We start from the raw sequence: 72,089 nt of genomic DNA on the forward strand, positions 1-72,089 counted from the left end.
GGTTCATTATTTAAAGCGCAGTGGTCGTCGCGTTTGTAAAGTTCGTAGTGGAGTTGGATTCTCCACAGCCGAGTGTAGCGCGCCATATACCCGGGGTTCTCTTGACACCGACGTTCATGCAGACCACGGAACAGATGTTTCTTGTTGCAGCGGATATTGCTCTGCGAGCTGTAGATTTCTGTAGCTTGCTTTTTGTCAATTGTACTCCTGTTGGGCCTCTCGAAATGAAAGGTCTCGTCCTTGCTAGCGATGTCGTAGACCAGAGCCCGGTCATTGATAGTCTGTTGGCATATACACGCGTACGGGTAAGTGTTTAGCTCCATGGCTCGAGCGAGCCCCATTCAACTGATTCAAGAAAATCATGATCAAATGTGATCTCAATCAAGCGTGTATAATTACTGTTCAATATTCAGCAGATATTTAACTTAGATTAATTGACCTTTTATTGCGTGTTAGATTTGCTAAGTTGGTATACTTGTGACAAATCAGCCGCCATATCAGCGGCAATGTCGCAAACATAATAATCAACCCGTAACCTCATGCGGCATTCTCGGATGTGTTGTCAACAAGGGGGACCCCCTCAGGAGCATGCGCAGCGCGACGACCACTGCGCTTTAACTCTTTCATTTACCTGATTATGACCTTGCGACGGTCATTGACAAGTTATCCCGGAAATGTCCCTGTCATTGCATGCGTGCTATACTGAGCGACACGTATTCAATGAACTGTAAAGCAGCCTGCAAACGGGGTTTTTGCCTTTATATTAGATTTATATGTGTTCCAGCATTTGAAAGTGCTCAACCCTGATTATAGAAAATGACAACTTAATGTACAATTATCTATGTTTGCCAACAGGTCGAAATGTGTAAAATTTTTCATTAACAATTAAATTTTTCAATCACTAACCTGAAGCCAAAGCTTGCCTTTCTGGTTGTGAAAAATTGAAATTATCTAGACGGTGGATCATCTCTGAATAGTTGCTGAAACCTTCGCATATCTGTCAGTGGTAGAAACATAAATAGCAATGATCCCGCTCCAGCCGCAATGAGCACTAATATCGAACTAAAGAAATGGACACTCATTTTCAAAACCGTTACAGCATCATATCAAGTTAGGCAACTGAAACCGGCAGTCACAGTTTTTTAAAACAAATATCTTATTCTTCTGGATTTATACTATTGGTTCTTCAACCAAAACGTTACACGACATAATCTTTTTGAGTTCGTACATTGTGCTTCTGTCCATGAAAGCGTAATTTCTTACATCAGCATTTCAAGAAATAATTGCGACAACTGTACCAATGTGGCAAATGCTGGAGATAGAGGCATAACTTTAGAATATATTGCATATTTTAAAGTAGTGAAAATACATTTGCAGAGTGCCACTTACGATAATTTTATCTATTTGCACATTGAACTTAGATCTCGTACTTACGTCCTTCATTGATACATCCGCTGGTGTTCTATTAAGAATGACACTGGAAGGCCTTATAACAACTGCAATTAATCGATAAATATAAAAAAGAAACATACGAATACATAATGTACTAATCGTCTGATTTTACTCTTTATTGTAACCCATTCAAGTATCCTGAATCTCTTCCAAATATTAAGTAGAATATTCTAAGTATAAAGAGGTTTAACACCATAGCCGTGTAGAGATACTTTCTGGCTTGGTCTGCAACAACGCCTTTATTTGACATGCACAGAAAATAAAGGATCTAGTACCAAGCCCAGGGTCATCTTTTGACTACCTGACCAGACTTCATACAGATTGCAGTTGCCCCTGACTTTGGACGGGCGGTGAGGGGTTAAGCGATTTGGCCTCGGGCACCCCCTCCCTCTCCAGCTGGAGTGTTTTTGTCCCTTCCGGTCTGTGCACCAACTTTCAAGGTGCAGAGAAAACGTATTGTATGCGCAAAGTTATATGTATTGATAAAATCATCTTAGTGACGATCGTCCGCTTACAAGTGATAAAACATCCAAGGCATGAAAACATTTTGGCACATTAAAATACGTAAAAACAAACTCGACAATCCAAATCATACATGGTAATAAAAGTTACTGTTTTAAATTAAATGTACTGATGTATCGTCGAGTAATATACCAATGTAAATCTTACCTTTCGCCGTCACTATAAACGAACATGAAGCTGTGTTGCCTGAAAGGTCTGATGCTTCATAATGCACAACAGTAACACCGATGTTAAAATTGTCACCAGGTTCGTGGCTTCCAAGTACTTGAACAGTTCCGGAATTATCACTTGCCTTGGGCATTGGCCATATCACTTGGGTGGTTGGATTGCCAAGAGATGCTGTTACGGTAGCGTCTGGTGGACATATTATGTGAGGATTTTCAGTGTCTGTATATAATAAATAAGGAAATGTCTACATTAATTGTCCAGACTTTTCGTTGATTTCAACGACATCTAATATGGCAAAGTAATTCTTACCTTCCACCGTCACTGTAAACGAACATGAAGCTGTGTTGCCTGAAGGGTCAGATGCTTCATAATGCACGGCAGTAGCACCGATGTTAAAATTGTCACCAGGTTCGTGACTGCCAAGTTCTTGAACCATGCCTGAATCATCAGTTGCATTGGTCATTGGCCATATCACTTTTGCTGAAGGATTACCAAGAAGCGCTGTTACGTGAGTGTCTGGCGGACATACTATGTTAGGATTTTCAGAGTCTGTAAATAATAATCGAGGAAACATACATGTACATCACTTGTCCTAAATATTCGCTGATCAATTACGTACTAATAATTAATGGAAGAATGACAACCAACAAAAGGTGTCGAGACTATCTTTCGCTAAATTTGCGTCAATCCCCAACGACGATATCCTGCTTAACAAGACCCTAATGACATTTGTAAATGTCCTACTTGCCAAAGCGTAGAGTCTCAACCACAGGCAGTTAGCTAGCATACAATGAATGATAAGCGTTTGACATGCACAATGTTCCATTCCTAAAGCATGGTAACTTAAATGGTTCGTTGATAGCAAATGCTCTGATGTAACTAAGGACCGTCACGTCATTTTGTATGCATTAGGCTATTTCAATTCATTCTGAGAACAAAACTGGTAGCTACTGAGAACACGCATACTGTAAATTTAAACAATGTATATTTTGCAGTACTTGCATTTGACTGAAAGATCCGTCGCTCCCTACGCTTTCTACTCTCCCCTCTCCATGCTCGGAGCATAAAGAGCGCCCTCGAACGAGGGATCTTGCAGTCTAAACAGCCATGTACATAAAGAATATAATAAAGCAATAAGATAAGATAGAACAGCTTAAATGTGTTAAACATTGTGAAAAAGACCGATTATGTGATCTTAATTTTGGCTATAATGCCCGTTTGTCACCAACCGCTCGTGGCCGTGCGTCGCCAGAAACACATCATTTTTTTTTCCTATAGTTTCAGGAAAGAGCAAACGGAAGGTAATAATTGCTATTGCCCTTATGACCAGACTATAGGCGTTTGGCTTAAATAAACAGGTTCATAATGTATGGAACAAATTTTATCGTGCCACGCAGATCCGAGCCAATGGCTGAAACTTGACACAGCTTTCATGGCCTTCATTCATATTCAATAACGCTAAAATTGTATTATTGCGACTGTCCGATTGTGAATCCTATTACCATTATTCACGTCATGTAAAATGTTCATTCAGGTATTGTTTACGCAAAGGGGTAACATTAAAGGTCGACAGATGATATTTTAACTTAAGATTGTACATAGTTGATCTACCGGTTTCTGCTACTCTCCCATTCTAAAATATACTTTTAACTGTAAAGGTATACGTTGATATAAAACAACCCTAATAATTTCGTGTTATTCAAACCATATATATATATTGATTATTGTATGTTTACCTATTAAATAATTCTTCCTAAAGTAGATTTCGCTTAAAACATTACTCGAGTCTAATCTGGCAACTGATATTAACTTGTCAGAGTCGTGAGATATTTTAAGCGAAATTTATTTTGGTAAGCTTATTTTATTAAATTTACAATAATCAAAAAACACGAATCGAGTTTACCCGCTAATCTAAAGCTTGGTACAATTTAGAAATTATTCTAGCCCTTTCACTATTGTGAATAGTGATGGCACGCTGTGACTGTTAGATTGTAATTCTACACCACATTGTGCTTATTGCAGCATATGTGTATTACTAACTGTTTCGTGGACAAAAATAGGCTGTTTTTGCATATGACTGCAATGGTTTCTAGGTTCGCTTCCCTAAGTATATTGAAATACCATGTACATTTATACATACTATGTATGTCTGTGCCCTATGTCTTAAGGTAGTACGTGTATCGAAAGTGAAAGACTTAAAATTGTGCCCAAACTTTCCTGAATGAACTTTCAACCGGGGTCACCGTGCAAAATTTGGAACCAGCGAAACAAATTACCCAACATTTTGCGATATTTGAAATTCAAAATGGCCACCATTCCTGGGCTTACTCTATGAGGGAAAATTAAATTTTGGATTTTCGAAAAAATAAGCCTGTGAAAGTTTTTCTTTCTCAAAGAGCTTTAAAGTGAGCCCCCAAAAGTGGTACACTAGAAAGAAATGTAGAAAATTGAGAGTCCAACTATTAAAGATCCTTCGACAATACTTCGACACAAGTTTCCCGATGCTTCAATCTACCGGTTTTCAAATTTAGACCAATGAAATGAACAGCGTAACTGTCTCCAAGGCCAGACGTCAAACTTTATGTGCAGTCCCTCGGCCAATTATCCCATTTGTTCTGTCGACTTTGCTTGACACATTGCTAAATCATCAGAATATGTACCTATCAAAGTACAGATACAAAGTACGAAGTGTTTCAGGGTCAAACCTTCCGTTACAAGTTTTGAATGATTTGTCTTCATATGATGCTTTGAACATTGGTTTGTCAATGCAACACTGTAGAAACTCTTTCTGCACTGAATCTTGAATCAGCGTAGACGTTTTGCTAGAAGTTCGGGTAATTATACTTGTGCCTCCTTGACAGTGTTTTAGATCCACAAAAACCTATCTATGGATTAAAATAGAGTCATTTCAATTGTTTTCCAAGCTTCAGTTCTACTTGTATTGTCTGCTCCCTAGTTTCCCATCTTAGGCTGAACCTGTTCCCACTGAGATGTCGACATGATGGATTGATTACCTTTGATGTTGGAGCCACTATTGGTTTGAGTTCTTCTGTACGTCATCTTTGCTGTAAACCAGAATGTTAGCTATTCCGTCAATAATCCCGTCCTATCGTCATTGACAACCTAGGCCTTTCCAATAACCAAGTTCCACAGGTTTTTAATTTTGGGGTATTGTACTCTTGAGATACATATGTAAGATTGTAAGAATTTCGATCATTCTTCTATTTCTGAACGTTATCAACACCTCCAAGGTACTGCACTTAAAGTAACGTTGCTCGCTATGCTTCGGTTATATATGCGTCTATGACTGTTGAACACAAACTTAAAACTTTTTCTTCGTTCGAGCTGGTTTTACTCCTTAAGCGTCTTTCTTATCACTAAGTACCAGGGTTTCTGCAATCTCTGCATTTTTACTCATTAGTTTGCGTTATCTGCATGATGTTATAGCAGTACACTCAACGAAACGCTGAATGTTTTATATGAATGCACTTGATTCAATCAGCATAACTCTTTGCCTAGTACAGAGGCTAGAGGCTTTGAGTTCAACTGCAAAACCATTCACCACTGTTATCTACCTTTTAAATGCTTATCTGTATTGCCATTGCGGCGATCGGTGTGATTTTCAGATACAGTGAAATTAGGAGTAGTTTGATCCGGTGATGCATTTATGGATGCTCCTTACCTAAGTCCTCCGCCTTATTCTGTCGCTGCTATCATAATACATTACAAATGTCATTGTAAATAATAATCGAGGTAACATACATGTACATCACTTGTCCTAAATATTCGCTGATCAATTACGTACTAATAGTTAATGGAAGAATGACAGCCAACAAAAGGTGTCGAGACTATCTTTCAAAAAATTTGCGTCAATCTTCAACGACGATATAACCTGCTTAACAAGACCCTAATGCCATTTGCAAATGTCCTACTTGCCAAAGCGTAGAGTGTCAACCGCAGGCAGTTAGCTAGAATACAATGAATGACAAGCGTTTGACATGCACAATGTTCCCTTCCTAAAGCATGGTAACTTAAATGTTTCGTTGATAGCAAATGCTCTGGTGTAACTAAGGACCGTCACGTCATTTTGTATGCATTAGGCTATTTCAATTCATTCTGAGAACAAAACTGAGAACACGCACAATGTAAATCTTAAACATGGTATATTTTGCAGTACATGCATTTGACTGAAAGATCCGTCGCTCTCTACGCTTTCTACTCTCCCCTCTCCATGCTCTGAGCATAAAGAGCGCCCTCGAACGAGGATCTTCCAGTCTAAAAAGCCATGTACATAAGAATATAAAAAAGCGATAAGAGAAGATAGAACAGCTTAAATGTGTTAAACATTGGAAAAGCCCGATATGTGGTCTTAATTTGGCTATAATGCCCGTTTGTCACCTACCGCTCGTGGTCGTACGTCGCCAGAAACACATCAAAATTTGTTTTTCCTATAGTTTCAGGAAAGAGCAAACGGGCTCTGGTACGTATGGTCACAAAAGGTAATAATTGCTATTGCCCTAATGACCAGATTATAGGCGTTTGGTTTAAATAAACAGGTTAATAATGTATGGAACAAATTTTATCGTGCCATGCAGATCCGAGCCAATGGCTGACACTTGACACGGCTTTCACGGCTTTCATCCATATTCAATAACGCTAAAATTGTATTATTGCGACTGTCCGATTGTGAATCCAATTACCATTATTCATGTCATGTAAAATGTTCATTCAGGTATTGTTTACGCAAAGGGGTAACATTAAAGGTCGACAGATGATATTTTAACTTAAGATTGTACATAGTTGATCTACCGGTTTCTGCTACTCTCCCATTCTAAAATATACTTTTAACTGTAAAGGTAAACGTTGATATAAAACAACCCTAATAATTTCGTGTTATTCAACCATATATGTATATATTGATTATTGTATGTTCACTTATTAAATAATGCTTCCTAAAGTAGATTTCGCTTAAAACATTATTCGAGTCTAGTCTGGCAACTGATATTAACTTGTCAGAGTCGTGAGATATTAATGTATGCGTCTATGACTGTTGAACACAATCTTGAAACTTTCTCTTCGTTCGAGCTGTTTTTACTCCTTAAGCGTCTTTCTTATCACTAAGTACCAGGGTTTCTGCAATCTCTGCATTGTTTACTCATTAGTTTACGTTATCTGCATGATGTTATAGCAGTACACTCAACGAAACGCTGAATGTTTTATATGAATGCACTTGATTCAGCCAGCATAACTGTTTGCCTAGTACAGAGGCTAGAGGCTTTGAGTTCAACTGCAAAACCATTCACCACTGTTATCTACTTTTTAAATGCTTATATGTATTGCCATTGCGGCGATCGGTGTGATTTTCAGATACAGTGAAATTAGGAGTAGTTTGATCCGGTGATGCATTTATTGGTGCTCGTTACCTCCGCCTTGTTCTGTCGCTGCTATCATAATACATTACAAATGTCATTGTATGACATTTGTATCGGTGTACCTGCTCCCGACGGTTGGACCACTACATTAACCAGCTTAATAGGTTGCTGAAATATTATAGGGTAGAATGTTTCACAGCTGGTGGTTCATATGCTGGTTAATACCAGTCAAGTTTTGGAATGTAATTGTATGTTATTTCATCCTAATTTTTGATCCTATTTGTCCTTCTACTTTGATTAACTTTTACATTTCTAGGGTTATCGAACTCTTGGGTAAACGTTACGCTAAATTCAACTTTTCATATCATTTAATATAATTTGCAGCAAGCAATATTTTTCACTGTATGTGATAATGTGACATAATATATTCGCAATCATACCAATTCGTAATCCAATAACAACACTATGTCAAAATTCGTAATACAACAGTTGTAAACATAGACAGCACAGAACAGACAGTAAATCACCGGTACACACAGCAAAGTCTGATTCATGAAAGAAAGGTATATGGACCTCTGGCCTAAAGACCAAGAAGTAATGTCAGGTGTTTCGAAAATAGTAAGCGCATCCTGCCCCACATGAGGCACCCGCTATATATCAATCTCTACGTCAAATAGGTAGTGGTCACTAAGGCCCAATGTCACTGATGCCATCAGCGATCATTTGTCGAAGAGAGGTATTGTATTTATCTACCAGCTTGTGTTACCTGCCAAAAAGCGTTTGAATGTATAATAGACGTCTTTCTCTGGTGTAACCTTGATTTAACATTGTAAAGAGATGATGTAAAAAATTCCATATGCATGCTCTCTAGCATATCGAATAAGCTGGTAAATGTATACCCTACAGGCTGGTGAGAGTGGAATATTACTGATGAGATGTTGGGAAATAATGATACTAAAGTTGAAATCATCTCCCTTGTCATATAGCCTAGTAGAAAGATGATATCTCACTCAAAAAAGATTTGCATGATATAACCTTACAGAGGTCTCCATTTAGAATGGTGGTGGCAGAATATGCGTGGAGCCGGCCATATCGAGTAACTGTAAAGTGATCAGTTCTTCAAGAAAGAATATTTAATCTTTAGTAGTGTGATAGTCATATGGAGCAGAACCGGTTAGTTTTTTTAGGCATCCTAGAAAGTATAATTACCCTCTACTGTCGCGTAGTTAGAATCATTCTACCTCAATGTAAAAAAATCCGTCATTGTAATGCATTGTGCCGATAAGAACCACAGACGAAAATCACGAAATATATGACGTAAAACAGACAGGGTGGGATTTTGTGGAATATTTACTACAATGGTGTCCTAGAAACAAAGCCAATGTTCTTTAAAGAATCATGAGAGATACAAACAAGAAGTATGAACATATTTAACTAAAGCTCTCTTAACCTTGGCAGTCTACTGAACGTTTGGGCTTTCGTCTTTTGCCTTCAGTTTTTTAAAGGTCGATAAACGATACATATTTAGAAAATGATTTGACGCTGCACAATTATTAAGGGTGTATGAAAAGTCGACAAAAATGTTAAGACACTGTTTGAGTGCTTGAACTCAAGGAGAACGCAAAAACATGCACATACCATGCAAATATAAATGGCGTATACAATCACGATCACCCTTTCGTTGTTGCGGAAGAGGTCACAGACCAGCACCCCTCTATTCACAATAAGTTTGCTTTATATGACTAATTGCATTTTGAAATCCATGGTATTTTCAATGTCCGTGCTTTTTATATTATATATCAGTTGGTTTTGTAAAGGTTAATTGCATTTTGTATTTTAATACAAAACCCTTTGTATTTTAATATGTAATGGTACGCGTCGTAAGGATGAAGTAACAAGGAAATGGTATACTTTTGCATAATGCAACTTGTGCCTTTTTCATACTATGTGACACTTAGTCAGTTGGTTTGTTTACCGGTTGGCATAGCAATGCTTATCAAGGTGAGACTAATAATGATTTATGTATGTTGAAAACAAGCAGTCGTCTAAACTGCGCATGTGCGAGCTTCTTGTTTACAACAAACATTTAACACGATGTAGATTATGACAGACATGTTTACATTGGTCGTATGAGTCCCATACGACCTTTGAGCGCAGTTCATGCGACTGTATCCCTTTAGCAACGTCAGCAAAGAAACTATTACTTTAGGGACCGTTCAGTTTTACGGCCGGGGGGGCCGGCAAAATCCAGGGGGGTCATCATAATTTTGGAATCCAAGAAGGGGGGGTCATCACTTTTTCACTGGTAGGAAAGGGGGGGTCACCACATTTTCAAAAACATAATACCTACAATAAAGTCCACTTTATGCCATGGCCATGATTGACCCTCTTTACCGGCGGGCCACCTTCGGCGGCCCAATACAATAAATATACTTTATGTATTACCCATGACCCTCTTAGCGGGCAGACGCCTTTGGCGGCCCACTCCAATTAGGTTTACTTCATGCAATGGCCATGATCGACCCTCTTTACCGACGGGCCGCCTGCGGCGGCCCACTACAATAAATTGACTTTATTGTAATACCCCATGACCATCTTAACGGCCGGACGCCTTCAGCGGCCCTGTTCAGTAAAGTTTACTTCATGCAATGGCCATGATCGACCCTCTTTTTACCAGTGGGCCACCTTTGGTTGCCCACTAGAATAAAGTTGACTTTACGTAATGGCCCATGACCCTCTTAACCGGAGGGCTGCCTTTGGCGAACCACTCCAATAAAGTTTACTTTATACAATGTCCATGGACATAAGTTGTCTATGGAAATGAAGTTAAAAATTGCCTTACAGTCGTCCTAATTTACAGACGTTTGCATGGATGTGGCTGAGAAGTTTGTACACTGGCATCTCTGCTACACGAATAAAGTGCGCCGCGTACTGGAGTTCAAATCCAAACCGTGCGGGTAAATTTGACATATGGGTTTTGGTTATTTTTCAGTGGGGGGGGGGGTCATCAAATTTTTTCGTCTGACAAAGGGGGGGTCATCATTTTTTCGCGAAAAATGCAGGGGGGTCATCATTTTTTTGAACACCGGCGACAAGATTTTGCCGCCCCCCCCCCCGGACGTAAAAACTGAACGGTCCCTTAGTATACTATACTAATTGGAAGGCTCAAGGTATGCAAGGATGAATGCTGGCAACTTGTCATTTCACTTTAGTTGCATTGTTGAAAAACATTGCTTGATCGATCGATCCCGTCTCCCTAATGATACGTCTGAATAGGATAAGACTGTTGAATTGATCCCATCATTAAGTATGTGAAAGAGCTTGCGAAACCAACTTTCACAGGAAAAATACATTTAAGGATATATCCATTAGCACATTGTAATCGGAGAAGACAGATATTGCATTGGATCTTTACGTTTTTGTTAAGCAAAATAAGACAAACATATAAATTGCAAAGATCTCATCATCCGAAGTGTCATGTTGTATTGTGATACAGTATACAAATATTAATTTGGCTCCACCCTGACGACGCTTACCATAAAATATTAACTTCAACATGTTTTTATTTGTTTTCGATTTAAGTATAGGCGCCATATATTCGAAGAAAACCTATGCAAGATTAAATGACAGTGGACACCTAAAATATAAAAAATTACGGAATTCTGGGACCAATTACAACATGTCCGATCAATAGCTTAGCCAAATATGGGGCTTTCATAGTCGCGGTTCCTGTTCAAATAACGTATTATGAGTGAAATATTATTGTATAATAAATAGGTCTATAATGTGTGTAGATATCTTCAGTCAACTTAGATTCTCTGAAAATTATAGTAGTTCCTAAGTTTACGACGTTCATCAATTATTTACTGCGGCTCAAATTTCTGCACAGTCACGCAACCCTCATGGTACGGATAGCAGCCACTCCTCATGTCAATTTATTATGAAACTAATTTACCTACCGCAAATATCTTCGTATGTCAGCGAAACATTGCCATGTATCCGAAGGTCACCAATATTCCAAGTGAATACATCGCCTTCAGCAGTGCAATCCACAGTTATTCCTTGAACTTCAGCGTCGTTCAGTGCCTTGGACCACATGTTGAACTCTGTAAAACTGCCAATGAAAGCTTGGTTTTCTTCATATCCTCCTCCTTGGATATCCTGATCTTGTCCTAAAACCATGAAGCCTTCACCTCTAACGTTGTAGCCAGTTTTTAGACCAATGCCACTCCCGTGTTTGACAGCATTATTGTAAAATTCCCAGCCGCCATCATTTGATGACCAGGTGGTACAAATGTGGTGCCATGAGCCATCATGTAGCGAAAGTTCATCACCTTGTACAACTGTGTCCTCTATCCAGAGTTCGAATCCGGTTGTCTCATAATAGACAAGGATCTCATTACTGGTATCATCAGATGAATACGACACCAATGAAACACCTCCTTCATTCTTTTACTTTTGATCCAGACGCACACGGTCAATTCAGACATTTCATTAATAGGCTTTGAAACGCTTATGTTAGTATATGGGCTATTGAACTCAAGGGTATTCGGATCTGAAAGCAATATCATAAAATATGCAGTTGATAAAGGGCTAAGTTATTATCTATCTATAAGATTATTTCTGTAATGTTTTATTTTATGGTCAGAAGTTATTTAGGCCGTTATGCTGACAATCATAGGGGCTAAACTCACACCTAGCGTATAATAACGCCAACAATACAAATTGCCAGAATTGAATCAACAATTAAATACATTTTGAGAAGCGGGGACATAATAGAGCAAGTCGTTAAAATGTTACAAAGCAAAAGGTAAGAGCTAGATTTTAACAGAATTTCATGAGCGCACTAAATGCAGTTTTTACTGTCGCCTTCTACGTGTTTCTGTACTCTTAGCCCTAAAAAGATCGTTTCTGGTCACCGCGCGCCATTTCAGAACCTGCGCGTCATGGCCCGTTTGCGCGGTTAAATAATTATTATTACAGCTATCCTCGATATCCTTGTTTCATGTCCAAAAATGCTAAAGAGAAAACGGAAGTATTATGCAGCCAGTGATAACGACAAAGCTGTTGCATCAATAGTGCCAAACAAGCATTACTACGAGTAAAAATAAAAGAAAGGAAACTAAGAAAGAAAAGAAACCCGCGTCACCGGATCGGATTTGCTGAATGTCAAGGACTATAAGCATTTTTCCTCAGCTCGATTAGAACGACTTTGGGAGGATTGGATGTCACAGTAACGGAATTTTCTCCAAACACGTTCACTTTGCCTCATAGTTTTTGAATATATATGAATGAATATGACATTGAAAAGGTATTTCATGATTCTAACAAGCGTTAAATTCATCTCAGTCTGACTGCAGTAGCCTTTGCGGCGACAACACTTTCAGAGGCAAAACGTTTTAAGTGTATATAACTTTATTTTGCTCACTTTAGTAACACAAACGCTCGATACAACTGCTCCGTTGTTTTTTTAATACTTAACATTTACCCTAATTCTTGCGTTGATGAGGTTATTTTATTTTTAAACTTTGAGTGCTCACAACTCTTCCGCATCCTTAATTTCATCTGTCTAAAACACAAACAGTAATAATTTTTCGATTTGGCACGTTGTATACGTTAACATTTCATTCGGTCAATACATTAAAATTGTATCTTTTTGGGATGGAAATTTGAAGTTAAAAAAGCATCATATTTTTATTTCTGATTGGGAAGAGAGCAAATCATATTTAAATGTATGGTGAAATTCTAGACGTAATTCCACGGAGCTCTTCTCAGCTGAAGCAATACCATGCATACAACATACGCCAGTCAGAGAACGTACGAAAAAAATTTAAGCCGTAAGATGGTCTTCTTTGAGCACAAGCAGGAAAAAACAATTGATAAGTATGGGCATGCCACAGCATCTTTTCATTGTGCTATGTAACCGAAAGTGACATATTGTGACACAAAATGAAGTGGTAGCGAATAGGTGCAAATGAATATGTTACATTGTCTATCGCGTTATAAAAGGACGAAACAAAAGTATTCGTCGCTGCATGATATAAAACACACTACTTACCTTTCGAGGCACTTGCACCATATGTTACCAAACTCACGGTAACTATAAACAATTTCGCCATTACCCTGGTACAAACTACTCTATGATGCAAGGCCATACTCAGAGCTCGTTCATCTGCAGAAGTAAATCTATCTTAGAAACTAAGAAATAGTGAATTGCAGCAGCTAAATGTTTTTCTCTCCTGGACCATCAGTTTAGTCGATTAATGGACATAATTAATTTATTGCCTTTAACATAAACAATATCGTCCACGCAAGTCCGTTGCTATGGCACTATATGCAATTTGTTATGTGTCGGATGACCAGGTTGGTATAAAGAAAACCTTTTGCATTGAGAAGAGCCTTATTATTTAGTAACCATTAAATATTGATTATGACAATTAAACATTCTATAATTGTATGATATACTCATCAACACGCGAACCATTATCGAAAATGGCAAGATCAAATTTGAATAACTTACTCAATGTTTCTTTATCGACATGAAATACCCGCATATAATTTATGAAATGTTAGCCTGACGATGAAATATCAATGAGGTTGGTTCAGATGCATATTATCCCAAATGAACCTTTTCGAAAGAGACGTTCTAGGAGCGTTGTTGTTAGTTCTTGTGTTTCAAGGTCGTTTCTGGATATCAGATAAACATTGGTATTATAACAGCTGTTGAATTGATAGAAGCATTTTGGGGGTTAATAAAGTGTATGTATTACCAGTTTATTCAAACATTAATGAACGTTTGTTCTTCTAGCAATGGTATTAACTACCTTAGAATGAATTTATTGATGCTTTCGATAAGTTGTCAGTTATCGTATTCAGAATATTCAACAAATAACTGGGGCCAGTCAGACTAGACGATGAGAATGTTTACATAATTCCCATCTGTACCTTGACTGAATTATTAATGATAACACGGCATTCCCTGTACAGGTAATTATTCGTTTGATTACCAAAATGAGACTGAGTTGATAGCTCTGCTGGTGGACAGATTGTCCACGAGGCTGTCTTTTGCCCAGTTAAAATGATGTATTCATTGCTTCGATAAAGTTTGTGTGTGCGATGTTTGATAGTGAGTGTACGAGCGTGAGTGCTTTATGAACTCTACAACGTGTGGAGCGGTCGCAGTTAGAAAAATGTAACAACTTAGCCCTGTTATTGAACCACTCTTTTTTGAGAGTTGAGATTTGTCCGAGCGGTTCAGGGCGTTGCCCCTCCGCTTGGCGACTGGATGCTGTATGCTTTGAGTTCGAACCCGATTGAAAACTAGCCTTATTTTCTAGTGGTTCTAGTCTCCTAGGTTGATAACTCTGCTTGTGGACAGAATTAAGCGATGTTTTCATTGCTTCGATAAAGTTTGTGTATGCGATGTGTGATAGTGAGTGTACGAGCGTGAGTGCTTCAGAAAACTAGCCGTATAGTGAACCCTTAAATGGAACTACAGATGATGATTCGCAGTGTGGAGTCTACATGTTAAGTGAACAATAGTGCAAATGACCTAAATTATACTGAACTTTCTACATCTTAAATATTTTCCTTGTTTTTGATAATTTTACGCCCAGAATAAGATCATTCCCTGTGTTTCGCGAATCATAAAAAAAATCAATAATAATCACATTGTCAATAAAAGAAGCTCACATATCTAACATGTCATTATGAAATCCATTATGTATTCTTCTAGAGCTGGATTCCGACTGCTGGATGTTGATTGATACCTCATGGATTCTACTGTTTATTGTAAGAATCCATTAAGGTAGAACGCACCTACGGTAGAGATATGCGGACTCACAAACTTTTACAATTTTTTTCTGATATACGACTTGTGGGGGATCATTTTAAAGCGGTTGGTTTAAGGAAACTTTCACCGGTTTAGTTTTTTGAAAATTGAAAGTTTTATTTTTTCTCAATTGAGTTAACACAGAGATTGCGTCAATTTTGAATTTGAATATCGGTAAATCTTGGATTATTTGTTTCTCTAGTACCAAACTTTGCACGGTGACCCCCGGTTTGTATTCTTGATTTAATTAGAGAATGGCTGAAAGTTTTGTTAAGGAAAGTTTGAGAAAAGTTTAAGTCTTTCACTTCCGAGGTGCATACCTGTATACGGAACATTTCACACGGTGAAGAAGGGTATATGCTGCATTGGGTCTCTTCAGTGCAGACCACAATCCGTATTTGTTGCAAGAATATAAGCAACGTAAATCTTAATTCAAAAATGAAAATATTTTGATGAGGAAAAGCCTAGATGATGATACAGCTGTAATACTCATGTGAAAATATTCTGGTCTATAATATTTCATTTATCAGTCATAAACTCAGTAATCATTTCTATCTCATAGGATGAAAGGTTTTTATATTTTCTGTTTAGAGTGCGAAAATATAACATTTGTATTTGTTTGATGTTTTGATTAAAATGACTCTGTCGACAGAGCTACACCTGAGACATCGATAGATTGTAATGTACATGCTAAATAGTCCGATGACTGACAGTGAAATTGAACAAGCAACTTATTGCCTGCTATAACTTCGCTATTATGTAAGATGAGTTTGACATTGATAATAGGTGTGGGCTACATACATACATACATACGTACATACATACATACATACATATATACATACATACATACATACATACGTACGTACATACATACAAATTATTGCTAACCATAGACAGTAGTTCTAACTAACCATCAAAGAAGTCTTCATCCTATTTGTACTGTTTATAACTCTCAAACTTCAGTATTTTTATCGTTTGCATTTAATCTTATAATAATCAAATCATCATACTCATACCAGAGCATTCATAAAGTTTCCTATGAAGCGTACGGCTTGGGACACGTCATTATAGCCAGAGGTGTGGGCCCCGTTATGGTTAATTTGCATCTTACATTTGTGGTTCCGGGTTGTTACATAATGGTAGGCTGTTTTATAACCTTTGTGGCTGATTCCAGTAAGTGAACTTTGAAATATAAGTCGAACGAAAGGAACAAATTACTTCAAATACCCAAAAAGTGGACCTCAATCCAACTCCATGCTTATCATTACCGTTGTAGAGCCTTGTGGTTGAAGAATGCCGGAGTTGTAATGGGGCATTAGATATTCCCGCCACCGTTAAAAGATAACGAAGTCTCGTACAGAGGTTTATGTGAGGCGCAAAACATCACCCAGGCGTCTTGTAACTCAGATTTTTTATTTTGGAAAGAGATCGCCATCGTGTACATATATGAAAGATGGAATTGAGTATGAAAGGACACAAAAAGGTGACTACACTATTATTCAATATCTTTTGGCTCGGGCAGGCAAGGAGAAGCTCATGGAAATGTAATATTTTAAGTTGTTCAGATTGTAAACCATCAGTTATTGGCAATCGGACTCAAACACTGACGTCAGTCGCTTCTTTGCATTCGTCATTCTCAAAGTATAACGATTCTTTCGATCACTACCTTAAGTTTGGGTTTTGACAAGCGATGGTAAATTGTTCATGCGTACAATTGAATGAAACAAATCTGTTGACTTCAGTAAGAATCTACGAAGCTATGAGTGAGATTCTTCAGTCACTAGTACTGTGCTATTAGGTTTAACGAAAGGAAACTTATCCTGGAAGATTAACACACGTGCTTGTTGGTACACTGAGGGCGATGTTTACGAGTCATGACCTGGTTAAGTCTGTTATAATATAACAAAAGAGACATAGCCTCTCACTTGTTCAATTTCGTCGCTGCGTAAATCGATCAATTTCTCAACGTTATTATTTTGTTTTTCGAACACATCATTATCGGTTGCCCTAAGAAACGCTTATGAAGTTTCATTGAAAGGAAACATTGCTTGATTTACCCTATTTTTCTGAGCTGTACCAAAAGAGATCCAGTCCGACACAAACATCTATCATTTTCCAAATGTATTTCAACAAGTTTAAGAAATGCATTTTTCGATGCCGCTATCGATCTTTTGGTTCTCCTCACAAAACACTAGTCTGAATGTAAGTTTTGACATTTTGTCGTCATCTCGCGTATGAGGCGCTTGTGATTGACTAACATCAAAAAGACGTACTTTACTAACGTTAATTTACACCAAGACACAATAACTATCTAAGTATGAGCACACTCTAATTGGCGCCTTGGCGGGATAGGTGATTGCGTTCAGTCATTAGAAATTTTAATTAATGAGGCATAATCATCCCTCCAACCATCCCTCCACCATCTACGAACGGTATTTGTAATTTATTTGTACCAGATGAAATGCAAGTCCAATTTTGGGGAAAAAATTGCAAAGAATACAAAATAAAATGACAGAGACAATTATTGAAAACTCAAAAATAAATTGTTATGTTTACACTTCGCGTCTCACATTGTAACCTTTCACAGACATTTAAAAACATGATATTAAAATTAGATTGGAAACTTTTATTTCTACTTAAGATTGGAAAGAAAGACAGCGATGAATTCTGAATAACTCAAGTGGTATGTATAGATTAACATGTTATACACATTATGAAAACTGGTTGGTAACAGTGTCGGATCCCGTCAAATCAAGATATCATTTAGTGGCTAGACAACTAAATTGGAAAAAGTGAAATGGCGATACCTTTATTATTAAAAGCTTTTAGGTACTTGCATAATATAATTATATCACAGTCCCTCTATCCACAGTGATTTTATTCAAAATAGCAAGAGTGGTAAATACTTTCTTATTTTACTAACAGAATGGCTACATAGGTCACACCAATTACATCTTAAACCGTAACGTGGTCATTTGCCGGACGCTTATTATTCTTTCAGTTTTGTAATAGTGTTATTTTGAAAATCTTAAGAATATAATGATAGGGAGCTAGGCGGTAGACAATGTAATGTTTATTCATTCATTCATTCATTCATTCATTCATTCATTCATTCATTTATTCATTCATTCATTCATTCATTCATTCACTCACTCACTTATTCATTCACTCGTTCGTTCGTTTATTCATTCATTCATTCATTCATTCACTCACTCACTCACTCATTCATTCGTTCATTCATTCATTCATTCATTCGTTCGTTCGTTCATTTAACGGCAAACAACCATACTGAAATCACTTCGACAAGTTAGTTAAAATCTTTCCTAATCAACTACTCGACCGATTACATCAAGCAGCCTTCTTTTGACCTGTTCCAATAACTTTCTAATGGTCCCTTGAGGTCGCAAAATAAAAATTGTTAAATATATTAGAATGGGGACATTGCCTGATCTATTATATCAAAAGCCCGATTCATTTGCTCCTCTCCCAACTCCTCATTTTCTTCTTCTTCCACTTCTTCAACAGGAGGTTTCCAGGTGAAGTAAACCTCCTTGGTCAGCATGGACATTATACAAGGAATTTGCTTTTTCTTATGATACCCTGGTTTCCTGGGGACGTTGGACTCAAATTCAAGTGCAACTTTTCTGTTGACCCGCGTCATCATGCTTATCAGGTCCATACTCTCGGCATGTCGACGAAATACTTCATCCATTGCTTGAATAAACCATGAACCTTTCTCAGAGTTCCTGAATGCGTAGTAACCTTTGGAAAAATGAATAAATTTGATGAAGTCTACATCATTTTGTTTTTTAACCACAAATTGCGTTTATTGTTTACTAAATCAAAATATACATGACTATAACACTTTTCGAATACATGATCTGAGCAATGTAATGTGAAAACAGAATGGTTGATTTTCACTGGTTGCAAATGCAGATATCATCATGGTATTCTTATCTAATGTATAACGAACATAGGAGCTTCTACGTTGATAACTAGAATGGCAGTACAGCAATGAAAAAAGGAAATGCGTATCAAAGAGGGACAGCTTATATAGTGCAATGTTGACATGCTGGGACTCATGCAGACACTCGTGCACGGACGAACTTACGTACGTAAGACATTTGTAACATACCTACCTACTTACGTACATAACTACAAATATAGACCATCGATAAATACGCACATTCACAAGAAAGAAAGAAAGAAAGAAAGAAAGAAAGAAAGAAAGATAGATAGATAGATAGATAGATAGATAGATAGATAGATAGATAGATAGGTAGATAGGTAGATAGATAGATAGATAGATAGATAGATAGATAGATAGATAGATAGATAGATAGATAGATAGATCGATCGATCGAATATATCTATACAAACGTACATACATACATACATACATACATACATACATACATACATACATACATACATACATACATACATACATACATACATACATACATACATACATACATACATACATACATACATACATACATACATACATACATACATACATACATACATACATACATACATACATACATACATACATACATACATACATACATACATACATGCAGACATACAGACAGACAGACAGACAGACAGACAGACATACATACATACATACATACATACATACATACATACATACATACATACATACATACATACATACATACATACATACATACATACATACATACATACATACATACATACATACATACATACATACATACATACACAGACAGACAGACAGACAGACAGACATACATACATACAGACATCATACATACAGACATACATACATACATACATACATACATACATACATACATACATACATACATACATACATACATACATACATACATACATACATACATACATACATACATACATACATACATACATACATACATACATACATACATACATACATACATACATACATTTTGTCAGTTGGCGATATGCGCACAATGAACGTATAGAGTGACAAACACAACGGTTTCACTTCATCAAATAAGCAAGATAAGGGTACCGTGCATTGTTGAAAGACAGATGAGAAAATCTGCCCATACAGGAAGACGTTGAGTTGGTTCATGTGATTCGTCCAAAGCAGCATCAACTTGATCAACCCCAGGATCAGTCTTTGTACCTTGACAAGCCTAGAATGGAATATATTTGGTTGTAATCTGCAGAAGTGAACATGGTCAAAAGTGGCGAAATAGAATCATACTGGAAATGATTATGACCAAAGTGATAGACGATCTCTTATATAGCATTTATACAATTTCAGCTTGCTTAACCACACAATAGTTGATTTCAAAATAATGGGACTTTAAAAATGGAATGGTAAGATATACAGAATAATGCATGCGTCAATTTTTGTTTAAAAAAATCGACACCCTTGGGAACAATTTTTTCACCGAATACAATAGAACAATACTAATTGGATAACATGATAGCATATGAATTCCGTGGAATGAAAGAACCTATTGAGGCAGCACAACTAAGACTTGGCAAAACGCTTTTCCAGGAACATTTGAGAGAGAGACAGGGAGAGAGACAGAGAGAAACAGTCTAGATTTGCTGGCCACAACGTATTCTATAGCCATGTGATATTGTGATATTTGAATGATACAATTTACATTTATTTTCATACAATGAGTGCCGATACCAGTTGTGCAACCAGTTTTGACATGATTCATGATTCAACCCTTACCTGTATGAAAAACAGCTTTGGTTTCCCCACAAGCGACTTACAGTTATCTCCAAGGAAATACTCGGCGACCTGCAGGATAGGGATAGTTTCATCGTCACTACCATAAATATCACCATTGTCAGCTCCATGACTTAGGATGGCTATAGCCAAGCAGTCGGAGTTACTGTGATCCTCTTCTGATACTGAAAAAATATTTGGCATACGCTTTAGTGCAAATCAAACTAAGCCCAGCTAATAACAAGATGTCAGGTGGGGATAAGGCAAAATTCTTCTGAAGATGAGTACCAAAAGTGACTGGCTACCAGCAGAGGAAGGACAGGACTTTCCGCAATTTTCTCCCCTGCTCAATTGCCTTCGCTAGCAGGAAGTCAACTCTGGAAAGCCATCGATCAGTGTCGAAAATTCTGGTACTAGATCTCATGTCAGGCGGCATACGTCCGCTCTTTGCCTGCTACTTCCATTTACCAGTCCAGTCTGTTCCTACCATCACATTCTCCGAAGGTAGTAGACCACCTCCAGTAAAAAAGGCTGGCTTAGACTTAGACTTAGCTCACAACTTTCTTTGTGGTCAAAGCCAGTCAGCTTAAAATCTTTTCTGAAGAAAGGCTAATTGCATACACGCCTACTGTTACAGGGTAGCTGGTCAAATCTGTGTTTATAAGGAATGCATACTTGTAAAATTTGATTCATTTCGAATTTTACCACAACTTAAAGTACAAGATTGAATCTGAAGTACATTGTCACTGTATTTTTTTCAGAATCAAGCCGTCTGATTGGTTGAAGCGAGAGCTTATTTCCTCAACCATAAGGCAGGAGCCAGATTGGGGAATTGATGAGCATACGCCCTATGATTTAGTTTGATTTGATTTGATTTGATTTGATTTGATTCGATTTGATTTGATTTGATTTGATTTGATTTCCTCAGAGAAAACTATTTAGAACAACATTAAGGTAAATTAAAAAAATATATAATTACTCTGAAATCGAAATTAAAGTAAAACGTCACATGCTGAGGGTAACACGAACAAATTCTAAACTTATTTCCTTTATGATCCTCCAATGAAAATTGCAAAATCAGCCGTAATAAGCAATGTAACCCTGAACATATTAAAACAAATTAGAAAAGTGGCAGATAGTGAAATGGCAAAAATCAATTAATGCACGCTACAGCTAAATACAGACTAGGGTAAAAACACTTCAGCCTTCGAATTTAGAGTGCAAATTACTTTTGATATTATTTTTGAAAACTTGTAACAATGATTTTAGAGTTTTGAATTTTCTGCGGGATACCGTCCCGTAATTTAACCCAAAATCACAGCCTACAATGTCAACGTTTTGGTGACTGTTGAATCATTAATGATAAAAATAGTAATCTAACGAACATCTTCAAACTATCATTACTTTCAAATTGCTGAGAGTTCATCTTATGAGAATGTCAGATTTACAGCCTCGAGTCAGTTGTGATCTACATTTTACAGTGTCTTGAAGCTAGCGACGATGAACTTGTACTGAAAGCGACAAGTCGAGGCACGTGCAGTAGAAAGGCTTTCTTCTGGGGGTTTTTTACAGTTTCCCTGGTGCATTCAGATACCGAATATTGTGCAAGCCTGTTATATCTTTACATATGGCCGCCAAGGTAAGGATATGTCATGTAGAAATATTTTGAAGCTTAATCAAATCAATAATGTCACAAAACTAAAAACCCTTATTTTGGAATTTGGTAAGTGTTAGATATATGCCAGCTTTTCACGGTTAATTCGTCGGGTGGACGCGAATAACTTCTCATTTTCGAACTCCGAGGGGGCCTTTTGTGTGGCAAGGTTATTCAATTCCAGGATTTTCATGTCGTGGGAAGGTATACATTGGTAACTGACGCCCTTTGGAAGGCTGCACTTCCTTTTTGTAAGTAAGAAAGGAAGTACCACAGTATTCCGTAATAGTTTGTGACAATTGTTGAGATATTAGTGATCTCATAAAACCTATGCATTTATTCATGTCATAGTGTCACACTTAATATCAAAATATACTTACACGCTTTGAGAACGTCCTTCAACTCACGACAAGTCAAATTATTGTATATTTTGACTGAAAACGTGAGTTTTTTAAACATTTCTTTCAGTTTCTCACGGTCAACATCCGACCCTTTACGTTCATTCAGGTTCTTAAATTTCTGGTTATTGATGATCACAGCTTTCCCACGTTTTGCATACGTCATGTTATATCTATCTTCCGTGCCATTTGCAGAACTGTTATCAATTGCCATTGGTTCACTCTCTTCACCAAATTTCATCTCACCGAGGGAACTTTCAACACCTGCCGAACATCAGTAAAACAGAAATTTACAAATTACTTTGTTAAAATGGCACAGTGATTGCAATCATACAGTAATAATCAAAGTCTTTAAACAATAAAGCCTTTCCCTTAAAGTTCTTTAAAAAATACTGTAAAACTTTTAAGACGTCAGTTATTTTGCAGAGAGTGTCCTTCCATCTTCCATATGCCATTATTTAATAGCAGTCTTCCCATTCGTCAAGTAGACAAAAGCCTACACACCGGGCATACGTTTACGAACTTAAGTGCACTTACGAGCACTTTGGCGATCATAGTGTGCAAAACCCTGTTAAAAATCTGTGCAAAAGGCAAATATTTACAACCAAGGCAGGGCTCCCGGCCAGCTTATGGATTCATGATTCATCTAATTAATCATTACATGTAGAAAGAGTCGAAAAACGAAAGAAGATTGGTACCACTTCTGAGCGATCTCGGATTATGGCGTCCACTCAGCATTTCCATGAATAATTTGACAGTTTATATCAATAAAAGATACCGGTTCCTCAACCTGAGGCCACTTTGGCCGCAATTCTGAAAATTGCCCATTAGTGCCAGTACAGGGTGACGTCATACAGATACTGATTCAGTAGGGTTTGAAAATACAGAAACCACCAAAAATCATTGCAGTGTCGAAATTCTTGTGTCATGAACATTTACATGTGAGGCAAAATCGACAAATCTGTCGTGGAATTTCAAATATTAAATTTGCGACTTCTCAAAATACACAATCGTAAAGCCTGCATGCCGAGTTCTAAGCTAGTGGAAAATAAGATAAAAGGCACGACATATGGATGCTGTCTCAGCTCAGCACACTGAAAGTCGCATACGTGCTCTTCTATACCTGGACAAAAGCCTCAGCCTGCACGATCTGATAGGGGTCAGGGGTCACCCGGTTGTTATGACGAAACTTACTGACCAATAATGCAAATAATACCATGAATCATTTCTCTCCCAAAATTCACAACCACTGATAAAACCGTAGCTGTCTTTTACCTTCGAGGGACAATAAATTCATTAATTGTGTCTCTTCAAAATCTAAAATGTTTCCCCGTTTCCGTTAGTTGACTTGTCCTATTTCCTTGTACATTTCAACTAGTTGTTGTTTTCGTAGAGTTCCTATAATATGGTTCCATTATGTCCCAAATGAGAGCACTTCAGCATAAAGCAGCTTTACAGCCTGTATTATTGTTTTGTGTAACCGAGGAAAGTATTGAATTGTGACCGTGAGTCAGTCTGCTTGACCAAGTCGATACTTGCCTTTGTCGCTTGATTTCACGGTTTTCCGGTCGCCTTTTCCTAAAATGCCAGCGTCAACGGAGTCGCCTTTGTCCGATATATCCTGCTTGTCTGACGCCATTTTGAGAGCTGCGCAGGAGCTGTATTGGTGTGACTGGAACTGACAGTGTTACGGCCCACGCATCGTGCATGACACAGAACTTACCATTACAGGCATGTCATGCTTTAGTGTCATGTGATTATAGAATCGAAACCGAAAACTCGTGGCGTACATACGTGATAACACAGCAGTAAATCATTAATGTTTATAGCTCCTATAAAGCGTAGTTTTATGTCTACTTGTGTCGAATTTGAAGCTTTTCAGTCGTGTCGGTCTAATATTATTGCTGCAATGGACGACTTAATGAGGAAGAAATCCTGCAAAAATCTGGTCTATTATACCTTGCACCTATACCCTCGACGTCATTACTTAAAATAACCCGTGAACTGTGGTCCCTGACAATGAGTATTGAGGTAAACTATGCTATGAACAATAACAGATGGGTAATGAATACGGTGTTTGGTCAGTATTCAAGACGTGAGTGGTCTCGAGAAAAAAATTGAAAAGCCCAACAATAAAGATTAAGCTTCATTGATGCCAAGTTAAGAAACTCAACATCATACACTGAAAATCCGTCTATTACCTCCATGGCCTAACCTCCAGTTCTCACTTCAACACCTCATGATGTTTGACATTTCCTCCGTGATTGGGCGCAAACCGAGTGAACAAGCAAAGCGCCTTTGTCATACATTATCAAGACAGGGAGGTGACTGTTTTACCTTCACTTGGAAGCAGGTTGGGGAGTGAAAACAAATTTAGATTGCAATTGCAATCGCGATTCCTCCAGTTACTACCCCCCCCCCCCCCACCAGTATTGTTAATGAAGCCTAATACCTAATCGCCTACAGTGCTGTTTACCTTCATAAGAAGTTTATGTAAAGGAACAAAAAGGGCCATTTTTCATGAATTTTGTTTGATACGAGATACTATTTATATCGTTTGACATGTTGAAAGATACTGAGTAAATGGGTGACCATGCATATATTCAACCCGGTTTTAGACAAATTAAATGAAACAGAAAGCGCGAAAATGGATTAATGGTCATGACCATTAATTCATTTTCGTGATGGTTTAATGTATTGTGTCTAAAACCGGGGTCGAATACATGCATGGTCACCCATTCATTCAGTATCTTTCAACATGTCAAACAATAAAAATAGTATATCGTATTAAACAAAATTCATGAAAACTGGCCCACTTTGTTCCTTTACATCAGTCGGTCAGCATCTCATGATATAGTATACTTTTGACTTGAAGAAGTCACGTCGTTGTAGCGAGATGTTCAACGATTGATTTAATTACCTGATAAGGGCAGTACGCTAGTGTCTATCGACTGACAGCAGTGTGATAACGTAATCAGAGGTTGTGATTAAAGTGTCAAATAAAGGGAGAGCAGATTTTTTCACACATATCATCAAAAGGATATTAGAGAAATTCGTGTTTCCCTGCGCTTTATTTATTAATTCGCTACTTCACAATTCTTATGGCTCATCCAAAAGGAACGATACAGTCAGTTAAAGTATTGTAATACCGCTACATGCATTTTACATATTCATGAACTTTTGATACTGCAGACACTCACACGTTCCTCATCGATAGATAACTTCGTAACGCAGATGTCAAAGTATATCTATCAAGGGACAAACAATGAAACCTGCATGATAGTGGAGCCGAAGAGATTTGCCCATTCTGTTGTCATGATTGTTAGAATACGGATCTATCTTTATTCCTTTAAACCTTTAAGAATAGAAAGTAGACTAGTCTGCTTTATATAACCCTGATCCCTTTTTCCGCATTTGTACCAACTGTAATGCTTTCAAATGGTCCTGTTTGTCATATATCTAAGGTGAGCACACACTGATATTGGCATCTATGCTCTTATCTACACTGGTAGAAACATCTGCATTGATAACAAGGCAATATTTAGAGTTGGTTCAACTACAAGGTATTGAACTATTGACATGACCTCATATTAGTGTGGTCAGTTTAACTATGAATCACAAACGAAATCAGTCTGCTACCTTTGAGGGATGACAAGTAAATATCTCCCATTCCTTCAAACTGGACAAAGTTGCATCTCCTTTGAGTTCTACCAGAGTGTTTAACATTAAATCCGGTTTCAAATGCTTTTTCAAAAAGGTTGAAATTATTGTAGAGATGGTTGTGAAAATATTCTCTTATTTTACCGATGAGAACACGTCCGTATAGAACTTGTTTATATAACTGCCTTTACTTCAAGGTGTAATTTTTATATTTGACTAACGATCACAACAGTCTATATTTCGGCCGGAGTCCCGGCCACAACAACTGAAATAAAGTCAACTGAACTCAGCTGAGTTTTTTGCAAACTATTGGAACCGTACGCTTGCATGTAAAAGCACCTGAAAGTACTCTATAGATTATCTGCCTGCTTGGTTCGGCCTAGACTCTCCACAGTCGCTGTGCCTTGTTTTGTGCGCGCCCACGATGGGCCTGCATTCGAAGGCTACGCTGTGCTAGCTGTGAGCACGCGCTGCCAGACACAGCGACTGTCCGTTTTTGCAAGGGTATGAATATTCATAAGGGTAGTGTCGTCAAAAGAAACACCTATCCAACTGGGCGGAGAAAACTTTTACTAGTAGCTGGTAGACTTATATACGCAGTATGTTTTTATTTTTCATTTTTAATTTATTTGGCTGTGGTACTTGTCATTTTTTTTTGATTAACGGATGTGTGCAGTTCTATAAAGTACCCGGATCAGGCAGAAATCCGACCGGTCGCTTGCAAGAACGTCCAGACCCTGGGATTCGCGTCGCGTCTCTGAAGGGCGCGCGCGTGTTCCAACAGGGAAGAACGCGAATCGCAGGGTCTCTGCCAGACTAGGTTCCCCCTTGCCCCGACAATGGAAATGAATTATCGCTTAACTTTTTAATCCTCATTTCGTGTGCTTTCCCCAATAAGGACAGAGATTGCATCGTTTTGATATGTCAAAGTAATTCGATGCCCTGACAAAGTTTACCCGGCAACTTAAGTTTTCATTGTCCATGGTGTATGTTTTAAAACTCAAATACGTGATACTCAAGAGACTGAACGTACTTAATTTTGACAGGGTTCGTAAGATCTGCATTTTTCTTAGCTCAAAGGCCAACATTGCTTTAATTGCTGTATTATCTGAGATTGTGAAGTCAGCTATGACGAGTTACATGACGTTTGGCAAGCCTGGGAACTTTAAAAATTATGTTTCCATGGGAGTGGTTTTAGGCTTAAAGTAAAAGTCCTTTGTCAACATTGACACAGTACACGGAATTTGTTTCTTCTGATGCATCCTGATAGAGGTGGTAGTCGATTCAAAACTGTACGCCACCGTCTTGCTGACTTTGGTCATCATCTGAAGCACGTCCATGTCCTTACCATAGCGATCAAAAACTTTACATATGGCTTGAATAAACCAGGATCCGTTTTTAGGATTTCGCCATGAGTAATAACCTGAATAAGATAGTGAGAGGCGCTGAAGATTTTGCTAAATTGTCTTATAGTGTTAACCTAAGTAGCAGGTCTACATACTGGGTGAAACTTCTTTTTTTGTCATTCAATAATCGTTACCTTCGCGTTTGTAAAACATAAAGACGTTCTAAATTATATCCCAGGTGTCAACACATGTCATTCGATTGCATCTTCTTCATGGTGCAAAACTAGCCTGATTGTGTAATTTGTATAATATTCCAAATCCCAGCATGCAATATGGAAATTGCCGTTTCTCGCCAACATCATTTTATATATTATGCTGCTGTATACAGTATATTGGTGTGACATTGATTGATCCTTTCAACCAACATATTCAAGTCAAACGCGTTGTTTTCAGTGCTGTAGTCTGAAATATACACATTTAATGAGGGTTTCATGTCAGGGTTAAATCACAGTCACTCGTGATCTATTCGGATCTGGGACTATTCGCCCCATAATGCTTATGTACACACGTCTATGGGGCGAATAGTCCCAGAGCTGAATAGATCACGAGTGACTGTGGTTAAGTGTAAAGCAGAGATCAATAGGTGCACTTACCTGGCACTGTTGAATAACAGATGAGGAAGTCAATCTGCACTGGCAGACGCTGGGGAACAGGAGCAGCATCTGTTTGGTCGCTGCTAGATTTCAACAGAACACCGTCGTCAAATTCAGTACCTCGACATGCCTATAATGGAAGAACATAGAGAATGATAAACAAGCATGTCAAGACACTCAATGAGCACCCAAGTGGACTCCCTAACTTGCTAGAAAACTATTCGTCTCTGGCTCACATTAGGGTACTTTCAATGGTCTGTCCAATAGCAAGACTGAAATGTACACTAGAAATCCTGAATTGTCAAGCTGACAAGGTCACACTGACCTTGGTTGCCACAGGCTGCTCTGCAGTTTGCTCAATCTTTGTTATGACAAGAGAAAACATGAATGCGTTGCAATCGTTTAATTTGTAATTTTCATGTGCATATTGCAGGATGAACTGCTTGCAATCTACTTTGGTTTATTTCGTTTGATTTGAGAGTATGTGACCGTTCTGTTCAGAAGAATAAACAACACTCTTTTGCACAACTGAACTGGATCTGAACACATAAAGTGGAAGTCTGTACACAATTCAGTAATTGTACATTATTATAAAAATAAATGTAAAATATATTTATTTATAAGAGATTATCCGTAAATCCAAATGTAATGCTCACCTGGAGGAAGAAAAGTTTTGGCTTTCCAACGAGTGTTTTACAGTTTTCCCCAGAGAAGTACTCTGTGAGTTCTTCAACCCGAGTCGTACCGTCTGTACCATAAATGATGCCATCATCTCCGTGGCTAAGGATAGCCACCGCTACACAATCAGAATCTGAGTGATCCTTACTTGATACTAGTCGCAAGGAGAAAGAAGAATAGAATTTGAACTTTTGCTGCGGTCGTTTATATGATTTGTTTTATCATCTCTTTGGATTAACGTAAAAAATAGATTACGAAATTTTCAAACACACTGCTTCAATGTTGCATTTCATATTTGGTTTACAATGTTAAAAAAACTAAGGACTTCAATACCTCCAATTTGTTATATATGCCTGAAACTGTTTCTTCTCATTCGCCAATATTTGGAATTTTGCTAATCACCTGTCTCCGTTTTAGTCATGAGTGTATATTTTCTTTGGACAATTCAACCATGCCCTTCCAATTCGCTGATATTGCACTGCCATGTGTAAGACGAACATAGCCCATCATGGTACAGATGGTTGGTGCGTTTGACCAACTCAACGCAGGGTGAACATCATGCCTCTATAGGCAATTGAATACTGGTAGTTAGTCACCTGGCAACTGAAATTAACAATCTATATCATCACAGTATAGAAAAAAAATGTAATAAAAGCGGTCAGCACTGGTTTACTCAGGTACACAAAATATCAATTACAATTACTTACGCTTTTGCAATTTCTCATGCATTTCACGAACTTTCAAATTATCAGATGTCTTGACATTAAACCCAGTCCGATGAAAGTCTTTTTTATGTTATCTCTGTCTAAGTCTGTCCCATTTCGTCTATTCATCCCAGTTTTGCGTTCAAAGTCCCTGTTATTGATGATGAGAGCCCGTCCTCTTTTAGGATATGATGTACTGTATACGTTATCTCGCTCCAGAATGTCATCAAGAGATTGGGCTTCCACTTTTTCACTCTTTTTGTCTTCACTGTAAGAAAGAACCAAAGCTACTGTTTGTTGGACAATCTTGAAGTAGGCTATACGAAGTTGTTTATTGTTGTGATCTAATGAGAGTGAATGATCTGTTACATGGGAACGTAATGCCAAAGGTCTGCACATTACATTTGATAACGTACAAAAAGTTGTTATTTGACAATTGGTAACTGTTGAACGGATTTTCATTTTCAAGTCACTTTTAAAATTGGTTCTGGCAGCTTGCTGTCGTCAAGCTGGTAGCGATATCACAACCGGTCAATTACAAAATGCTTGAAGACCTCGACTGGAAATCCTGTCAAAAGAGAGCACCATTTACGCTCCCTCTTGAGAGCGCCCTCGTGATGACAGGTCTTTCAATCAACGAATTGATTATTATTAATACTATGTGCCCGGCAAGATATTTGATTAAATTATTTAGCTACTGTATCTCAAAAGTATGAACTTTTGGCAGATCTAGATGCATTCTACTTTGTGTCCATGATTTTCCTTGTCTCAGAGAAAAACAGGTTGACATTCGATTCTTTACATCTTTGTAATAAAGGAATAATTTCAGGAGAATGCTATGCGGAAAATGAACACAACGAACAAAGTTGCACTTTTTTGGATAATAATCTGGGATGTATTATTATTTTGGAAGTTAATATGCAGATGGGTTTGGTGAAGAAAAGATGAAATAGACACCTGTAGACCATTTTCTCATATGACAAATATAAGACATAAACTTAAACTGGGAAAAAGTAAACATGTAGATCTCTTTCTGCTTCTCCTGAAGGAGTCATCCATTTGAATCATAATTTGAAAGGAATTGCACGTAAGATCTGAAGGATTTCCACTTTAATACATGCACGTGTAAGCCGAAAAAATACAATATAACATCAAAAAAAAATCTTGTTTCCTGTCCTACCACGAATGTGTTCTTTCAGATTGTTTTTCTGTCTTGTTTGGCGACTCATCAGGGCTGCTTCCTTCGATCTTTAGTTGATCAAGTGACCTTGTGACATCTGCCAAGAGAAACCAAACATGCCATTATAGAGATGTGATCAGCGGCACGTGAATATTCTTCATTGATAATGAAATGAATGCTAGAGTGCTGCACTTCGAGCATTAGATGTATCCCACATGTGATGTTTGACTTTTTTCTCTGTGCCATTATTAATAGTAGAAAGGCAGTTTGGCTTACAGAAACGCATATAAACATTGCAAGATAATTCTGTCAGTATATTTTAGCATGTAACGCGCTTTCGCGTACACATATTCATGACATACCGCAAACAGCTGAACATTCACAAAATGTAGTTCTCTAACATTATGGAGAAATCTACATTGTCTTTGAGTACCATCGACAGAAACTGGACAATGTGGTGTATGCCAGAATCTTTTATTTGATTATTTTCCCAGGACTAGGCCTTGTTAAAGCTCCATTTGAGTAACTCTGTTTTCTATATTTTTGTTCTTTTTATAAAAAGAGGTTTCTTGTCATACCCTAAGATCATTTCAACGTTCCAGTTAAACTGCATTGTACACTGTAGTCCAATTCAGTCAACATATCAACATCTATCTATCTATCTATCTATCTATCTATCTATCTATCTATCTATCTATCTATCTATCTATCTATCTATCTATCTATCTATCTATCTATCTGTCTGTCTATCTATCCATTTGTCTATCAATCTGTCTATCTGTCCGTCTGTCGGTCGGTCTGTCTGCCTGGCTGTCTATCTATATATCAACAATAACAGATTACCTCAACTAAAAAGTGCTAGTATGTATTACTTATGTTTCATGCATTTCGCAATCTTCACAGACAGATATCCACAGACGGCAGGCAGACACGCAACAACACCCACACACACCCACACACACACACACACACACACACACACATAATATATATTATATATATATATATATATATATATATATATATTATATATTATATATATACATTATTATATATATATATATATATATATATATATATATATATATATATATATAATATATATATATATATATATATATATATAAAGAACAAGGACCATGTCTTTTTCACATCATGGTCAATTATTGACAAAGCATCGAGTTACTCTCACGTAAGCACGTAAGCAAGCGATGTAATCTTGGTATCAGAAAAGCTAAAGGCTACACTTTATCAATGCTGATAAAGCTACGCTGTTAAACAAACACTTTGAGTTGGTTTCAAAATGTCGACACCAAACAAATATTATTTTCAATTTTAACACCACTTCAAAAAGAATGGTACGTCCAAACAAGAGTAGAGCTAGGGATATTTTTAGTTGTGACGGTCGGTCTGTCTGAAGATTGCAGAATGCATGAACTTAAGTAACAGACTTATTACTTTGTACTTGAAGTAATGTTTGTGTGTTGTTGTGTGTGTATATATATAATATCTATATATATATATATATATATATATATATATATATTATAACAGAATATCTACTTAGAAGACAAAATAATTATCACAAACTTACATCTATTGTCTCTTTAAAAAGATAAAAATCTTTATTTCAGTCAATACAAGGGCAGGATTACTCACCCAATTTCCACAGTACACTGATACACTGACTATGATGCCCAATCTATCCGAAATTACATTTTCTATTTTGCTTTGAATGGAATTTGGAATAGCAGAGTAGAATTGAAAATTTTGACATTAGTGGATTCATATACGACTCTTTGAAAGAAGATTGCATACTTATTCATCGTTAATTTTTATCTTTCCGTAAAATATGTCTGTCGCTTCAGTCAACAAGTTATCATGACGACGTGGTCCTGATAAGTTTTGAGAACTGCTCGTCTACCTCTTTCCGTTGATGACAGGTATAAGGTATAATGATGATCCTTACGACCAAATTGTTTGTATAAGGCAGTAACACGTCATACCTGTATGCCATAGTGCATTCATCATGTAAGAGCACGGACTGACTGAATTGATTCAATCATATTGGTTCGGACATGGCTCTCGGCGTGAATTGGTAACTGTTTCTAAGGTCTATTGTGGCAATGACTTTGACCTACTTTATAAATCTATACCCATGACACCACGACCAGGTACTAGCAATACTACTGTTGCCGTTGATCATTTAAGGATCAAACCCAAACCTATCGCAGTGTGCTTCCTTCGAGAATATTTTAGTGAATAAGTTCTGCTCCTGAAAGGTTTCCCAGTATCCTGCAATTTTACAAGTTTGATTAGTTCACTTTTAAACTTATTTTGAAACAGCCGACAGATGTTCTTTAAAGTTTAGTTGGTCTCTTAAGAACTATAACCAAATCTTTGACACATCATGGTCAATGATGGACAAAGCATCTAGTTACTCTCACGTAAGTAAGCGATGTAATTTTTGTATGTCAGAAAGCTACACATTATCAATGCTGAAAAATCCTCGCTGTTAACAAACACTCTTGTTGGTTTTCAAATTCTACCACCAGAACAAATATTTTATATATATATATATATATATATATATATATATATATATATATATATATATATATATATATATATATATATATATATATATATATATATATATATATATATATATATATTATAGTCATGTTTCTATAATTTGTACCGGCTACTGTGAATCTTCATCCTAGTAATTCGCCAAATTTCAACACTTCGCCTCTTGGGCTTAAATTCCCACGATTTATCGGAGGTGTAATTCTTCAAATTGGCGGCAAATTACATTTTCAAGTCTCTCTTGTTTAAATATCATGGCAGCGCCATTCCAAGCACCCGCGTGTCTCGTGAATTCCTATGATTGATTATGCATGGATGTCTCACGCAAGGTTGGACAATAGAAAGACAATGTAGTCGAACTTTTATCAGAACTGTAGCTGTCAAGTATCGCTTTTCATATTTTCACAGATTGGATTTAAAACAATGGTGTCGTGACAAGTCTCATGCATACTACGTATTAATCTTTGTGAAACTAGTGTTGGCAAGTTTTCTTGTCAACAAAGTATTGTAAATTTGAGAGTCAGACTTTGTAGGCCTTGGAGTGAGCGCTAGCATATCTCCAGTCTCTCGGAGCTAAGAGTTGCCCTAGGCAGCCATCAGGCTGACCTGGGTAAATAAAGTTTCGAGCGCAACGTTAATTCCTGTGTCGCCTGATCTATATATTTACTCCATCTACGCGTACTGTGGTCTGAAGTTCCCCTTAATCCTGATTCAGAACTGCAAGAACTCTTCTTTACAATTTGATAAAATAATGAATGTATTATCACAACTTACAGCTATCGTTTCTTTACAAAGTTAAAATCTTTATTTCAGTCAATACAAGGGCAGGATTAATCAACTAATTTTCACGGTGCACTTATACACCGACTACGGCTCCCAATCTATTCCAAAATTACAGTTTCTATTTTGATTTACATTGAATTTGGAACAGCAGAATAGAAATTGACATTTTTGGCATTGATTGGATACCATATACTGACTCCTTGACAGAACATTGCGTACGAATTCATCGTTAATTTTTATGTTTTCGTGAAACATGTCTGTCGCTTCAGTTAGCAAGTCATCGTGACGACGTAGTCCCCTCTGGGTCGTTTGCCTTTGAGGACTGTTTGTCGGTCTATTTTCGTTGATGTCAGATATAAGGCATAGTGGTGACCTTACGACCAAATTGCCTGTGTATAAGGATTCAACACGTCATACCTGTATGCCATAGTGCATTCATCATTTACATGTAACAGCACGAACTGACTGAATTGATTCAATGGAATTGGTTCAGACATGGCTCTCGATATAAAATAGTGACTGTTTCTAAGGTCTATGTCTATTGCTGTAATGACTTTGACCTGCTTTCAAAATCCAGCATCCATGATACTTTGACCTGATACTAGCAATACTAGTGTTGTCATCGATCATTTTGTCGATCAAATCTAAATATATCGCAGTCTGCCTCCTTCGATAAATAATTAGTGAATATATTCTGCTTCTTAAAATGAAAGGGTTTTCCCAATCTGCTGTGATTTTGTTACAGTGTTGATTATTTCAGTTTTAGAGGTATTTTGAAACAGCAACAGATGTTCTTGAAGAGATAGTCATTAAAACCATAAACTACGACTCTCTTTGTTTCCTATTGAGGGCACTTCCGCATAAAGCAGTTTCACAACCTACACATGGTTTTATGAAGCACAATTAATTGAATTGTGTTTGTCCCAAGGAACGTGTGAATACTTGCCTTTGGTGCTTGCTTCTTCGGCTTTCAAAACTCCAGCATCTGTAGAGTCGTCTGCGGGGAACATATCCGGCTGGTTTGACGCCATGTTGAGGACCGGTTGCTTCGCTGCGTTTCTATAGCCAGGTATGACCGGAGACCTGTATACGTGACAGATGTCTGAGCCAGAACTGACCGCGGTATGACTCATACACGCTTTGATTTTTATTTGTAAGCTAACTGGTACAGGTTGCAGGCATGTCAAGCTTACAGTTTCATGAAGCCGTCGTACTGAAACAAAATCTTTGTAGAACAAATGTTGAGTCCGCAGAACCAATTTTATAGCATCTCGTAATCATTTATATCTAGCATGGCAATCAATGAATGAAGGTATACAATTTATGGCTATCGTGTCTGTGTCTATTTGAGTTTTTGTCTGTCCTAGGTTTACTATTATTTACAAGCTACTATCCAATACTGTTTAATAAGTAACAACTTCCCGCAAAAATATAACCTCTTGACCTTGGTTATCTTTGCTGTCATTACCTTAAATATATAACCCGATAGTTGTGTTTGCCGGTGTTGGGTAAACTGTCACCAATGCGTGTGACGTTTAAGTTAGTAGTCGTGGAGCACGGGTAACACACTTAAAATGTTTGTTCGAAAGTTTGTGCATGGGCTGACTCGAATTAAATTAAATAGCGCAGCAAGAATAGAGCTAGCTTTTTGGCGCTACGTCAAAAAACTCCGTATAATCAATCACTTCACCCAATTATTTGTTAGCGCAAGTTGAACTCAGGTCGCTAATTCCACTTTCCAGCGAGTAAGATTGATGAAACAGTGGTTGTTTCTTCGGTAAGTGTCTACATATACGTTACAGAGAGTGCGGTGCAAACCTGGTGGGCAAGCAGGTGACTTTGTTATCAGTTGTCAAGGAGGCTAAGAGTTACATGGAAACGTGACTATACCCAGGATTTCAGATTGACATGCAGATTTATGAGTCATTGTATAACACTGGGTCGGACAATGGGGAGTTTTGCCCTTAGGAAATCGGAATAAGACTAAATAGAGGAGAGCTAATTGGTACCAGGGGAGGCAGTTACGAAACATTTTTCTCTCGCCCTTTTACTTACATTTGTGCTTATAGTAGAAGGGACCTTTGGGACAGACATTCGCAGTCTCAAACTTTTACTATACCTATATGGTCTTCCGCTTGTTTGGGCTCATTTTGATGCTCATTGATGTTTTTAAGTCTTTCGATTTCAGGGTGTCTTCAATCTTACCCAAAGTTTGTTTGTTTTTGAATTATTGCCTTTCTGCCTGGATGTATTTTTCATATGTTTGATAAGTGATCTGTATCCTCTTTTACTTCAGCTATAGACTGTACATTTGTCTGGAGGCCACAACTGCGTAAATAAAGCCTTTTTGACTGAAACTTGTTTAAAATAGGTTGAAACTGTAAACTTGCATATAAAGCAGCGTAAGATGACAAAACCACTTAATCGGCTCGTTGGTAGCCCCTTGCCCTGGCAATGATTAAATATAAAACCACTCAAGCGAGGTGTCGCTGGGAAAGCAAGGTACTATTATTTGCTCTGTGTATAGCGCCATCTCTGGCGGATGTAGTCAATACGACGGATTTCTTATGTCTTCTCTATACTCTCATTCTAATAAATGAATTACGTTCCACTCCATTCATTCAATAATGATGGATCACCAGAGGGGCAGCTTTATTACAGACAAGTAGAGCAAAGTATACAGTACACATTATAACTGGGTGCAGGAGCTAATGGCGTGGCGGACGCAAATGAAATGTAGTATCCGCGTCACCTGTGCATGCCGTCAGGAAAAACCAGAGGTAAAAAACCTTAGATAAGGGAAATTCTCTGGAAACCTGTGTCCGAAAACAGTGCATAACACAGGACCACGGGGTGGTGTCGGACTTCACCACTTTCGTTCATCCCTCAATACGAAAACACAACAACATCATTGTTTTTGAAGATAACTTGGACGAACCTGTCTGTAGGCTGCTGAAGTATCTGGCTAGACTGAATACCTAACTCCAAACTTCCAACTTATAGCTCCGTAGCCCCGCCCACGCATTAATCATAATGCCACGTGCCAAATTTACGTAACGTGAAGACATCAATTTCTCTCTATACTATCGAACCGCGAGAAATTATATTTCTGTTGATACAAGCATTTCAAGGCTTGCAAATGGGATAACCCAGCAAGTTCAGTATAATATATTGCTAGGTTGGCGCAAACATATAAATTATAGAATTTGGTTTCATTTCATCAGCTGCTGTGAGATGTAGCTTGTGTGTGCTGTACAGCGATAAGGCTCTCTTTGACAGCACATGAATTTTGATAATCTAAACATTAATAATTAATTCCTCATTATTAGGGACCGATCATATAATATGGGTGATGTTCAAACATTTTTAAAAACCTGCGAAGCAAAAGGTATTAAATAATTAAATTATTTGATTTAAAACGGATCGTACCTATAAATACATCATAAATATTCAAGTAAATCGAAAAATATAATGTAAATATATTCTTTTTAATAACGTCTACGGACAAACAGTATGCATTGCATTTGAACACAAAATAATATAGTTGTCGGTATAGTATCCCGATCTGATTCATCCGTTTCGGACATCAATTGCCTGTCCCTCAGCAGCGCAAACTCTCTATCGTGCAAATGTCTCACTGTTGACTACAAATCCGTAAGAAAAAAGTTAACGTCAGCATTTAGAAATGTAAAATACTTACTGTCGAAACACAGACCAATCCTTCGTCATTTAAATTATTTGCTTGACAAATTTAGAGTTATACAGATTTGATTGTCATTGTTAACATGGAATAAATTTAACTTTCAAAAAAATAGATGCATGACGAAGGACTGAGTCCAACAACAGTCCTGATGACAAGATCGTGATTGAGCTGATACTCAGTTGACGGCACCTAATTTTGGTATCTGTGAAGAGAACAAAGCGGCAAACAAATCTTTAAGGGACACATCTGTAACTTTCAAGGTATTTCAAGTATTTTGTGTTCCAGAAAACAAACACAATTCAGTCTGTTCCCTGTACATGTTGTTGAAATAGTGACAGCTTTGAGAATACAGCACTTTACGTTCAATATGCAGTGTTACCGTTGACAAATGAATTCTATAGTAACTGTACTGACTAATAGAGCTTAAGGTAGAATGCGCCTCCGGGACAGATATGAGGATTCTCAATTTTTACAATAACCTTTTAATCTATCCTTGTGGGGCTCATTTTGAAGTTCATGGAATATAAAATAAAGTTTTCATCGGCCTATTTAAAATTAATTTGTCCCATAGAGGTAACACAGGGAGAGCAGCCATTTTGTATTTCACGTTTCGGTAAATATTGAGTAATTTGTTTCTAGTAAGCTTACCAATTTTTCCATGGCGAGCCCACAGCAAATCTGTATCCTTGATTTCGAAAGTGAATGGTTTAAGGTCGCTTTAGAAGAGGTTTGAGCAAATGAAGCCTTTCTATTCGACGCGCGCACTACCTTCATTGGCAACGACAACATCGGACACAGGCCAACTGGAATTAATAGTCTAAATATTTTATTATTTTCGTTATTATTAAAAAAATAAATATAATAATCGCAATTATGGCATATTGATATCACATAACCGAGTTCGTATTTCATCAGGATTGAACTTCGTCTCTGCAGAGCAGCATTCTATAAAATCGCTGTCTATGTGACACGGGCGGCCGGCCAGGGCATCCAATATGTTAGGAGTATAAAAAGGCCCCTTTTATATACTCCTTTAGTCTGCCGAACCCCCAGTGGAAAGGGTGCGCCCTGACTATTGTTACAGTTAACAACCGTACTGTTCTCCTATAACTCAATTGGCAACAACAATATGACGTGAAAATGGTACCTCCATAATCATTTTCATTCAAGGTAATACATTACCAGGTCCATGGGACATTTGTGATTTACAAAGTTAAGTAGGACCATCCTGAACCACATTGCCTACTTTACACAATTTGTCGTTACTTGCACGGCATATCACACATACTTGTACTAATTTGAGCGTGCTTATTGAAAAGAATAAGAAAGTTTATATAGACAAAATATATCTGAAATATTTAGGGGCAGCCTACAATGCCGTTAGTGAGGAAAGCTCTTGATGAGCGATTGCTTTCCGACTTGCGGGCACTTTTTCCATATCAGCGGGCGAGAACGGGAGCACGGGAGCCAATCCCTTTGGAGTGTGGGGAAATCTGTATTTTCGTACACGTATTCAGTATAACTCGGTTGCAGTCGGCTATTTTAGAATTTCTTCAGCGGGGAGAGGACGTGAAAGGGCAAAGTTTTTGCATTTTTGTAAACCAGGGAAATCTCCCAGCGGGGAGTAGGGAAAGTGGAAAAGTCATGAGCTGAGGAAGTAGTTCAAATCGTAGTTCGAGGGCATACGAACAATTATTATTTCCCGTGTGCTAAATACGTTAGAATAGCATTCTTACACACGTAAGGACGCTCTGGTCTATTTCTATTTCTCTATCGGCCGTTTGCTGCCTCTAAAAACAAAAATGTTACATAGATACAGTTCCCTTGAGCTACACACCCAGTTTTCAACTGCAGTTACTCTATGAGTATCGCCAATATTCATTAACACTTTCTATCATCTCCTCAATATAGTTTTTCTAGATATCTAGCTTATAGGTAGCAATGTGGACATTTTTTACCACTTGTATGTGTATTCAAACAAGCTGTCTCAAGTATAAATCACCGTGACAGCTGCGCTTGGCGTCGATGGCCGCTGCAACGGTGTATTTTGAGTCTCTTGGCGGGTTTGCGGTCCATTTTTCTTTTAACGGCGGACGAGGAATGAGCTGGGAGCTGCATAAGAGTTTGACATGGTCTTGTAAACTGATGAATTCCATGAAATTTCTACCTTTATGTTTAACGCTTTCCCAGTATCATGTTTACACAAATTCTGGGTTTCCGTTTTTTAGACATCGAAGATTTGTGCGTGCAGGTTTGTTCAAGTACAAATTAAGAACTGTAACTTACTGGACTTAGGGGCAACATCAAAAGTTCAATATAATAAATCTAACTTAATTGCTTAAGTTTGGCCTCAGACCCCCCCACCCCCCCTTCTAACTAACTGACCTAAATTGAAAAACATTGCGGACTCATACCCTGTACTAATTCTTTCAAACGACGTACCAATGTACCATGAATTAAATAAAAATTGAAAACCATATAAAGTAACGAAAATACAGGTGACTGGATCGGTTATAGCGTACAAAAAACAACCTTGAAATTGTAAAATTTGCCAAAAAGACGTTAAATCGTTTTTGACTGCACAGAAATTAATTTGGCCAAAAAACCCCCACCCCCCAAACTTAAGCAATTAAGTTTTTTTCAAACATCGATCTTTGACGTCGCCCCTTACCCAATGCAAGAGACACCGTGAAAACAAATTTAATTTTCGCGGTCAACGCCAATACGTTTACGCATGCTCGCCGATTAACTTACATATCTGTCAGTCAATGATTAATCCCTTATCAGTTAATATAAACTCGTGGAAATTTCTAACCCGGCGTGATAGTAGCAACGTCAACAATTTTGCATCTATATTTCACCTTTCCTTGATTTTTACGGGATATTTTGTAGGTAAGACTCTTTATATAGTTGATTTAGTTCAATTGGTTGTGAAATATTTCTTTGTTGTGTGGCCCCCGGTGCGATAATTTACTAAATTACCCTCTGGCCATGAATAGGAGCCCGTGTTCCAACATTGGTGCATGTAAATTGATCGATTGGGTCATGGTGTTCTTATCGATTCTTTTGAACCAATTACGGATATTACGAAATATTATATCAATCACAAGTTTCAGAGAAGGTAAGGTTGTATACGTCGACTTTAAGACACAAAGGTGTGTTCAACTTAGCCGACATATTCGTCGAGAAGTACCGAAGTTTCATTTGGAAGCCCATACACAATGTGACACCATCTGCCTCGTACCCTGACCTTTCACCCATAATCTCGTTTGTAACTCCGAAATGCGTGGTGCTGAACATACCGCGTATTAGACGTCTGTGCAGCGAAAAACAGGTAATTTCGATAATATCATGATAAATTCCGTCAGGTAGTAATCGATGCAATCCGAAGAAAAAAGAAATGAATACTTAACTAGGATATTTTATGATTACGTCATTCGTAGTTTTACAAATCGTCGAAGTTATGTTGCATGTTGTACGACGCTGAAAATCGCCTTCAGGTGAAAGATAGCAGTAGTTCTAAGTTCGTGATACAGTTTATGACCCATAAATAATATCTCTATGGCCTATGGCCCCGTACTGATTACGAGATTAGCGGAAGACAAATTGTGTTCCTTCAGGTTTGCAGTTACCAGATGAAAGATGTGTTTTCTGTGCTGTGCTTGTCGCAGATCATTAAGCTTTTGCACCTCGGTTTATTTGAACATGTCAACACAGCCCCAGATAGTGATTTCTATGCCCAGCTTATCGCGTTCAGTGTATTTTGATCGATTGATTTTAAACTGTGTGTTGCAAGATTTTGCATTTGACACGCTGGGAAAATGTACGTAATTTATCGAATTTTACTCAAGCGGTGATTTCGGCGAAAATGTCCTTCGCAGAAAGGGACGCTCTGATCGCACATCCCAAGGGAAAAGTATCTTATTTACTATGTTACCGTCGTACATAGCACATAACCAGTCGTGAAAAACCTGCAAATTGATGAGCGTACTTCCCTTTATGACAAATTTTAACTTCTGCTTACTTGTAACTCATAATTCTATCTGAACTCCCATCCCCGCTCCAACGGCCTCAGATTTCCGTGATAGACTGTAATTCTGAAATGGCAGCGTTCATTCATGTTAGCACCCTAATACTCTGTCGCCACTCATCTACTCTGTGTTTGAAACATTCTTGGTGGTGAAACTGTGTATGAAGCTCGGTATCTGTCTGTCACTGCCGTTTTACGCGTAGTTGAGCGTGTTTTCATTACATGTAACTTCTCCCTTTCAGCTATTCACAAATGTTTATTCATTATTTGTTGGTGGCACATAATAAGTTTATCTCAGTTCCTCTAACTATTTACGTTGCTCGATATAAATACTTAAAATAGACTGAGAATGGCTGACGATAAAATTGTATCTCTCCATTTACCTCTTTTTAGCATTTTGCGCAAAATTCCCTTTCTGTTGCTATTAATAGTTACCATGCCAGGCATATAAATACTTTGAGGTTTTTGTTGTAATAGTCGATGAGAAACGTAACTTTATAGCACTCTAATTGTTGCACAGTTCGTCTTATTGTAATTTAATATCTGATCATACATGAATTCATCATTGTCTTGGATTTATCCTTTATTACTTCATACATTGGCATTACCTCGAGAGTGTAACATACGTGGAACGCGGGACTTCGTAACCCCTATCAAACCATTGATCTCAGACTCAGAACATCACTCGGGAAACGGTAATCACGCTGGTCAACATCTCGCGTACTGCCAAAGATTATACAGCGCAGTGAATTAATATGATTCATATACTTCTCGCGTGACTGTGTGTAGTCTGCAAAAGTATAGCAATTAATAACCACTCGTCGTCTCGGTCAGAGTACAGAAAGTTTGCAATCACATAACCTTTCATGGCCTTTGAACGTGATTGCCCACACCGTATGACTTTTGGGAAAAGGGGAAAAGTTGGCAGAAAAGTATGCCACGAGAGGGCGACATATATTTCGGTCAAGAGGAAGGTGCACCACTTAATTTGAAGAAGTGAAATCGGAATTTTCGGCTGTTTCTTCATCCAGGGTAGAGTTTAATTGGAATTGGCAGTTATAAACCGTGCAGAAAATAAAAGTAATCGATCATTTTGAACTGACCCTCTGCAATTATGATCGAAAGACAAAAAGAAAAGAATTCCGAACATGTTAGAACATTGATACAGCGAGGAAAACTTTGTCAACTGTTCCTTCTTCTGAAATGCTGATCAGCGTGAAAGTATATCCGCCAGACACTCAATTGCATGCACAGGGTCACATCAATACTTGTTAACGTTGTAAGAATCGTTTGATTTGTATGCAATAAATGAAAATATTTCGGAATGTGCTACTTGATGTACTCTCTCTCTCTCTCTCTCTCTCTCTCTTCTTCTCTCTCTCTCTCTCTCTCTCTCTCTCTCTCTCTCTCTCTCTCTCTCTCTCTCTCTCTCTCTCTCTCCCTCTCTCTCCCCCCCCACAAATCTCCCTACCAGCCAACCATTCAATCAAGAGCAGATCAGAATGAAATTGCAGTGGCTTACATTTGTAGCCTTCCTCGTTGTGGTCTTAGAATTTAAAAGAGGTAGGTATTCGTATTAAATTTCTGACGAAGATTATGACGAAGATGCTGAAGACAACAACGTTGACATCGATGACAAAAACGACGACGACGATGATGATGATGATGATGATGATGATGATGATGATGATGACGACGACGACGAAGATGATGATGATGCTGATGATGATGATGATGATGATGATGATGATGATATCAACAACTTTACCTCATATTCATGTACTTTTCATGTTACGTGCGGCAGTTGATAGTATCAACTGTCTACAGTGCGTCGGTGTAGGTTACAACGACTGTGGCGGCAAATGGGGCAAAGAGAAGAAGATGAAAGCACTGCCGTGTCTTAATCCAGAACATAATTGGTGCTTTGTGATGAGAGAAGACGATAACGAAGGAAAAAGTGAGTGTTTTTTAATACTTTGTTGTCTGTTGAACGATTTCCAAACTAACCAGACGTGTTTAAGTTTGTTGATCCTGCCTTCTATGCCATGCCTCTTAAAAAAAGAAATTGAAGGTCCTTCGACCGGGGACGGGGTCCGTCTTCACTTACAAAATTATACATTCGTTGATATGTATAGGTAGACAGGTAGACAGCCAGGCGAACAGACTCTAAGGCAGAGGGATACACAGACAGACAGGCAGACACATAAACATATAGATAGAAAGATGGACAGATAGATATATTAAGAGAGGGGGATAGATAGATAGATAGATAGATAGATAGATAGATAGATAGATAGATAGATAGATAGATAGATAGATAGATAGATAGATAGATAGATCGATAGATAGATAGATATATAGATAGATAGACGCCAATAGTATGAAAATTTTGAACCCAGCTCTATTACGGGAACGCAAAAGATAGACCGCAGTCACTGTAAACTCTACATTTTTCCTCTAGCCGTGAAATACATTGAGAAACATAGTTCATCATGCAAAGAGACAAATTTGCTCTCTCTCTCTCTCTTGACACTAACATTTTGAAATTAACCAGCATCACGAGACATACTGAAAGAGTGTACTGTGAAATATACAGGTAGAATACGTGTCGAGGACTGACATGCAGAATCTCAAATTTTACATTTCTTTTCTGATCTACTACTTGTTGGGCTCATTTTAAGGTTCTTGGAGTGAAAAAAATTTCGATGTCTTAGATTTTAGAAGTCGAGAGTTAAACAGGGATGGCCACCAAATATCGGTAAATGTTCATGATGTTGGTAACTTGTTTCTCTTGCAGCAAACCATACACGGTGACGCCTGGTTCTTATTCTAAATAGATCAATCCAGAATTAAATGGTTGAAAGTTTCATTCATGAAAGTTTCAATAAAACTTTAAGTCGTTCACTTTTGAGTCGCAACCTACCTTTAAGAGAGAAAGAGGGACGAAAACGAGGACAAACTGTTGAATCTGCAAAAAGTGCTGTATGGCTGCTTTGAAATATTGCACATCTCTGCCTTCAGAAAAAAATTGAATTTCACCTGAGCTGTTGTGTGTATATCAGTATGTTTATTGATTTCTGGTCGATTTCAAGGGCTATTGACAATCTCCTAACAGTCAAAAGGGGTGTAAAACGACATTATTTCCCTGAAATAGTCGACCATCAAATATCAATTTCCTTTCAGTAACCAACAGTGCGTACGAGAGAGGCTGCAGTAAAGAAAGTCTAGGAAATTTTTGCAACGTGGGAGAGACAATGTCAACTTGCTACTCATCCTGCAACACAGATGGTTGTAACCGAGACAATAGTGCGAGTGGACTTCAATTTTCAGTACTTGCCGTCATAATGACATTTGGAATAGCGCTCTTATTTTACTGAGGACTGGCCGATTTTTAATTATAACGAGTATTTTTTAAGCTTTCAATTTCTACCCAAAAAGCTGCTGAATATCATGTCATTGTACGAACAGTGACATGATAGAACCCGGCATCACTGAAATTTTATTAAATGCAGTATCAGGGAGGTGGCTTTTCTCTTTCTCTCTCAAGATTCTTCTTGCCCAGTTCTAGCGCCCCCAATGGCAACTTTGAGTACAAATTATCCATCCCTATTGGCATGTTCGAAGTCGGTGTCGCTAAGATCTGAATGTTTTCACCAAAAGAAGGCTCTTTCTGAGAAGATTTGTCTACAAGTAAGTGTTGTGTATATTGACATGTTGTTTATACTACAGAGCTACACACTGTAATTTGATTGAAAAAGTTATATTGTAGGCTTTTTACTATTTTATCCCAGTAACTGTAAACAAACCTTGTCAAGGCAGATCTTGAAATGGGAAAGAAAGAGAGAAAACACCGCTTTAATAATCTAACTTACCCGTCATGAAGCTATAATTGTATTATGAACGATCGCAGTTTATTTACCTATGCAGTTAAACTGAAATTCTCACGGCAAGCAATCTATGTCATCCTTTTGTGAAAGTTGTTAGCCTTCCTGGAAACTTGGGGTTTAATTTGTCCGTTCGACAAGATATTTCCGTCAGCTTTAAATATTAGATTACAGTATCAGTATGATCATAGAGAGTGTAAAAATGTAGTCAGACATTGTAAAATACAAAAAAAAAATATAGCCCCATAGTATGAGTCCAAGGTAATCTTCGGGAATCATCATGTAATGGAATATGTACGTTGCCATCGTAACTAGATGTAATATGTCTTTTTTTCTCCCAAATTTTATTCCCTTGTTAGCTCACTTTATTCAAATCGCAACACAGTCTTAGAGTATCAAGATTAAATATACATTTATGATCAGCAAATGGAAGCATTAAATATTTAATACAAAACGATATATAAATATATACATATATATACATACATACATGCATGCGTACACACACACACACACACACACACACACACACACACACACACACATATATATAATATATTATATATATATATATATATATATATATATATATATATATATATATATATATATATATATATATATACCACTACCTTCTAGTTTTCAGGCCATTACCAACAAGTTTAGAAAAATATCACAAAAAAAGTGAGATGTCTGCTTTCTGTATACTCATCAGACCCTTTGACAGCAATTTTATGCAGTTTATTGATATTCTCTACATTCTAGCAGTGTAGTTTAGATACTTGGTTTAACACGCTTTTGGATGCCAAATTTAAAAACTCTTATGTCAATGCGTTAGATGCTGTTTTGTCTCCACTAATGGACCAGTGGCTTTAACTTTTGACTTTTTAATGTCAACAATAATCCCGTGTTCTGAGTACTCCCCAAAGCATGTTGAGATACACAGTATCCAGGTTTGTACATACAGACTGCATTGTTATTGTCGACGACTGAATTCTGGTCCAGTCAAATATTCAAATGTAAATAATTCTTGTACATTTTACACATATGGACGTTAAGTTGACAAGCTAAAAGTGAATATCTATGACATGCTTTTAGTGAGTTACTGGCCCTCTAATGTTCCATTCCCGAAAACTGTCATTTCCTTGAAAGGCATTTTCTGCATGTACGTACTACATTCGAAGGGAATATTTCAGGAAAGTCGTTTTTTTTATACCAACAGCAATCTCTTGTTCTTGAATGTTACTGTGTGCAGTTAAAGGGCATTTCCGGCAATAAATAAGGTCAGCGGGTACATAGGGTCTTACCGTTGTAGTTTCTATTTTTTGCCTGACTAGTAAATTCTAACGTGACAAGTTTAAGTTCCACTTCTTTTGCGTAAAACCTAAACGATTGGAAGCGGGCAAAATAAGTCATAGCTGATATTTTGATATTTGTTTTCTGTTAATTAAATACACTTTGCCGGTAGACTTTACGCTGATCTGTTGCATTTTTATTTATCTATAGTGCGACTGTTGGAAATTACATAATCGTTTGGACAAGAACGTAAACTTTTTACGTCCATGTATCTGTAATATCATTTGTATGATATGTTTCGCTTTTGAAAGGGAAGTTTCTTTTGCTGAGCCTGGTATGAACTTGTACCTATAAACGGGTGGTAGATTAATTGAGCACAAGGCTTGCATGATTAAAATGAGTCGCTAATTTGGAAAACAAGTGAAGCATAGACAAGCACAATGAAATGATTACCCTTCAAGTTGATTTATCTGTATTTTGTGAGATTTTTTGTGCGATTATTAGAATATTACAACATTTTCATCACTGGCCTGTTATTTATAGATCAAAGCGCGTGTTAATGCATTTCGCCCTTACGGCGCATGCACGACTTTATGCAAAATACTTTCACCCAAGGAACGTAAGTGTCTCACGCCGGTTGGACTTTCAACGGTAGTGCTTTCTCTGGGGTATTCTCCTCAATATTGACAAGTTCGGTGTTTTCGGTAAGTACTTAACCCTAATCATTATCATTTTAATATTTCTACCACGATGCCACATAAAGTGTCCCGTGGATTTATTCAATAATTTGGCGAATATGAGCTGAATGTAGAGCGCACCTTCCCGGCATCGCGGCACACCAGCGTATTCAATATGGCGACGAAGCATTTGTATGCTCCCACAGTAAATGTGTACTACAAACGTAACTTTGACATTTATGTGCCTGTTTCTCCAATCGTTTACCGCCATAATCTTCATACGGGTATTTGAGTTAAAATAGGTCTCGATCTTGCCGAATGCACATCCTCTATGACGAACATTGGTGTAGAACAGTAAGGGGATATGTAACAATTACTGGCTGTGGACTGCAGCGTGAACGATGACCTTTCCCCGTGTGCCCCGTGCTCATGCCATCCTAGAGAAACCACCAATCAACTCCTTAAGGCTTAATAGGGGGTTCTCGCAGAATAGTTTTCGACGGGTAGTCGGTACAACAATGGTGATAGTTTGCGAAGGCCATTAGTGTTACCCAGAACTAGGAAAATGGCGTCACATTGTATGTCTTGTAATGTAAGAATATACGATAAGCCTCACAGTCATGCTTTGAAGCCATATGCTGGTGACTAAGCCTCGGATCGATACAGAGGTCAGGTTGACTCTTTGCGGTCATCACTTCTTCCACTGTTTCACCAGTAGTTCGGAGACGCACCATTCACACTTGCCACAAGAATACTTAGTCATTCAAGTTCAAGTCTACCAAATGTCATTTGTGTGTCATAACTGATAACATCTCATTTAAAAAAATGCCCTAATGGTATAATAAATTTCCATACATGATTCGCTCACAACTACAGAAGCCATTGGCACTGTCACTGACGATACAACAATAGTGTGATCATATCCCAGCAAAACCATGGTGATTCTTGTACACTGTGGGTCATATCTTTTTAAAATTACAGTGTACATGATTGAACTCATTACAGTTTTTCGCAAATTTTGTGTTTGCATATCTTATACCATATGATTGAAAGACAATGGTACATATAATTCTCAAAAAAACCTTGTTAAATAAGACACAATACTGTATTATGTCTTATTTAATAGGTTTTTTTTTACACAAAACTTTACAAAGTATTCATGGTTTTCATTGATGATATTTAAAATTCAGAGTATCTTTGTGTCACAAGGACTGTGTGTATTCTCACATGCTTCAGTGATGCTGGTATAATTGTATGCAAAATCCTACCAAGCCATATTTGGTTACATCTGACATCCTGTAACTTTAGACTTAAACATCTGAAACATCATTTTTTGTCAGGATTGATCAGAAAGGAGCATAGGGACGTAAATTTTTACCCAAGTGTACATCATTCATTTAATCTTTGTACCACAAGGGAGTACAGGTAGACAGGCAGATATGAATACCATTTTATATCAGTGTACTACTGTTCATTTGCCAAGGCTATGCACAATAGAGATTGGTGGTGTTTTCTGTTATCAGTCAAATGACAATTTCGCCAACATAGTATGCAGTAAGAATGAAAGCAATTCATTTGGAGTTAATACTGAGCATAAACTTTCTTGGAATGGAGGATGTATCTCCCATAGGTTTGCATATTGTCTTTCTGAAGGCATCGTACTGAAAATGGTTGGTAAATTTTGAATGTTTGTTCACTTTCACTAATAGGGCTAGTAGGGCACTAGTAGGGCTTCCTCATGAAGAGTACAGCACCATTTCACCATCACCAAGCCTCATAATATACAAATAAATATTGATCAAGCTAAGGTTAGAAAATACTACCTGACAATATGGTTTTCTTATTGCTTCTACTAAGACGGCGTCTTTGTTCAAGGAAACTAGGAAAACAACGTTAGATGAATTATGTAATTTCCCTAACAAAATCACTGTTCCTTTAATGAGAGTCAATTTGTGCCCTGTAGAACCAAAAGGCAGAGTGGAACTGTTATCCATCATAATTCATTAACCTAAATTCATCAGTAATTTAATGAGATGTGGGTGACCTTGAAGTGAAGACACAAACCAGTCCTCAGCTTCTGGATCAAACTTTGATATGATGCCAAGAATCTATAGTACCAGTTAGTTAAAACCAGATATTTGTCAAAGAAGTATAATGATTTAATAATATAACGTGAATCAGGATAAGATGCATACAGATTTGAACTTCATTAGAAAATCATGATAATTATGACTTAACAATTTTTGTGTGGGTATATCAGTCTTCCATGCCTTTCAGATTTTTATGGCAGATTCAGAGAAATTACTTCAACTTTCTGTTGACGAGAAATTTCGTCAAACTATAAATTGCAGTACAGTACATTCAAATTGTATAGCTGTACTCACAGTGGTAAATGTTGAGGCTATGTACACACATTACATAAGGGCTTTCAAAGCGCTTGATTTTCGAGCAAATATTTCCCAAGCACAGGAATGCCAGTCCCCTACCCATACTACTACCACCCCTTACTACAAGAATTTGACAAAGGTCACCTTGCGATCCTCCTCGTTTTTCTCTGCCCCAACTTGTATCCTTCAGCAGCTAGGTGTAGTTTATTATGCAATGATACAGAGGTAAATTTTTCCCTGTCTCCATTGCCGACCTCCCCCATCCCCAATGTTTTCAGGTTCCCCATAAATATGCCAGTGCATTCATATTAGAACAGAAATGCTATGGCACCAGTGTTTCTAAACCATTTATTTGTCCTCCCAAACCCAGGCAAAAAACCCTGTGATTTCTCCAATGGTGTCGTGGAAAATAATATCCTATATTAAGTGAAACAGATTCATTGTACTTTAGATTTATTAGATTGCCTTCTGAAATCTTTAGACGTGTTGGTATAGATTAATAGGTCAGCTTACTGGCATTGGCAACATGCTAATAATATGTACATTCATGAATATGAACCTTGTAATACAAGTGTTGATAATTACATTTTCATTATTGTACATGTTGCAAAGCTTTATTGGGATTACAGTTGCTATTTTACACCATTCAAATACAAGTTGACCCTAGATTAAGTAGATATCTCCAAAGAGTTACAGTATTTACTTTTCATTGCAGGGTCATCTATATATAGCCTCTGAAAATGAAGATCCTCATAGCCACAATTTTATGCATAGCAGCATTTTACACAGGTAAGATTCTGTTGCCAAACAAGTGTTTTGCTAATTCCAGTACACATCCACTATACTATTCTAATAAAATTTGAAAATTTAGAAATATTCCAAAGAGACTTTGAAATGGTTTAATTAAGGTTTGTTAAAAGCTTGTTCATATACGTTCGCAAGGCCAGGTTGATTTCAATGTCAAATCTTCTTATTTCCCGACTCCGAGGAAGTTTGATGACCTCGTCTTCATCAGGCATGACCAAATAACCTTCAAAATTCTAATCTTTTATAGTGAAAATGTATTAGTCACACAATCTTGTGGTATAAGGATGTTATGAAACTGATATGCAGAGGACATTGTGAAATATTTGAAAACTATCTATGCATTGCACATGCTCGTATATTCATGATGTTCTTGCAGTGATACAGTGAAATCAAAAATGTTTTTGAGCTAGATAACTAGATTGAATAAAAATTTAAAAATTTGAATTAAAATTAAAATTAAGTTAAAATCTTTCAGAGCATTTGAAAAATATGAAATGATATGCAAATCAGTTTTGGTAGTATTGGTACATGAGCTGCATAGTGTGGTTTATCAAATCACTTATGTGCCATAGTGTGAAGAATTTTTTTTTATATTTATGTCACAGTCTTGCTTCTTACTTAACTGAAACTTTGAGATTCAGCTGTGTGCAAGTGCTTTGGCACTCTGCGACCTCCGACCCTACAGTATATCTGAAGGGTGCCTTGTTTGATATCTGTTCTTCATCAAAATCTTGTTTGAACCAATCATATCACAGTATTTTTTTTATTAAAAGTATGCCTGTTAATAGGACTGCTCATTGGCTTGGTAAGAGTGTGATCAAGATTAGCATATTCATGAATGTAGCCCTCTTGGTTGCTCCGCCTATATAACCTGTCATATATATAAACAAATAATATGAGGAATCCCTAGTTTGTTTTCGTTAACATCACAGAACTAAATTCTGGTTTTCGAAAGTTGAGCTTGAAAAGATCAATCTTTTACATTCAAGAATGAAATCTCTCCACACCTTGCAAACTTCAAGGTGAGCATTCCTCTATGCTAAGTGAAAAAGAGGCCCCTTTTATGTCACAAGAAGTTGCTTAAAGATCCATTCATAAAAGAATTCTGACTGAACTAGTTTAGCAACACATAATGCTCGCGTACAGTTATTTTTATTTGCCATCTTGAGCGATTATGCAAAGTGGGCCAATAAATGTTTTGATTGACAGTGTTGTCATGACCACGCGATGATTATATATGAAACGATACCATAATTATGTGACCAATATTTAAATTAGGCTAAACCTTATTTACATGATGGAGAAGTGTGGCTTGTCAGCAAATTGTCGGCAGCACTTATTTACTTTTAGATCACGATGGAAACTTACACTACGCCTTCAGTCATGGTATAGGGTCAGAGGTTGTGGAGCGCCCTCATACGGCTAAATCTTTCAATCTTAGTTCTTACATGATAAGCAGAGGTCCATACAAAGAAGTGGTGTATCCGATTTAGTGATAGTAGTTGGGTTACTCTTCAACAACAAAAATTAGCTCTGACAAGGCCAGCTTGTCTTTGATTTGCAAGTGTGCATGATTTGCATATTCTTTTGTTGTGAAATGTAGTCTTTTGTACAGTTATTGAAATAGTAATACATTGCTCCAAAAACAGAGGGGTTGCCTATTATCCCCCCCCCCCCCCCCCCCCAACCAAAAAAAAAAAAAAAAAAAAAACAAACAACACCAAATCTCTTTGTGGAGAGCCCTTTTAGGCATTAATTTAAAATTTGTATTGTTTGTTTCAGCTGATGCTCTCAAATGTCTCCAGTGTGCTGGTGTAGGTTACAACAACTGCGGTGGAGTCAAAGGCAATGAGAAAAAGATGAAGGCCCTAGAATGTGAAGAAGATGCTAATTTTTGTTACACTCAGAGGGAAGATTCAGATGAAGGAGTTGGTAAGCTCACCTGATCTTTGTTCACAACCTTGCACAGCTTGTACTGTCATCTTGTGACATTTCCAGATCTCTGTCCAAAGTTTCTCTTCAGCTAATACAACACCATCGCCTAAAAATCTAAAAAATTTCAACAAAATGGACAATAACGCCCCAATTCTGAATTCTTTGCGAAACAGTCAGTGAAACAATTTACCAAATGATTAGACCGTCCCTGAAAAGGGTTACATCCATCTAACATGTTCAATTATATACCTCAGTGTGTACCATCAACCTTGTAAAAGGTTGCAGTTTATACACATGGTACAGACACTAATTTTTTTATATTTTCCAAAGTCATGGACAGAAAGAAGCCTTGTAAGAACTAACTTTCAAGTGTAGACATTAAAAGTCTTTCAGACTCTTTGAATAAACTCACGCAATTTCAACTGTTGTCTTTTTTTCAGTGACTTATTCTGCATACAGTCGAGGATGTCTGAGGCAGGACATGCAAAATGGCTGTATCTTCGATGATGAGAAGAAAGTTACACTTTGTTTGAGTACCTGTGGCAAAGATGGATGTAACCGTGACAATGGAGTGGGTGCAGTCAGCGCTGTGTTTTCAACCGTTGCATTATTTGCTATTGTCACTGTTATTTTACAATGATCAATGTAGTATATTTTAATCCTCCCCTTCTCTACCCCTCCCCATCCCCCTCTCCAAATCAAGTTTGAAAATATTTTTTTGCTTCATAACTCGGATCTTCAAGGGTATCAACATTGTTCAGGTCAAGTTCATCAATGTTTGCTGCTGTTTGTGGTTTCGCCCAAGGACATTTATGATACAATTTCCACACTTCGTGATCTTTGAAAAGGCAATAGTTCTTGTCGTGTTGGTCAAATAGTGTCAAAGGCAGTATATTCTAAGACTGAACCATCAGTGTCCCAATAATTGTAAAGCAATGTCGTGTCACAGAAATGTAATTTGAGTAGTTGTCAGCACTGTAAATAGCAGAATGAATTAAAAGTAAAAAGCTTTAGCTCTGTCGTGAATGACATAAATTAAACCTGATGAGGTAAAATGGATGGAATTACAAATGTTGGTGCATAAGAAAAGATTGGAATCAACCAGTAGCAATCATTGATGAAATAGTCACCGTATCTGTCAACTGAAAATTATTCAATTGATATCTCTTCATTCATATATGAATTTGTGCATATATTTGCATATGTACACACTCATTGTATGAAAATGCAATGTGAATATTATTTTAACCCTTCCCCTTTGATGACCCAGATTATTGACACCCTTTACCCCCGGGCATTTTTTAAAACTTTTCTTTTGCCGACACAAGTAAGTGAGGTAAAGGCGATAGTACATAGAAGCAAGTTTTTTACTCACATTTGTATACCAATGTGAGGTTATCATATAATTTTATGTTTACCCATTGAATTTGTTCATGTTTATAATTCACCATTTTCCCAGGGTGCAAAGTTTGTATATGTGGTAAACAGAGATTTCTCGAATAATCACTTTTACCTGTTAACATTTTTTGAAGATCTTCTCTATTCTCATCCTGTTTGTGTAGATATATTTTCACATCTGCGTAAAAAAATTATAGACCAATCTCCAAATTCATCCAAAGTGATGATAATTTTCAGTTTCTTTTAATTTTTATATACATTAATTCCGTTGAACACTTCAATCTTTGTTTTTTTCCCCCTACTATGCAATAAATAACAGAAATTGTGATAATAATAGCAAATCGTGGATGACCCTGTAGATAAAGATGTGGAATTACTGTAAGTTAGTCTCCTGTTGTTATTTCTGTGAAAATAAGAGAATTTAGATTAAAAAACTCTGTATATTTGCAGAGTTGGTGTACTGGTATGTTGTGTTTTTGATTTCCGTCATTTTTAGCACAAAAAAATTCAATGGAGTGGCTTTCATTTAATTGTGATCCTGTCGTCATGGAATTCTCTGAATGCTGTCAGTAAGACTGTGTCTTTCCTAAATGTCAAGTTGCTTGCGCAGTTTGGTTACACACTATTTTTGCTGTACATGATTGCATAACTGTGTGGTGGTTGAAGTATTATATATCCCAGTGGATAAAAAAGGCTCTTTCATCCCTCATGGTTGTCCAGCATGGTATGTAATTCTTATACTCCTCCTCCCTCCCCCCCCCCCCCCCCCCAACTTTTTGCCTGTTGTCAGTATTTAAGGTAGAAGGCCTTGGGGACCTACTCAGACTCAAGCTTTTATAATTCTTTTTTGATCAAAGGTGGTGGTGTAAGAAAAATTTTGACTGTATTATTTTTTTGAAATCAATAATTTTATTTTTTCTCCATTGAGTTAACGCAGGGGTGGCAGCCATTTTGAATTTCAAATATAGGTAAATCTTGGGTAATTTGTTTCTCTAGTATCAAAATTTGTACGATGACCCCTGAATTTTAGTCATGATTTTGAATGAGGTGGGTTAAAAGATTCCTTTAGGAAATTTGAGCAAAAGTTAAGTCTTTCACTATTAGGGTGCATACTACCTTAAATCCAGCTGCCACTTTGATAAAATAGGGCTCAACCAATGTCCTGTGGTGGAAAGGCCAATGTCCTGTGGTGGAAAGGTCAGATTTACAACCATGCTGCATGACCAATAGGGTAGCCAGTACAGTATGTCAGAATATTGTGTCATACATCACTGCCGTGAGGGATTAAAATTGAGGTTTTCTCTCTACATCGTTCTGTAACATTGGTTCACCTGAAGAGCTGGGTCCAAACCTCCATCTGAAAACATCAACATTTACTTAGGGGGCTCTCCCATGACTTTGCGAGGCAACTGCACCTCCTAAGTTAACGCTGATTTGTAAATTTGCTCAGTGAAGGCCCAGGATTCATCAGGTTTGGCATCATCCTTACGGCATGGCCGGCCCAATGTGTTTCTCAGATCAAGCTTGGCCTCTCCGTTTGTCAAACTAAAGCCAGGGTACAAGTTTGAGCAAGATTTGAATCGGTGAATTTTGAAAAAATATGTTTTCTTATCTTTGTTTAGAGCGTACATTGGAAGGTGAGATATCATCAGCACCAACTCTCAACACTTAAACTTTCTTCAGTGTATTTCCATAATAAATTTCAGAAGCAAAGATGTGAATTAGCTCCATTGTATGGGCTTTTCAGATTATTATACTTTTCATGTACATTACCAAAGACAGTAGCATACAAAAGGGATTATTAATCAAACAAGTGTATCAAATATAGTCATTTTTCATGTCAATTTCCATGATTTATAGGTTAATATAATTTATAAGTCGCCATAAATCATAATGCAGCAGAGTAGTGTGTACTTTTCAGGTCAAGAGAGGTCATGACATACCAACCTGTGAAAGAGATCCAAGTGTGAATTCTGTTCTTTTGAATGACCTTGAGGTGTTCATTTCAGAATGTGTGTAAATAATTGTACAGTGACGAAAGAAAGAACCAACCGGGCATTATGAGTGACATTGTATTTGACTTTCCCCTGAGATGCTATCATGTTACATACTCTTGAAATGATTTCATTGATTCCAAGACCTCCCCCCCTAAGGGGGCATGTTCAGATTGTGTTGGTGTGTTACCACCTATATTTAGACCAGTTCAACAGTTGTTCAGAGTGGACGTTTGATTTGACTACAATCAAATCATTAAGAATGACTTGCCTCGATTTCATATTACACAGACTTGTACTGAGAATCAGTTGAATTCTATGGAAGTGGTGCAAAAACATAAAATCAATTTCTGATAAACTGCTAGTGAATGAGTATATGACATTGAGTACACAGAAATTTGTTTCATTTTACCAACTGTCTTTCTTATGTGTTTCTTTAGGGTTTTCTTCAACCTTTTTCTTTGCACTCTGTATATCTGTTGTTCACTCATACAACATCTGTAGCAAAACCCACCTACAAAGAAAATGGATTACTCCATTGCACAGCCAAAATGTGCAAGTCTAAATCATGGTATAGGGCTCTTAGTCACCTGGTTAGATTTATTCAGTTGGCAATCAACATACCTGTGTATGTAACCCTACATACCACCCTGAAACATGACCTTTGACCTAAAGAATACTACAAGGTTGTAGGTGAATGATACTGGGGGCAATCACTACAAAACCAATGAAGTGTGTTCCTAGGGGGTCCTCCCATAGCTTTTTAAGCAACTGTACTCCTTAGGAATATGTTGATTTGAAGAATTCTCAGTGTGGGTCAAGTCATCTGCAGTCTCACTGTGTTTTGTAATGGAAGAAAGGCTCAAGGAATATGTTAAATGCTAATATTAGATTAATTTTTATCGTGGCATGCTAATTTCACACCTTTACACTGTGTTCACTTTCTTTGATAATTGGCACTGTAGATAGTTTTCACGAGTACAAATCTGTCTAGTGGACAGACTTTGTTCATTTTTCTGTTAAGTCTGTATATTGACATCTTCAGAATGCTGAAATAATTCCTTCCTTCAAGATGTGTACATTTTCAGTGGATAAATAAAAAGATGTTTTTTTACCCGAAACTAGTTCAACATTCTGTCCTCTGTCTTGAAATTTATGGTATGGGTTGCCCAGTGATTATGTTTCTGAACTTTTGGAAAGGTAATGAAGCTGCAAAAGTCTGCTGAAATGCAAGCTTTGAAGTAAAGCATCCCATGTGGCGTATTAAAGGGTCAGTCCCACCGTACTTTTAGGGCTCAGACATGTCTTTATCATAGTTGTGGTGGGTCTGAAGTTGTAACTGAGAAAATATTTCCGCACTAAAGAGTCTGATTTAATCAGTTTCGTGATTTATGGTATGGTGTCATTTCAAAGGAAATGTGAAAAAGTGATGGTGCCTTCAGTTCAATCATTGCAATTTTTTCCAGAAATTGCCGAGCATGCCTCGTTTTCTGCCATATACTACCCCATAATTGTGCAAAGAATTTATATTTTTTTATATTCCCCTGGCATCATATCCTGAGAGTGATGCTTTTAAATTTCACTTGATAAATTATATTTAGAGATGGCTAAAATCGTCTCGCCTGGGTGACTTCTAGCAAAATTAGGTTTGAATCTAGCCCACTCTTTGCACTTCTTTTGTCTGCAACCGTGCAATTTGTGATTTTGAATCTTGCTTCGGTGACGCTTTAGTTGCTGTATTTTTGCAGTCGCTGTTCTATTGCACACACGCACCACTATCAGACAGGACAGTGTGTGCTTGAGTTCATTCATTGTATTTACTGAATCGAGCAAGTGTAGAAACTGAGCAATAGTGTTGTATTGCTGTATTATCTCCCAGCACTGGGTGTATGGTGAGATTTGAATCATGACACATGGAGAAGCAAGTGCATATACTGAGTGAACTTGTTAAAATAGAGTAGTTATACCTGTGGCCGAAGTGCTATATTAATTTCTATTATATTGTATATTGAAATTCTGGCTTGCGATGCTATATAGAATGTAATATCACGAATATAGCACTAATTATTTCAGGTCATGACAAATATCAGATTGCTGTTTTCATCAATGTACTGGCAAGTATACTGGCATAGTAGTGATAGAGCAACAGTACTGAACATTATATGCGTTTCAAAGATTAGCATATAATTGCTATCTATTCATTACACGAGAGAGAATTCCTTTGATTGATGCTTGTGTCACCAGGTGTTGAATGCATATAAATTGGTGTAAAGTTATTTGTCGTCAGTCTCGTTTGAAACTCTACGATGTCGACACAATTATTTTATGTTTTGTTTCTACATCTGATAATGCAGTTTTATAGGTCTTGTAAGTCTGTTGTCTTTAGACAATACGATGTAACGGGGTAATTTTGTAACAAATGTGGTGAGTTTTTTGGGGCTACACAGTATGCTCCTGGGGTGTGATGACCACCGCATACTGCATATTATCTCTGTTGTGTATCATATAGTTATCATTTCTCAAAGTTCAGTATAGATAGAGCATTCATTACAGTCTTGCTCGTAATCTACTAAAATGTTAATTTCCTTCTGCCAGGAAAGTGGGCATTCAGAATAGTGTGGAAAATTTCCTGTTGTAATTTTTATCTGCTCAGATATGCAGAGATTTTGGCCTTTGCTACCGTTGAGGGCGTCACTTTTGGACATCACTTTGCTTCTTGGAGCATTGAGGGCGCTATTTGGAGAACTGGCACAGCCAGATAATATCTCTATACATGTAGTTTCTTTTTATGCAAGATATACTTAGGCCAAGAAAAATAAAAGTTGTTTCTAATTCTCACACACGTCAATTCAGAGCTGCCGCATCAACCTTTCTTTCTGCTCATGAGGAAATAAAATGAAAAAAATGCAAAAATACGCATAGACAGTGCATAACACAGTGCTGTATAAACATAACTGTAAACAAAACACCTTTACACTAACATGCCATCCAAACTGTACACAATGTCACTGTTATATTAAGCTGTCAGAACTGTGCAATGCAGCACTATTAAAAGTCAAAACGCAGAAATGTTGCTACAGTGGATACAAAAATACTAAAGCAATACTGCTGTGCATTTTTTCTTTCTATGTGCATTCCATGCTATTTTCATGTTTTTTGAACATTCTTGTTGGTTGAAGAATAGAAAAAAATTGAGAAGAAAAAAAAAACTGTGTCACCACATCACTTTTGCAATATGCCTAGGATGAGAAACAAACTTTTATTTTTCTTGGCCTTATTTAAGCTTGATGCTTTGTGTCAACCAGGTGGACATGTCTGCTACCTCAATTTATAATTTAACAAATCGTTATCAGGTGATTATAACACAACTTGTCACCAAGCTTTTTGTGTCAATGACATTTACTACAGCAAATGCCCTCTCGTTTGCAGCACAAAGAGTCACTGCAACCAGCTGTCAACATGCCCCCAGTGTTAATTCTCTCTCTCTCTCTCTCTCTCTCTCTCTCTCTCTCTCTCTCTCTCTCTCTCCCCCCCAGCTATTCCATTGATCTCGTGCTAGTTCTCTTTCAAATTATTAGAGCAGACACAGGCATTCTCTTTTAAGTGTAACATAGAGTATTTTTATAATCTTTGGTATTTTGCGACTGGTAAACAAACTGGTGACAGCAAAGAGATAATGTTCTACATCCAAGATTTCCCTAGCATGTGATGTCACCAACATTTCACTGAATATTTGATTGGCAGATGTCAAATTTCCATCGAACATCCATAGACCTTTGTGGAAGGTCTATGGAACATCCAGAGAGGCTACTTTTAATTGCATGACATATTTGTTTTCCAGAACAATGGGAAGTTCTGGAAAAGTTTCACATGCTCGCAGCCAAGGGTATTAATTTGTGACAAGAACAAAACGTGATTTGAATAATGTACAGCATTTGTACCCAGTAAACAAACAAACTAGGGTACAATGCTATGATCTGAGCTTTTTTGCTACTATGACCTAAGCCCGCTCAGAGTAATTTTCCATTCTCTTCATCTGTTAATGGAATCTTTAATAAGTCAATTTCTGTAAAAAATTAGTTTAGGAAATTGATAATCAATGAAAACAGGTAAAGAAAAATCCTTTCCATTGAAAGGTATCTAATGTGTAACGTTTACTTTTAGTCATGTTCTATCATAGACCCAAAAAAAATCCTTTTTCCACTGTGCACCTACGTACCTACATACCCTGAATCAAGCAACTGATAACATGGACAAGCGCCCTCAATGGTAGATATCACAAATGCGTCTTCACCTCAACTTCATGCCAATTCTTGTCCTACAGCACTACAGATATTTTTTGCATATCATTGTCACGGGAGTATTTTAAGTGTTTCTTTAATGAAGTAAATGCCATGATAAGTTGGGTGTTAGCACAGATATTCAACAAATGTCAGTGGGCTTCTAAAAGCATGTTTGAGAGTTTTTTTGGTTGATAATGACTGTTCTACCATTTCAAGGTTAATGGAAAGGTTACTGCCAGGCATGGTCAGTGGTGACTTGACCCGGTATCTGTTTCATTTCAACAGGAATGTGTTGTATGCTTGGAGAATCTTGGATAAAGTTCTTGGTTGATCAACTAAAATGCTAGTGTGAGGACATGGCTGTGTCCCTGACCTTCAAGTTGTCCCATAATAGCACAGATCCATCATCTGAAAACATACATATCTAAAGTATCTAGTAAAAGTCACATTTAGAAATTGTCCTGCGTGTTTCGACATGATTGATTCATGCGATATTTCGATTGATGAATGCATCATTTTACACCCCTTAATCATTACAATTGCACCACAATAGTTCTCCACAATAGTCTTGTGTGCCAAAGAATTGGATGTTTAAACGGTTGGTCTTTAATTACAGTGTCATAAATATTCCTATAAATACACCCATTGTCTTCCATGTGTGTCTGCATAATTCAAATCCGTTAAGAGTTTGCTTTCTGCTTAGTTATGCTTCTTCTGTCCCTTTTAATCTCATCAGGAACTAAGCTTTGTGGCTAAAATATCATTGATCTTTGGTTGTAGCAATAAAATTAAGGTTTCTTTTAACTTTCATTGCATCAAATACAAGCGATAGTGTGAACATCTAAATAAATTGATATCTAGTGAAAATATGGTGTGGTATCTCGGTGAAACTTCAAAACAATCATGAAATGACCGTAAGGTCACATTTTGGGGCCGACTCGCAGCGATTTCGAAGCTGTTATCCAATTGGGTGGCTGAATCTTACCAATATAATGAAAACAATACAAATAGACTCTCTAAGTGGCTGTGAATAGTGACAATCGACCAATCAGATATAACCTTGCAAGCACGCTGCGAGTCAGCCGACATTTTGCAGGTACTACAGCTGTTGCCATTCTTGGGGGAGCAAGTTGAATGGGTCATAGAATGGGTCTCTGAGAAAAGTTGGCATGCAAATTTCTTTTGTTATGTCTATTGCATAAAAATCAATATCCTTTTTGTTTCATTTAACAGGTGCCACTAGTCTCCCTGCTTTCCATTACGTTATTCTGTATAGCTGAGGACACAATCAGTGGAAAATTTTACTATAAATGCCATCTCAAGCGCATACTTTTCAAAACCATTTACAATAGGAATGCATAATGGAGAAGAAACATGCGTTTAATTAAGAGAATGTTTTCAGAATCTTTAAAACTAGTCTCTGAATTTGTCTTCCCATGGGAGACTTGGTAGACTCTACAATGGTACAAATCACAATGAATCATGGGATATCTCTAGCACTGCAGATATGGCCTGTGTTAAAAGCATGATAAGTGAACCTTTAGGAGAACCATGAAAACAGACATGAATGAAGAAAAAGATGTGAATATGCTTGCAAAGGGATAATGCCTAGAGGTTAAACTGTGACTAACAAAACATTGGTAGAAGAATCACAAACACACACATATTTGCACCATAATCTTCAAATTTTATTACCTTTGGAAAGACACGCCCCAAAGCCTAGAGGAGCCTTTAAGTCCTTTATTTGTACATTTCATGATCAGTAACATTTCAAGAGATAAAAGTCAGAGACCTTAATGGCTTTTTGTTACAATACTGGATTTACAAGAAGTAATGGCGAAAAATGAGTGGAACTGATTTAGGGTATTCTGCTATGAAAGACGAAAAGATATGTCAAGTGAAGAGATCTTAGAAGTAGCAGAAGCTTTCCCGAGCAAATATATTTTGTAAAGTGGAACTTACTACCGGTATACCAGAACCATTGAGAATCAAAATGGATAACCAGATTACTTTTTCAAGAAAAACTGTACATTGAATGCAAATTTTGGTCCACCATTTACCCTACCCAAATTTTTGTTTTTCTTTTTTTTTTGGACATACATAAAATGATGAAAAAGTTGAAGGGAAGCAATGAGGAAAAGACCCTGGGGTGTCAACTGCCTGTGAAATGGCAAGCTTTACAGGAACAAAGATGTTCTTAAACTTTCAAAACAGATACCCATCCCTGACTTGCGTTGAAACATTACAAAGTTCCTGACTTCAAATACACAATGCGCGTACAAACTGTGGTATATTTCAGATAGGCACTACACACTTTAAACAGAAGCCCTTCGGCAATAAGAGTTCTTGAAATATCTCACTTTGTCCATGTCTTCTGTGATAGCTTGAAATTTTTTTGCTCAAATGGACACAACACAGTTCATTGTTTCTTACTTTGATTAAATTTTTCTGTTCCTGATTGTTATTTAATTGTTTCATTCGAGTACAACAGAAGTTTATACGATTTCAAATTGACAATTTATACATGGTTACCTTAAAGTCCGAATTCATACATTTCATATCAAGGTCTATGGACCACAGGCACTGGATATCTTTCTTCCTGACACTAAAGAAGTCTAAAACGAATGAAAGTTTACAACGGGATATTTTTTTTTCAGATTTTGCATAAAAAGGAACAACACAAGCTGTATTGCAGACAAAACACTGCATGAGAGTTCTCATAGCTTTTGGAAACACAGCAAAAGTAAAGAGATTAAAATTTAAAAAAAAATTAAAATAACTGAGGGGTCTTCAGAAAAAGACCCCAAACAAGGCAATGATCTTTGCTCCAAAGACAATGAGCTTTTGAACATTCATGAAATCGTCTGCGAAAAGCACAAGCAAAACTTATGAAGTTCTTGGGAAATATAAGCCAAACACACAAGCCATAAGAGATAGTGGAAATCTGATACAAAAAACACATATGCTTGAAGTACACTGTTGCTGAGAGTTTGGTAGAAAACAGAAATGGTTAGAATTGGGGACAGACTATGCCTTTTTTTCAGAATTCAGAGACTACCACCCCTATAAAATGAGGAACAATTGACCTGTCAATGTGAAGGTATCTGGGAAAATGCTATTGCTGTGGATTCATGGGGTGGGAGGGATACCGCTTTTGGCAGTGAGAGTAGTTTAAGATTTCGCGATACTTTTGTAGTATTCACAGAGCACAGTCCAGGCTTTGGGACCATGAAGCCGTCGGGTGGATCTCGCCAGTACGCGCCATTCTTCGCATGCGGGTGCCGGATATGAACTCGAAGTCTTCCTTGCGCTCTGGGTCGTAGAAGTCCATCTTGCCTTTCTTCTTGTTGTATGCAGCTACACGGAATGGTATGATTTCCAGTTGTGTCAACCCTGGTGCCATGGTGAGAACCTATTGGAACGATAGCATTGCTATTAGTACTGCACTTAGTATGGTCCCAGAGAATGTTCCATACTGTATACTGCCAAGAGATATACTGATTTTGAACCTATGTCTTGAACCTTGAGCCAATGAGCTACGTCATGAAATTTCATTGAGTTAGTCAAATTTACATACATACATGAAATTTGCAAAATGGTTTGAGTCCCAGAGAAAGTTTTCAGGCAGCAGTGGTCAAGTTGCCTAGGAGGCCAACAAATTTTACATGAGTGCGTGGAATGCAAAAATTCTATATTTTCGAGGAGCATTTTATGGTCACTTGCATGTGAAAAAAACCTAACATTTCTAAAATTGAATTTAAAAAATGTGAAAATAGGCCCCATTACAACACTTAGAATCTTTTTTCAATTCTGTCTGAAAGTATAAAAAGTGCTAATGCTATTGTACAGTACGCAGAAAACATATACATACCCTTCTGCCGTGCGAATGATCATAGAGATCTTTAGTACCATCTGGATGGGGCATGCCTGCTGGGTCACGGCCAACAATGTAGAAGTTTGTACCAGCAGCCATTCTGGCTTTGCAGTGCCATTGGACCTGAGAATGAAAAATTTTACAAAAGTTGGCTTTGTTACTACTGGACAACATCAACGGTGATTCAAAACACAGAGATAAAGGCAAGGGTCTTTATTAAGGCAGAGTGTGCCTCAGGAAAGACATACTGACATACTGAATTGGTGTAAACTAGGAACTGTTATGTGTATTTTACTTACCTCTGTCGGGCCAGCATAATGCATGGGTGATGGGAAGATGGCTAAGACGGTGGAATCTGGATCCAAGACACCCTCTTCCAGGACTGCATGATGCTGTTTCATACGGTAGTCAAGGGGAACATCATCGTCTTTGGTCCAACCACCTAGGACATGGCAATCGGGCAAAAATGAGTGACGATGGCCCAAAGATATCAGACTTTCTCTAGTTGCTGGGACTTTCCTGGGTTTTTTTCATTTTTGTCTGTCTACAAATACCTCTGTATAAGAGGTGATCTTTGTTTTTGCCCAGAATTTCAATGTCTCCATATACATACTACTACTGTGTCTAAAATATCAGAATTCAAGTCCAAAATAACTTCCAAGTTCAGGTAACTGAAGAGCAATGAAGACACGACTTATCAAATGAAATGGAATACAGAATTGGGGTGGTGATGATGTTCACTTTGAAAGATGGAGGTTAACTTTCATTGATCTTTGCTTTTTGGAGACTTACCAAGAGGATGGAGAAGCAGAACTGGCTTCTGGTAGCCCCTCTCCAACAGCCTTCTCCTTGTGTCCTGCATCAGCAAGGCGTGGCCGTTGTGTACCGGGTTTCTCAGCTGGAATGCAAACACGGCATCGGCCTGCATCTCGCGGAACTTGGCTCGGAGCTCGTTCGGCGTTTTGCGATACTCGTCGAGTCCGTCATTCCATTTGATTCTTTCCAAGACTTCCAGGTCACCTCCCACAAGCCAGTTGCCACTCTCCATCACCATCTACGGACGAATGAGGACAAATCATTATCAGTGTTGCGAAAGATAGGAGTCAAAGCAGTCCATAGGCAGCCTTGACTTTATTTCCGGAACACTGGACAATCTGGTTCAATTCTTTGTTCAATGCTACCACTAATCATGGTTCTCCACAAGGGGACTTATTAGAGGGGTCGGTCACCCCTCTCTTTTGAAGCAATCTATTCATATGTTAATAACCATACATTTTCACAACAAAAGAATATGCAAATTATGCAAATTGGCTGTCCCTCTGATTTTTCAAGCTGTGGAAAACACCACATTTCATCTACGGCAATAAGGTTGCTCATCTGGAATCTACCTTGATGTATGGATGTCCTGGATTGGCTGTTCCCCAGGTGCGGGAACACCTCTCTTCTTTCCGATGCTCATAGAATTCGGGAGACCGGAGGATGGCATAGATCTTGCCCTCGTACTTGAGTGAGAACGCCTCCAAGCCGTCGAGTCTCTCCTTGTCATCATCATGGACTGGAAGCACTATGGGTAGTGACTGGTTCACCACACCACCTGATAAAGAGAAGCAAAACATGAGAACTTGAACCTTGTCTGGAATGTTGTACAACACCCTTGACCAACACATTCAAAAAATTAGAGCGTTTACGAGAGATGTAGGAATTTCTTGAAATTTCTCACTTTCCAGGAGTCTGTGAGGTCACCTTGAAGTACATCTCATTCATTTGAAGGGCACACTGGCAAAAGGGTTGGAGCCAACAATTCTTCGCAAGAAAATTACCAGAATGTTGAATTCGTCAGACATGTCAAAGGTCAAACGAGTAGGTTCAATTTTTGTTTTCAACCCAATATTTGTTTATCTTGGCACATGCACTGCAAGATAACCTAGAAACTGGCAGCTGTCTGTCCATAAACAAACCGTCATACTAATTTCATCCCTATGTAGCATTTCTACATCAGTCTCTTTTCAATTTGAAAAATCTCGGGGTTTGAAGAATGTGGGAAATAAACAAAGTCCACTGGTTACTCTTACCGTCTAGTTGGCAATTGAAGTGCAGTGTTTGTAAGTATTCTCTTTCTCGCATAAATCCCTGGAGAGGTGATGCCCAGCCCTCGGAGAGAACCTGTGTCCACTGCATATCCAGCTGGAATGGAGAATAAAACGCACCAAAGTTAAGCATTTCAGACTGGTACACCACCTATTTGATGTGATGAGAGACTCAAACTTGGCTGTTTTTAAAACAACACTCTGGGTGCACTGGGTTTTTAGCATTTGTTATCATCTTCATATTTCTCTGCTACAATTCAGTTAAGATGCAGCTGATTAGAAATTGGGTACTTCAATGACAGGCAATAATATTGAGGAAATTTTCAATCCAACCAAACAAATTGGAGGAACTTATTTTTTTTAGCCAATCAGATTCAGTGACCATTCATATTCAAGATCAGTAGGAATAAGTGGCCAACAAAAAAAGATGGCAAATTAATGATCTCCAGGATTGTCAACAAGTGTACGAAGCACTATCATATCACTGCCATACCTTGGTGATTTCCAATGATGGAATGCTATGAGCCTCTTCCTTGGCAGCTTCAACGCCATTCTCAGGAACAAAGAGCTCTTTGACTGTATCCATGGCAGACATCGGAACAACTTGCTGTTCATACAAACAGAAAAAGCAAAGTTAACAAGGTGTGATCCTTCTGAACTTGTATTGCAGAGTCAAATATTCTTTTTCTACCAGGAAGCCATTTTGTCTATTGTTTATGTTTTTTGTTTATTTCTCTTTATACCATCAACTTGGGCTTTAGTGAGTGATAAAACACAGGGGCTGCAAAGATACTGCCGTGGGTCTCACTGTCAGTATTAAGGTCATCTTTGCTTTTCAATTTTGGATGGACGACAGTCTGTGCTGATTACAGCAGACTTGGGAATGTTCAACTTCACTTAAGACTGAAAGAAGCTGGCTTGCTGTGTCTCAGATGTGTGGGATTTCGCAATCAGTCAAATGGCTGATGGAGATTGTTCTCAGCAAACCAAATAGTGAGAGACACACAACAGGCTGAGAAGATAACCGATGCATCCATCATGTCTTGTTCCACACTAGTTTCAAAAGTGATAAAAGACACAGAACAGACACCGGTATATTTCATCATTGCTTATCTGATGCCCTTAGCTCACATCGACAACCACCCACAGAACTCTGGGAATTCTGAGATAACTTACTCTCTCTTGCAGCAGTTCCAACACTTGCTGAATGGACTCGTCAATACTCAGTTCGCCGCCCTTGACGACGAGTTCAGGGTGTTCTGGTTTTTCGTAGGCTTGATCAATACCAGTGAAGCCTGCAAATAATCAGAAGCATCATTGATCATTTGTCACCTCTAACATTCCATTAACCTCTATAATCAAGAACAATGAGGATGGCCTGGTTTGAATTTAACCTGACCAGCTTTGTACACGGGATATAAAACACTTTGGAACAATGATAATAGGAAAGTTATGTTCTTATATTTAGAGGAAAATTTTACTATATGGTCATAAATGGGAATAAATGTCAAACATTGGAATGATGACACCAGAATGTTATGAACTAGCATTCAAGACAATGATTGAAATTCATAAGATACTATGAATATAAGTGATGTCATTCGTGTGTCACACACTTTACTTCTTTCATTTACTTGTCTTTCAAATTCAATACAATCCCTATCCCGTCAAGAAAGATTGAGACATGACTGTAAAAGGGTTTTATTTTTTCGGACCAAGTTTCCGAAAGCTGGTTGGATCACCTTACCTTTGATCATACCAGCACGTGCTTTCTTGTACAGTCCCTTGACATCACGCTGTTCACAGACTTCGAGCGGAGTGTCCACGAAAATTTCAAAGAACTGAAGGCCGGATTCCTCATGGATTTTACGTGCAGCATCACGATCCTGAAAACAGAAATGGGTGAAAAAACGCATTACTCTACATTACTCTACCCATGGGTATGGCATTGTCCACTCACCCAATGCTTAAACCAGGCGTGCGCATTTACGTAACTTTTGTTTTTACTGAGTATCCTTGCACAAACAATGAATCACTTATAATAAACTGTCCATTGTCAGATTTTGTGTTGCTATTTACTACTGTGTTGCTGTAAGTGAACAATGTAGGGGCCATGCCCGTCCGAAGATGGTCCCTTCCACATCACATGATGCAAGCTCCAAGCTTGGAGTTTTTTTCCTATGATTCAAATTACATGGGCAACTTCCTGTACTATTTTTATCGGTTTTTGTAAAAAATCGCGTGAGTTATAAATGGTGAAAATAGTTTTTCCTGGGTAAATGACCACAAAGCTACCACATATGTAAAAATCATCCTTGGTGAACTTCCCCTTTAAAGTTACAGCCATTCCACAGAGAGGCTAAGCTTTCAAGCAGACAAGTTTTTGGGTGATTCAGATAATGTAAACACTCATCAGATTTCACCAATGGTGAAGCTGGCACAAAAACACCATTAGTTAGCTCTATACCTTGTAACAATATTGCACAATTCTTGAGAAAGACGTCGTGCACAAATGATAAATATAAATTGTAACTGGTCTTTGCTAACTGCCATGGTGTTAGTTAAATCATTGGTTTATAGACCGACAGAGCTGTATCAAAGAGCAGAGACTATTACATCTTTCACCGGATTAACCACGGTAACCAAAGTCATTCATGGCATCCACAGTTTTTTAAAGATAATAGCTCGCCGGTGGCTGATATGATTACATGCAATGTAAATTTTGGATGTTTGAAAGACTCTCAAGCAAGGCCTTTGTTCAAAACCTCTGCTTCTTTCGAACAGTGATGAATGCAGAAAAGGCAGCTTTGTGTCACTCACAACTCAGGGTCAAGAAAGTGTCTCTGGCATTATAGGGTAATCTTTTCAAGATGTCAAAAGGTTCGTATGTCTTAGCTGCTGGCCGTAACATTTTACGACATCAGCAGTCCTCTGAAGGACAAGCTGTTGAAAACCTAACAATGTTTTCTCATGCCACGGATGCTTGGAGGTGGAAAAAACAATACTGGATAAGGTAATAAAGGAGTGTTTGTGAAAAATGGTACTACTTGCTCCACTGCACACCACCTATTCAGGCAAGGTCAAGGTCGAATAGGTTCAGTACATGGTCACTGAAACCAACAGTACCGAAATTGTGTCATGTGTTTCCATTTTTACCCTACCTACAATGCTATCAACTTTCACCAAACAAAGAAACAACATATCACTTTTCTCTTGTTAAACCATGACAATTCTGGATTCACATAGTACTTTTGGCACACTTCAACGTTTGACATGCTATACTTGGGGATCAAATGCTTGCACTTTCCCGTTCTGTGTCATCATGTCCTGTGTTTGCAGGTGAGCACACAACCTGGGAGGTATGCAATGACTGTTACACTCCTTGCAGTGTGAAGTCTAATTATAGCAACTGTAATACCTCCATTTCAAGGTCATGTATGTTTTGAATGGAGACGACTACCAAGCGACTGGAATGGATCTAGTACAGTGGTTTAAAACACGAAACATGTTTCTGAAATACACACAGCATCATTGGGTGACAGTCACCGGAATCAAGTGTGTTTGCTTGTGCTTCTATTGGATTGTTTTGAACGGCACATACCCCACAAGGCACCCCTGAGGTATAGGAATATATGAACACATATACGCACCTTCTTGAATGGACTGATGAAGGCTGTCAGACAGACGATGCCTCCATCAGCAAAGAGTTTGGCCACTTCACTGACACGGCGGATGTTCTCTTCACGATCTTCCTGAGAGAAGCCAAGATTCTTGTTGAGGCCGTGACGCAGGTTGTCGCCGTCCAAGGCATAGGCGGGAATTCCCTTGGAACACAGGTAGTCTTCAAGAGCAAAACTGATCGTGGTCTTTCCGGCTCCAGACAGACCTATCAAAATAAAACACAGGATAAAGTGTGAAATGGGAAATTATCTTTATGTGAACTCTGTCATTCCATTTTTTTTTTGACATTGTTCAACATTGAAACTCCGAGTTGTTTTCAACCTTCAAACAAACTGATTCTGAACTCTTTAGACAAGAGCGAAGATAGATGGGGGGCCCAGGTAGCATTTTACAGTGTTGATTTGCAAACCAGGACAAACATTACTCATACACACTTTGAATACAGTACATCTTGAGGGGCCATTCAGGCAAAATCTTCCATTTCATATACAAAGCTTTGTATGTCTACCCATCTTGCCTCCTGTCACATGAAAACGGGGAAGTATTACTCAAAATGCAGAAAAGTAAATATAAACTCTATCGCACAACATTTCTTGTTTAACATAATATACCACAGCTGTTTTCAATCCTCAAACAACCTGACGTTATTTCCTAATTTCAAAAGCAAATACCCAACAGTAATATAAAAGGTTTCAAATATTAATCAAAAATGACAACTTTCGTTGCAAAGATTGATGTACATGTTTTCTATTGAAGTATTGATTATTATTTTAATTTTCGAGAGGATTTCAGTCCCAATTCATCATGTTTTGAAAATCCACAAAAAAATGGGCGATCTATTTCCCGCATTGGAAGCAATGTACCATTACTGACAGAAGACAGGTACCGCTTTTTGGACTTTTGGTTGAGCCTGCCCCAAACTACTGCAAATTCAATTCATGCCTTAATTCGGAATTTTTCTATTGCTATTAGACACAGAACAATGAAAAGAATTGAAATATACTGGTAGGTAAAAGCACACACGACAACCAGCTGGCTTCTACAGTCTAAACTTGGTAACATATTAACAGGTACTGTCTAAAAATTTCCAGGTACACGTACGGTCTAAAAATTTCCAATCTAAACAGGTCTATCTATGTTGATCAGACATGGATGATGGCCTGAAGTTGGCATTCACAGCTAAGTCCACAAGCCATGATCTGACCTTGATTTCTGCCCAGGGTCAGTTACTTTCACCCTGCAGATAATGTAGTCATAACAATTGGAATGGCAGATATTGTAGTCATAACGAACCCTTGCCACGTTAACAATTATCCTGAAACCTGAGCT

The 72,089-nt window shown here is 37.7% G+C and overlaps 5 protein-coding genes across 6 annotated transcripts in view; 1 reads left to right on the plus strand and 4 right to left on the minus strand.

Annotated features, from left to right (window-relative positions):
* Positions 1–1,567: 1,567 nt before the first annotated feature.
* LOC139122304 (hyalin-like) lies at positions 1,568–11,923 on the minus strand. The gene is made up of 4 exons (XM_070687701.1): positions 11,474–11,923; positions 2,452–2,691; positions 2,122–2,361; positions 1,568–1,689 (listed from the first exon to the last, which is right to left on the minus strand). The coding sequence occupies exons 1-4, from the start codon at positions 11,694–11,696 to the stop codon at positions 1,568–1,570; spliced, it is 825 nt and encodes a 274-aa protein (XP_070543802.1). The 5' UTR covers positions 11,697–11,923.
* Positions 11,924–17,953: 6,030 nt separating this feature from the next.
* LOC139122994 (caspase-3-like) lies at positions 17,954–24,815 on the minus strand. Its single transcript, XM_070688930.1, has 5 exons — positions 24,671–24,815; positions 23,114–23,395; positions 21,083–21,264; positions 20,399–20,525; positions 17,954–19,110 (listed from the first exon to the last, which is right to left on the minus strand). The coding sequence occupies exons 1-5, from the start codon at positions 24,768–24,770 to the stop codon at positions 18,776–18,778; spliced, it is 1,026 nt and encodes a 341-aa protein (XP_070545031.1). The 5' UTR covers positions 24,771–24,815; the 3' UTR covers positions 17,954–18,775.
* Positions 24,816–27,170: 2,355 nt separating this feature from the next.
* LOC139122995 (caspase-7-like) lies at positions 27,171–35,853 on the minus strand. The gene is made up of 6 exons (XM_070688931.1): positions 35,671–35,853; positions 31,353–31,449; positions 30,176–30,440; positions 29,447–29,622; positions 28,791–28,920; positions 27,171–28,214 (listed from the first exon to the last, which is right to left on the minus strand). Exons 3-6 carry the CDS (start codon positions 30,195–30,197, stop codon positions 27,964–27,966), a joined length of 579 nt encoding a protein of 192 aa, XP_070545032.1. The 5' UTR covers positions 30,198–30,440; positions 31,353–31,449; positions 35,671–35,853; the 3' UTR covers positions 27,171–27,963.
* A 5,888-nt stretch (positions 35,854–41,741) lies between these two features.
* On the plus strand, positions 41,742–57,956 carry LOC139122996 (uncharacterized). Of its 2 annotated transcripts, XR_011549559.1 has the most exons (7): positions 41,742–41,761; positions 43,932–44,020; positions 44,262–44,414; positions 45,641–48,341; positions 51,417–51,490; positions 53,291–53,440; positions 53,884–57,956. XR_011549559.1 is itself a non-coding variant. In XM_070688932.1 (4 exons), exons 2-4 carry the CDS (start codon positions 51,442–51,444, stop codon positions 54,081–54,083), a joined length of 399 nt encoding a protein of 132 aa, XP_070545033.1. In that variant the 5' UTR covers positions 48,210–48,341; positions 51,417–51,441; the 3' UTR covers positions 54,084–57,956. The 2 variants fall into 2 exon arrangements, 1 of the variants encoding a protein (XP_070545033.1); XM_070688932.1 differs by lacking the exons at positions 41,742–41,761; positions 43,932–44,020; positions 44,262–44,414 and having other exon boundaries at positions 48,210–48,341.
* A 4,828-nt stretch (positions 57,957–62,784) lies between these two features.
* The window catches only part of LOC139122997 (bifunctional 3'-phosphoadenosine 5'-phosphosulfate synthase-like), an 18,103-nt gene continuing 8,798 nt past the window's right edge, over positions 62,785–72,089 (minus strand). Inside the window, 12 exon segments of the mRNA XM_070688933.1 lie at positions 62,785–64,348; positions 64,351–64,368; positions 64,371–64,530; positions 64,990–65,115; positions 65,292–65,434; positions 65,785–66,046; positions 66,381–66,586; positions 67,065–67,176; positions 67,573–67,686; positions 68,256–68,374; positions 68,827–68,965; positions 70,730–70,965. Of these exon segments, the coding sequence (XP_070545034.1) occupies positions 64,290–64,348; positions 64,351–64,368; positions 64,371–64,530; positions 64,990–65,115; positions 65,292–65,434; positions 65,785–66,046; positions 66,381–66,586; positions 67,065–67,176; positions 67,573–67,686; positions 68,256–68,374; positions 68,827–68,965; positions 70,730–70,965 (1,694 nt within the window). The 3' untranslated portion in view covers positions 62,785–64,289.

The sequence above is a fragment of the Ptychodera flava genome, chromosome 22, assembly GCF_041260155.1.
Source record: "Ptychodera flava strain L36383 chromosome 22, AS_Pfla_20210202, whole genome shotgun sequence".
Classification (NCBI taxonomy): Eukaryota; Metazoa; Hemichordata; class Enteropneusta; family Ptychoderidae; genus Ptychodera; species Ptychodera flava.

Excerpts from the sequence above, each read along its gene's own strand:
- LOC139122996 (XM_070688932.1), top strand. The coding sequence starts at position 51,442 with ATGAAGATCCTCATAGCCACAATTTTATGCATAGCAGCATTTTACACA. Across the intron at positions 51,491-53,290 it reads CATAGCAGCATTTTACACAG|CTGATGCTCTCAAATGTCTC; the intron begins GTAAGATTCTGT and ends TGTTTGTTTCAG. Across the intron at positions 53,441-53,883 it reads AGATTCAGATGAAGGAGTTG|TGACTTATTCTGCATACAGT; the intron begins GTAAGCTCACCT and ends TCTTTTTTTCAG.
- LOC139122994 (XM_070688930.1), bottom strand. The coding sequence starts at position 24,770 with ATGGCGTCAGACAAGCAGGATATATCGGACAAAGGCGACTCCGTTGAC. Across the intron at positions 23,396-24,670 it reads CGTGAAATCAAGCGACAAAG|GTGTTGAAAGTTCCCTCGGT; the intron begins GCAAGTATCGAC and ends GATGTTCGGCAG. Across the intron at positions 21,265-23,113 it reads GAAGGACGTTCTCAAAGCGT|TATCAGAAGAGGATCACAGT; the intron begins GTAAGTATATTT and ends ATATTTTTTCAG.
- LOC139122995 (XM_070688931.1), bottom strand. The coding sequence starts at position 30,197 with ATGCATGAGAAATTGCAAAAGC. Across the intron at positions 29,623-30,175 it reads GCATGAGAAATTGCAAAAGC|TATCAAGTAAGGATCACTCA; the intron begins GTAAGTAATTGT and ends CCTTGCGACTAG. Across the intron at positions 28,215-28,790 it reads CTGTTATTCAACAGTGCCAG|GTTATTACTCATGGCGAAAT; the intron begins GTAAGTGCACCT and ends TATCTTATTCAG.
- LOC139122304 (XM_070687701.1), bottom strand. The coding sequence starts at position 11,696 with ATGGTTTTAGGACAAGATCAGGATATCCAAGGAGGAGGATATGAAGAA. Across the intron at positions 2,362-2,451 it reads GTTTACAGTGACGGTGGAAG|ACACTGAAAATCCTCACATA; the intron begins GTAAGAATTACT and ends TATTATATACAG. Across the intron at positions 1,690-2,121 it reads GTTTATAGTGACGGCGAAAG|GCGTTGTTGCAGACCAAGCC; the intron begins GTAAGATTTACA and ends TGTCAAATAAAG.